General features: G+C 41.0%; 4 protein-coding genes across 4 annotated transcripts; all 4 read left to right on the top strand.

The window, feature by feature from the left end:
• Positions 1–541: 541 nt before the first annotated feature.
• LOC141655521 (uncharacterized) lies at positions 542–1,186 on the top strand. Its single transcript, XM_074462598.1, has one exon. It carries the CDS (start codon positions 542–544, stop codon positions 1,184–1,186), a length of 645 nt encoding a protein of 214 aa, XP_074318699.1.
• A 12,740-nt stretch (positions 1,187–13,926) lies between these two features.
• On the top strand, positions 13,927–14,972 carry LOC141657534 (F-box protein GID2-like). Its single transcript, XM_074464800.1, has one exon. It carries the CDS (start codon positions 14,063–14,065, stop codon positions 14,747–14,749), a length of 687 nt encoding a protein of 228 aa, XP_074320901.1. The 5' UTR covers positions 13,927–14,062; the 3' UTR covers positions 14,750–14,972.
• A 30,937-nt stretch (positions 14,973–45,909) lies between these two features.
• On the top strand, positions 45,910–48,181 carry LOC141657530 (large ribosomal subunit protein eL36y-like). The gene is made up of 3 exons (XM_074464795.1): positions 45,910–46,039; positions 46,843–46,947; positions 47,796–48,181. The coding sequence occupies exons 2-3, from the start codon at positions 46,846–46,848 to the stop codon at positions 48,024–48,026; spliced, it is 333 nt and encodes a 110-aa protein (XP_074320896.1). The 5' UTR covers positions 45,910–46,039; positions 46,843–46,845; the 3' UTR covers positions 48,027–48,181.
• Positions 48,182–51,719: 3,538 nt separating this feature from the next.
• On the top strand, positions 51,720–52,235 carry LOC141655520 (uncharacterized). The gene has a single exon (XM_074462597.1). It carries the CDS (start codon positions 51,720–51,722, stop codon positions 52,233–52,235), a length of 516 nt encoding a protein of 171 aa, XP_074318698.1.
• Positions 52,236–72,089: the final 19,854 nt, after the last annotated feature.

Genomic DNA, 72,089 nt, shown 5'->3' with positions numbered 1-72,089 from the left:
AACTGTTCAAACTCCCTCAAATAGGTCTTAACAGATCTCTCATCTTGTCTAAACTTTAACAGTCTAATGAATAAATCATGGGTATAATTCTTAGTGACAAATTTACTCATCATTTTTTTTTTAAATTTTTAGACCAAGATCTAAGAGGTTAATAATTTTGAAGTGTCTTGAACAAAAAATGGCATAGGGACGAGTGGTAGTGCATTACCTCCTACTGGGGGTAATGGCTAATTGGGGTTTCTGGAATATTAGGGGGCTCAACAGTCTATCTAAACAAAATAGTATCAAATACTTCCTACATCAACATCATATAGGACTGTTTGGCCTCCTTAAGACAAAGGTTAAGCCTTTGTCTCTAAATGCAGTGAGATAATCTTTGTAGCTCTTGGTGTCTTACTACGAACACTCAATACCTTAAGGGAGGTAGAATATGGGTCTTATGGAACCCTTCTTTGTTTAGAGTAAATATAATTGAATATAATGATCAATATATTCATCTGACAGCCTATGATATTGAGTCTGGGGAAAATTTTGTGTGACCATGGTGTATGCTTTTAATGGGACACAAGAGAGGAAGCCTTTGTGGGAAAGTCTTTATAATATTAAGAAGAATATGAAGGGGCCTTGGGTTATATGTGGGGATTTTAATACTGTTTTGAGTCCTGCAGAAAGATTAGGAGGAAATAATATAGTAGAGGAAATAGATGATTTTAAAGCCTGTATGGATGAGTGTGAGATCATGGACTGTCCTGCCACTGGCTATCTGTTTACTTGGTGTAATAAGCATGATCCAAGTACTAGAGTGTATAGTAGGTTGGATAGGGTCCTTGTCAATAAGGAGTGGCTTCAGAAGCATCTTCAGAATTATGCCCATTTCTTTTGTGAAGGAATTTTTTATCATACCCCCTGTGTTATTCAAGCAAAGTCTGGAGTGCAAAAAAGTAGAAGGAGCTTTAAGTATTTTAACATGTGGAGTCAGTCTATGGATTTCAAACCTTGTGTTAAATACCATTGGGATATCAATTGGCCTGGAACTAGGATGTTCAATTTAGTTAGGAAGCTCAAGAATCTTAAGGGGGCTTTAAAGAACCTCAATAGAGCAGATTTTGATGATGTTGAGAATAATGTTGCTAGGGCTACGATGTATCCGGAGTTCATTCAGATAAACTCGGTCTTGATCCTCTAAACTCTAAGCTTATTCATTAGGAGATGGAGGCTGCTAGCAGTGTGAGATTCTTAAGTAAAGCTTGCCATGAATATCTGGTTCATAAGTCTAAAGCTACATGGGTGGAAAAGGGTGATAGAAATACCAGCTACATTCATAGCATTATTAAAGGCGGGCAGATAAGAAACAAGGTCATGAGAATTGAAAATAGTAAGGGTGTCTTATGTGAGGAGACTAATGAGATTCAACAAGCTTTCATTGACTTCTATACTGAGTTGCTTGGGACATCCTCTACCACTACTGAGGTGTCAAAAAATGTGGTTCAAATGGGAAAGGTCTGCACTGATGAGCATCATAGCTTGCTTCTGGTTCTTGTCACTCCTAAAGAAATAAAATAGGTGATGTTTTCTATTCCTTCCCATAAGGCAAATGGGCCGGATGGATACTCTAATGCTTTTTTTAAAGATGCATGGGATATTGTGAGAGGGACTGCATGTGAGGCCATTATTGATTTCTTTCACTCTGGAAATTTGCTAAAACAGCTAAATCATACTCTTGTCACTTTGATCCCCAAATGTGAGTTACCACAAAATGTCTCTCAATTTAGACCAATATCATGTTGTAATGTGGTCTATAAGTGCATAGCCAAGTTATTATACAATAGAATTTCTGCTGTGTTACCCTGCATTATCAGTGATAACCAAGGGGGGTTCATTAAGGGTAGAAGCATAGTAGAAAATATCTTAATTTGCCAAGATGTGGTGAGATGTTATAATAGGAAATCTGTCTCACCTAGGTTCATTCTCAAGGTTGACCTAAAGAAAGCCTATGATTCAGTAAATTGACCTTCATTGAACAGATGCTGACTCATCTGAACTTTCCTCGGAATATTATTTCTCTTGTAATGGAGTGTGTTCAGACTGCCTCTTACTCCTTGGTCCTTAATGGGGAAACTTTTGGCCATTTTAAAGGGGCAAAGGGGTTGAGGCAAGGAGACCCCCTTTCTCCTTTACTGTTTATAATAGCTATGGAGTACTTGAGTAGGATTTTGGCCTACACTACTGATGTAATGCCTTATAAGTATCATCCTATGTGTGGCCAGTTGAAATTATCTCACTTGATGTTTCCTGATGACCTTCTCATTTTTTGTAAAGGAGATGTTGCTTTTATAATGGTTCTTTAAAGGTCTTTTGCAACCTTCTCTTGTGCTTCTTAGCTACAAATGAACTCTACAAAAACGGATGCATATTTTAATGGAGTTCCTAGTTGGGTTAAGCAGGACATTCTACAGATTTCAGGTTTTCATGTGGGGCAACTACCTTTTAGGTATCTTGGAGTTCCCATTACTTGTGGTAGAATGTCCAAAAGTGACTGTAATGTGCTGGTGGAAAAGCTAGTAAGTAGAATTAGAAGCTTTAGGACTAAAAAATTATCGTATTCTGGTAGGCTGATATTGGTGAATTCAGTTCTCAATGCTTTGTATAGCTACTAGATCAATATTTTTCTAATCCCAAAGGGTGTACTGATTGTACTCAATCAAATCAACTCCATTTGCAGAAATTATTTATGGGATGGGAGTGTGGATTTCATTAGAGTACCTATAATTAGCTGGGAAAAGGTATGTGCCCCTAAAGCTGAAGGTGGGCTTGGGATAAAGGATAGTCAGTTATGGAATGTTGCAGCAATAGGCAAGCTTGTTTGGTGGATCTATTGCAGTCCTGATAGGCTCTGGGTAAAATGGGTTAATCATGTATATTTAAAAGGCAGTAGCTAGAATGACTATAGCCTTAATGGTGACTGATGGGGCATATTCTGCACCGCTGACCAAGTCAACATATTGAGCAAGGTCAAAGATGTCCACAGCAAGTCAACGACTTAGACAGCCTAGCCGATGCGGCCCATCGGCCTGCCAACCTGGGTCCCGGCATGACAACCTGCTAGCCGGGACACATATCCGCGTACTCATATCCAAGACCCCTCGGCGGCGGGTCACCAGCGCCCGCCGGCCAGCCATAGGTCCCTCGGCCGAGGGGTAGATCAGTCTTTCCACCTGCTAGCCACTTGGCCACTTGGCCACTACGTGACAAAAGGTGAAGTCTATAAATACTCCTCAACCTTCATTGAGGAAAGGATCCAATCCAGAAATACACAACTTGACCTAAATACACTATTCATCTGGTATAATCTTCCTTATCTCTCTACAATATATTCCTAGCCAATTAGCATACAACTTATACATCTAAGTTTACTGACTTGGGCGTCGGAGTGGGTACGCTTGGCTCAAAGCCAAGCCCTCGCCTGTTCATTGTTGCGGAGAGAGGCCGAGAGGAACGATTAAGACCAAGGGAGAATCCAACTCAAGACATCATTCAACAAGCCACGGGTGGTAACTATACCTGCTCTGGAATTACACCCGGAACAATTGGCGCCGTCTGTGGGGAAGCATACTAAAAGCTAATAAAATCCCTCAAAAACACAAAACAAAAACCCACCCAAAAAGCTGAGAAGATGTCGAAACAGCAAGAGGTGTTCGTAAATCGACGAGCCCCTCCACCCGGATGATACCTTCAACAATTCGAGTCATGCGACCCTCCACCGGCGGAGTAATCCAACCGGAGTTCGGATGCCAATAACACCAGATGCGCGCGCTGCCCGCCAACCAAGTCACCCTCATGGGACATGTGGTGGACGTGGCATTACTGAAGCAACTTCTGGATCTCATTGGTAGTACGTCGGCTCACACTGTCACACCGACAAGAGCGGCGGAACCCACACAAGAGACCAGGGCCCGGAATGTGACTCCAAGAGACTTGGATAGAGCACTAGAAGAAGTTGGCCCCCGTCAAAACGCCTAAGAGCCCGAATGCAAGTGGTGGACATAAGTCCCGACCGCGCTCGCGGAGGACAACGTCACCGCAGCGGCCCACGAGGCCCGCCCGGAGGAATGAAAGAAGTCCGACTCACCAGAGTCGGAGAAGAAGAAGCCCGACTCACCAGAGTCAGGGAAGAAGCCCTTCTCGCCACGAGGAGAGGAGCCGAACTAGGGACGTGAGGAGCCGATCGCCGCGTGCCGTTCGACACGTGGTCAGGCAGCCCCTCAGCGACTACGTCCTAGAAATCCCGGTACCAACTAAGCTGAAGTTGCCACCCATATCGTACTCAGGAGAAGGCGACCCATCCGACCACGCGGAGGCTTTCGAGTCCCACATGTCGGTATGGGAACAGCCTGATGAGGTCTGGTGCCGTGTCTTCCCAACGACCTTGCATGGGATGGCACAAAGCTGGTACAAAGGACTCCCCGACGGATCGATATACGGGTATGGCGACCTGAGAGAAAGATTTTTGGCCCAATATTCCTGCAATAAGAGGAGGGCCGTCGAAACATCGGATCTCCTGACTATCAAGCAGGAGGGAGGCGAGACTCTCCGAAGCTATGTGAAGAGGTTCGACGCCAAGGTTCAGCAGGTTCGGGATCCGAACAATGAGCCGGCCGCCTTCGGCGATGAAAAAGGTCTCCCAAGAGGGGACTTAAAAAATGAGCTCATCAAGTGCGGCGGCCAAAGGTTAGACTCCGCCAGGAAGATGGCCGACCAAGCCATTAAGGTGGAAGACTACCACAAGACCTGGGTAGGCCCCAGCGAGGCCGAGCACTCAGAAAAGAAGAGCCGCCGGGAGGAAAACCCGGATGAAAGACGCCGTGACAACAATGGGTCACGGTCCGATGAACGACGCCGTGAGAATAATAGGTCACGGTCCGATAACCGCTGCCAGGGAAACAGACTCGGCGGGCGCCGGTGGAGTTCGGGAACGTACCACCGTAGGCGGTATGATAATAAGACCCCTCTCGTTGTGTCAGCCGCTGAAGTCTTCGCCCTGAGCAAAAACGAAGGCCAAAAGTGGGAGAGACCCCCCAAGCCGAAGAGTGACGGTGACACGAGCCAGTACTGTGAGTACCACGGCCACACCGGCCATTTAACCAACGACTGCCGACATCTGAAGAATGCCATTGAAGAGCCGATCCTAAAGGGAGCCTCGGCAAGTCGCCAAAGACCAAAAGACCGATGCCAAAGAGTTCAGATAGAAATCCGTCTTCGAACGGATAGGAGTGATCCACGTTGTCATCGGGGGTAATGAGAACGGAGGGTCCGCTCATGGGTACAAGCGGCACTTGAACGAACTATACCAGGCCATCAACTTCGTGCCCAGCACAGCGACCCCCGCTTCCAACATCCCCGATATGACTATTGGAAGGAAGGACTACGAGGGAGTCGTCTCTCCTCATAGCGACCGCCGGTAGTCAATTTGGACATATCCAACCACCTGGTCAAGAGATGCCCGATTGACACGGGTGCCTACACAAACATCATGTTCGGGAGTGCTTCCTCGGCCTCGGTCAAGGTCAAAGACTTAAGCCCCCGCACCCACCACCGTACATGCCTTCTCTGGGGCCGGCCTAGTACCGCTCGGGTCAATCAGCCGCCGATGATGTTCGGCCGAGGGAATGCGGCCAAAAATCTCCTAGCTGAGTTCGTGGTCATTGACGGCTCGTCCGCCTACAACGCCCTCATAGGCCGAGTCACCCCGAGCGAGGCTGACGCAGTGATGTCCATCCGGCACCGCACCGATGTATGTCTCGGGCACGGGGAAGCGCATAAGCTCGTCTCCAAAGACGAGAATGACGAGGTGGTCAACGTCCGGATAGGCCGCGAGGATGCAACATGCAATCCCTCAAAGTGGCAAAGAAATCAGAGAAGGGGAAAAGTCCATCCTTACAACAGGAGGGCGACCCCATGGATGCAACTAGCGGCTGACTGGGAAGGTGAGCCCTTGATGAGCCATTAAAACACTGGGAATCTCGGATGTAATTCTTGTAGCGGCGGAGGTGTCCGAAACAGTTGTGGGCACCCCGACGCATGTTTTCATCTGAATAAAAATTGCCCAAGTCTTTCGTCGAAGAAATCGCTCTCCCCACGGTCGCTAGAGAACAAACAGACGCCGACTCACACTGTCATATCGACAAGAGCGGCAGTCCCTATCAAGAAAATGTGACGCCGACTCACACTTCATATCGACAAGAGCGGCGGTCCCCTTCAAGAAACAGGCACCGTCGCAGCCACTCCAAGTAGTAGACGCCACGGCGATCCACCCCAAGAGGTGTGACGCCGTCGCAGTCACTCCAAGTAGTAGACGCCACAGGAGTCTCCTTCAAGAAACAGGCACCGTCGCAGTCACTCCAAGTAGTAGACGCCACGGCAGTCACCCCAAGAGGTGTGACGCCGTCGCAGTCACTCCAAGTAGTAGACGCCACGGGAGTCTCCTTCAAGAAACAGGCACCGTCGCAGTCACTCCAAGTAGTAGACGCCACGGCAGTCACCCCAAGAGGTGTGACGCCGTCGCAGTCACTCCAAGTAGTAGACGCCACGGGAGTCTCCTTCAAGAAACAGCACCGTCGCAGCCCTCCAAGTAGTAGACGCCACGGCAGACGACGGCTCACACTGTCATACCGACAAGAGCGGCATGCACCCTAAGGAAGCGGACACTGCGACGGTTATAACCAGCGCGGTTGATACTCGCCGAGACGATCAAAATGCCTTGGAAGCGTTACTCGGTTGAGATACGCACTCTAGACGCCTCGCCAAGCCGAGGCGGGAACAAAAGAGACACCGAATTAATAACGGAAGGGGACAACCCGGACGAAGACGAAGACGCTAAAAAGGACAAATAAGCTCAAATACTAGCGCAAGGAAAAGAGGTGAAGTAAAAATTAACTCTTATTAAATATGTTCAACGAATTACAAGAAATTACAAGGATGAGCCAAAAGACAAAAGTTACAGATGCTATCTCCCTATGTCCGTTGTTGCTCGCCATCGCATCAAGGCGGCGACTTTTTCGATGGGTACCCCAAAGCTCCCTTAGCGAGCCTCGGCTTCAAGCCTCGCTTTAGCCTCGGCCCTCAGCCGCCTTTGCCCGCTTGGCTTCCTCCCCCGGCCTCCTTAGCCTTCTCGCCGAGCGCGCTTCTCGCCGCCGCCTCCTTTCTCTCGCGCTTCGCCTCACCGCCTCTTTAGCCTTCTCCGCCACGGCTTTCTCCTTGGCTTCGAGCTTGTCATCAAGCAGCTTGTCATAGCTGTCCCACGGAAAGGAACCATCAAGAGGGAAGAGCTCCTCAATCACTTCCCTAGCACTCCTTCGGCTAAATCCCTAATTCAAGACACATGTTAGGGAGCATGACGGTTTGGAGCATCTCAATGTCCTTCTCCTTTTGCCTAATGACGGCATCTCCGATCCGAACCACCTCCGCCCGGGCCTTAAACAGTCCCCGGATTCATTCCTCTCGCGGAGGTAGAGGTCGGCGTGCCTCTCGAACAAGTGTGCACTTCCCCGGCCAAGACTTAGCGGCTTTGGCGCCGCAGCCTCGCCTTGGCTCTCTCAAAGAAGGACCTCCTTTTCAACGTCCCGCCTAAGTTTTCTTTCACCAAGAGCGCCCTCTCAAGATCCCCCGAGCCTCGCTCGTTGAGAAGATCCTGCTTTGCCTTCACGGCCACCTTCTTAATGGCATTAAGCTCAAAAGCGGATTGAGCCAAGGCCTTCTCCTGCTCTACGATACGAGCACCGGAAGACCGTTCCACCTCGCCACTCCTTGATAAGCTCCGTGCCTTCATCTATGAGCCGGGAGAAGGAAACCTTCTGGGATGAGGAAACAAGGTGACATTTTGATCACCGGCCAGTAGCTGGGAGAGGGAACCCTTCTGGATGAAGGGACAAAGTGGTGACATTTTGATCACCTACTGCAGATGGGGGAGGAGAACCTTCTGGGATGGAGAGTTCACGGTGACGTGTTGATCACCACCCGCACGTAACTCCTTCCACTTGTCGCCCAACAGAGCGGCGGACGATCGCGCCGATCTACAAAATTTAAAGTAAGCATAAGTATCGACATACGCAGACATGCCGAAGAGCTCTCACAGTGCGCGCCTAAGGAACCGGCTAAATCTAAAGCCACAGAAAGAACAATACCGTGCTTGGCCTTCTTGGCCGAAACGCGTCTCTCCTCGTCGCCAGCAGAATCAACGGTCGTGGTATAGGCCGTCTCGCTTTCTTTTTACGGACAAGGGCGAGCCCTCCTCCTCGTCGGAGTCATCCCCGTTGGAGATACAAATAATCTCCACCGTCTCCTTCTGAACAGGGGGGATGGACGGCGGAGCCGGTGTCGACGCCACCACCGCCGAGGACTTCGTTTTGCGCGTGTGGCGCGGCACGTTACTAACAACCTTCGCCCGGGTCTCCACCGCACTCAAGCTTTTCACCACGCTCTATGAGATCGGTCGGCGACCTCCTGCGGTCATTGGGGAGAGCTTTGGGATGTAAGTTAGCAACGGTCTTATCTTTGTTCGGTCCCATTCTCCGAGGATATCCTCGTACAGTCCGGTCCAAAATGGCCTGCGAAGGAAACAAAGCAAGAGTTAAGTAGAAGAAATAAATCAAAGTTCAAAGACACAACGAGAACGGTGATGGGCCTCACACCGACCCCACTCACCTGCGCTAGGGCCTAGATGAGGCCGGCATGGCAAAGCGGCTCATCCCGAAGAATGATCTCGTTGGAGGAATCCATCTTTTCGGCACCCACCCTTGTCTACCTCAAAAAGCCGCATTGCCGCCTCTCGTCCTCCGAGAGAAGAACCCCGCCAAAGATCCATTTTGAGTTTCTTCCGGGAGACCCATCTATCATGCTCCGCCTTAGTCTCACACCGCAAGTTAACTTGATGCTTTGAAAAGAGCGGGCAAATGCGGCGGATAGTCATCCGGACCTTAACGTACACCCACCGACCCCGCCACCCTTGCAAGAGGAAAGTTTGTCGCAGAGACATAACCCTTCTCCGTGTGCACACCGAACCACCGGCGCGGCCGAGAATGACGGCTGGAGGTAGTGAAGTCGGCGAAATAAGTTCACCGTTGGGGCCTCCCCCTTGAAGAGACAAAGCCAGACAAACCCGATTATGGTCCTCATAGCCAACGGGTGCAATTGGGCAACGGCAACGTTCATGGCCTTAAGGATGGCCACAACATACCCATTCGTGAAACCGGAGCCCGTACTCCAAATGTCGCATATATACGCCGGTGTGGCCCGGTGGAGGGCAACAGACGGCTTGGCCCTCCTCAGGGATAACAATCTTGTATCCCCTGCCGAAGAAGAAGTGGCCCTCGAAAAATTTCTCACCGGAAGAGCTGGCCAACTTATGGGTCCAAACTCGGTCAACGCGTGCCTTACAGGCGAGGCCGTGATCCATAACGTACCGCCTCACGGTATTAGGACGAGCCTCCTCAAAGATCATCACCAAAATCGTCCGCGTCATCATCGACATCGAATCATCCTCCCATTCCTCCAGAATCCGAGGATCGACTTCGGGAGAAGGAGACCTAGGGCTCGGCTTACTAGGCCCGGCGTCGGCAGAAGACATGTTTACAATGAACTTACAAAATTGAAAATTGGAAAGTTTGTTTGTTTACCTTGAAGAAAGCGCTCGCCGGAGTAACAACTCTGGAAATTAGAAGACAAAGAAACCCTTGGAAGTTTAGAGAGAAGGAAATTTTGAAGAATGAAATTGGTGGCCAATTTTTCGGAGCAATTACCCTATTTATAGGAAAAGCCCATGAAGCAGACCAATCAAAAAATGCTCATGAAGCGTCAACCAATCAAAGCATGCGACACGTGTCGGACATGCAACCACGGGATGTCAATCGTTGCAACAGTTGTGTCAATCAATGCAACAGTGACCAAACGTCTTCAACACGCCTATTCAAATCTCTCCGCCTATTCACCTTCCTCAACAAATTCCCATGCACCTATTCTCCGCCGGCCACATGATCAACCAAGCTAGACACCGCCGGCCGGGGGCAATCAAAAATAACCTATAGCCTCAACCCGGTCTCGGCGGCGTCCCTTTCTTTTCCACATCGGATGCCCAATACACATCCATGTGGAGGGGGGATATGGTACGGCCTAAGAAATACTAGGCAGAGCGGAAGAAGCCGCCGCAGAAGAAGCCAATGCAGGAAAATTTTCTACAAACTACTTGCGCAGAATATACGCTCAGACGTACATCGAAGCCCATACCACGGCATAGACTACGCTGGGGGCAAATTGATGGGGCATATTCTGCACCGCTGACCAAGTCAACATATTGAGCAAGGTCAAAGATGTCCACAGCAAGTCAACGACTTAGACAGCCTAGCCGATGCGGCCCATCGGCCTGCCAACCTGGGTCCCGGCATGACAACCTGCCAGCCGGGACACATATCCGCGTACTCATATCCAAGACCCCTCGGCGGCGGGTCACCAGCGCCCGCCGGCCAGCCATAGGTCCCTCGGCCGAGGGGTAGATCAGTCTTTCCACCTGCTAGCCACTTGGCCACTTGGCCACTACGTGACAAAAGGTGAAGTCTATAAATACTCCTCAACCTTCATTGAGGAAAGGATCCAATCCAGAAATACACAACTTGACCTAAATACACTATTCATCTGGTATAATCTTCCTTATCTCTCTACAATATATTCCTAGCCAATTAGCATACAACTTATACATCTAAGTTTACTGACTTGGGCGTCGGAGTGGGTACGCTTGGCTCAAAGCCAAGCCCTCGCCTGTTCATTGTTGCAGGAGAGGCCGAGAGGAACGATTAAGACCAAGGGAGAATCCAACTCAAGACATCATTCAACAAGCCACGGGTGGTAACTATACCTGCTCTGGAATTACACCCGGAACAGTGACATAAGCTGGGGTTGGAAGTCTATTTGCGGGATTAAAGAACAAAAGGTACCTGGTTATCAGAATGGACAGTGGATCTTGGACTCAAAAGGGTATACTATAAGAAGTGGGTATGAATTCTTGAGAAGAAAATTCCAGCCCTTCAATGGCATAAGCAGATTTGGAATCCCTAGTGTGTACCTAAACACCAATTTATAGGGTGGTTGATGGCTAGAGAGGCACTCCAACTTAGGGACAGACTGGTGGCTCTTGGCATACCTACTGAAAAAGATTGCTTGCTATGTGGTGCTGATAGTGAAACACACTCTCACTTATTTCAGGATTGTGTTTATAGTAGGAAAATTCTTGAGATGATGGCTTGTCTGTGTGGTATTACTCTCCCTAACTCCAACCTGGTGAAGTGGTTAGGGACCAGGCAATATTCGCAGCTAAAAAATGGTATGATTATGTGTGCTACTTTGGCAGCATATTATCACATTTGGATGCAGAGGAACAAAGCTCGGGTGGATGGCTGCTTGCTTAGATGGAGCTAGTTTTTGAGCAGATCAAGAGGGACTTGAAATGCAGATTGTCAACATGCCTCACAACTCTTATAGATAGACAAGATGTAGAGTGAGTGAGGGGTATTCAATTGTCTTTGTAAAACCCAGTTGGGTTGTAAAATTGATTGTAACCAAAATTGGTCAAGTTGTAACATTATAGTTATGGTTTAATGGAAATGCTTACATTTCACTTAAAAAAAACAGATCTAAGAGGTTCCTTTCCTTCTCTAAGTCTTTAGTGTTTCAAATTATCAAACCATAGAGAAGCATATCCTTTCAGTTTCAAAAATTATCAAACCATAAACCAATTTATATGATAATTATCTCATATAATCCTCGTTGACTTAGTCAAATATTATCTTTACACTTGACCGTTGTCCTCTCCTTGCCTGGTGCCTATCCTGAGCTACACTGACAATTCTGTTCTGATCATCAGACCAGGGTAGGAACCCGTCCTGAAGACAATGCGAAATATCAGGTCCAACACAATTTAAAAAAATTTTATCATTAAAAAGGTTTTTAAAAAAATGGAATTTTTGTTATATTTTTTGACTTGGGATTTCACTATAATGGGTGAGTATAAAGCTTTACACATATACAATCTATCTATACAATAATATAAAAAGGCTATCTTTATCATATTATTAAGACATGTGGCAGTGTAGAATCACTAAGAAACTTTCATTTGATAATAGGTGGCTAATTAATAAATTCATTCATATATAATTAAGATAGTATAATTACCATGTTTAATGAATAATCGTAGCAAAACACTAATAAACGTAGTAATATAACTTTTTTTCTTACGAGGCCATTTTGTATCAAGGCTCAGCACGATCGCAATTACGGACTTCCATAACACCACTAACATAACACCATAGCTAACCTCATAAATTTCACGGGTAATAAGACTAGTTTGTGTTCATAAGGAAAGGTGGATTATTGTGATCTGAATTTTAAGTGTTTTTATACAAGGTTGCTAGGACAGTTATTATATCTCCGCCATTAATAAGTTTTATAAGGAAAAATATATCTTTTATGCAACAATTTATTTGTATGTAACAACCTAATTACAAGTGTTTTGTCACAAAAAAATTTTAATGCATAGATTATTTTTATGTTAACAAGTAAAATACATATCTTAGAAAATACTTTTTTCTGAAAATAACACTGATTTCTTATACTCCCTCCTATTCAATATAAACTTTCCTATTTTCTTTTCGGTCTATTTACAATAATTTCCCTATTTCCTTTTTTGGTAAGTGTTTGTGTAATCCAAATTTAATTGTATGGTGGGGTAGTGTATTTGTGTGGTCCAAATTTATTTATATGGTGGGGTAGTGTATTTCATTAATTTTTGTGTCAAAATAAAATGGGAAGTTTATTATGAATAGGAGGGGTATGTAACAAACTTTTAAATTATTCTCTGTAGAAATTTTCTCAAGCTATTTTGTTTCAATTGGTCTCCTTTGTGACGGGTTACCATTTGTGGCGGATATTTTGTGAGTTAAAATGGTAACAAAATGGGTTAGTGGAGAAAGGGGACCACATGAACAGTGTTGCAGAGAGAGAAAAAGTGGATACTTTATGAGGTAAAATGGTATCCGTCACTCAAGAGTGACGGATATGTGCCGTCACAAACAAAAATTTGTGATTTTGTTTTATGTTGTAGACTTTTAGGTTAAATTTTCTTCAAGATTGCAAGTATTCTTATTTTATAGCAAGTTCAATGGAACTGCAATTTACCTTACAATGTCAAAAGCGGTTATTATGCCAATGATTTTTGATTTAAACTGCCCAATTTTTTTTCGAGATCATAAATCATCATAATTTAGTTCAATTTTGACGGAGTTTATTTCAGTTAGCCACTTTAATAGGTTTGTACTATTTCAAGTCGGCTATGGTTTAGGTCAGGTCAATTCAGGCCATAATTTTCTTGAATTAACAAGTAACAATTAGCTTAACCGTATCTTATACTTTCCAATTTGAATGTAGTAATTCCTAATGCCATTAATGAAAAAACACTTAAAATATGAGTTTTTTTAATGAGAAAGTAAATACTTTTAGTTCAGGTCAATTGATTCGGTTCTTATCAGTTCAGATATATTCAGGTTCGAGTATCATTCGATTATTATTGAATTCGATTCAGATTTGGTTCAACTCGAATTTAGTCAGGTTTTTGGTATTATTCAGGTTATTCATATCAGGTGTTCAATCGATTATCAATTCATGTATTTTTGATCGGTTTTTCGGATTTGGGTTATCCGCCAAGAAAGGCCAAAAAAAGCAGCCCAAAAAGTGGAGATTCTATAAGCCCAAAAATTCCATAATCGGACTGGAAAAATAGGTACTCCGTGCATGGTTATGACTTATGATCGGCCCCATATCAATCCAATAACCCGAAACCAAGCAAGAAGAAGACGAAAGCAGAAAGCAACGAAAAAAACACGGTCTTTAATCACATCACATTTTGTCTGTTTCCACAACTCTCTCTTTCCTCATCCCCCCCAACTAAAGCTGTTAGCTGTTGCATTATTCCCCTCTCTTTACATCCTTCACATGCTTTCACTTTCTCTCTCCACTCCCTACCATGTCCAACAAACGATCACTCAATCATCAAGATCATCATAATTTCCAGATCTCAATTAACCAACAGATTGACACTAAAAAGCTCAAATTTGACCTAGGAGATAAGTCAGAGAAGAGAGAAAGTCACGGCGATGGCGGAAGTAGAATCGGCAGACCGGAGAGAGAAGATCACAGCGCCGACGGTGAAGAAAAGTTTCAGATGTTCATGAAGAAGCTCAAATTTGACTTAGGAGGCAAGTCAAAGGAGAGAGAAAATAACGGAAACGACGACGATAGCGGAGAAAGCTTGTTCGCGAGATTAGATGAGAATCTACTGTACGAGATATTCAAGCACGCCGACGCGCGAACACTTGCTGTGTTCTCATGTGTCAGTAAAATATGGAATCGGACGGCTCAGGATGAGCGGTTATGGGAGTTGATATGCACGCGCCGTTGGATTGATGTCAATCACGGCGGCGGCGAGAAGCAGCTTCGATCTGTCGTCCTCGCTCTCGGCGGTTTTCGACGGTTATATTCGCTTTACTTATCAAAGACAGCGGGTTCTGCGAGTGTGGCGGCATCGGCTCCTCTTGCAGCGGGTGGTAGGAGAGGGAGTAAGAGATGGGGGAAGGATGAGGTTAATTTGTCATTGTCGTTGTTGAGTATTCAGTTCTATGAGAAGATGAACAATAATAATAAAGGGAAATGATTTCCAGTTTTGAGTCATTTTTTTGTTGTCAATTGCGATATCATTCATCCGTCTTTCAGGATCAAGTTGTTGTATTAATAATGTAATCTCATGTGTTCATTCATGTATAATATTTTGATTCAGAGTTACTAATTTTGATTAGTATATGTCGAGGCCCGAGGGTGATGCTTAGATCGGTTGTTTGGTACCACCATTTTTTTTCATTCAATCTTGGTTGTAAGCATATGCTGTGTGTTAATGACTGAATACTTTTTTTTTTTTTTTTTTTTTTTTTTTTTTTTTTTTTTTTTTGACAGCCGTAAAAAAAGGTTCCTTATACAAAGCAGACCTGCATCTCTAAGTCAGATGCAAACACTACATTATTATTACAAAAACTTAAACTAGGGGCGGGGGTTATTAAAAGACGGGGTTTCTTCGAAAAGTTGTTGGAATAGTACGCTGAGGATGCCATGTCTTTTCTTTTCTTCACTATTTGAGCTTTAGGAAATCCGCAACAAGACACACTTACGCCACGAGGACGTAGAAATTTATGGGAGAGAGATCTACTTTTGGAGAAAGTAGATAATTTGTGTCTTGGAGATTCATCTCTGTGGCTATGATTCTTCTTGGAAATAACCATTCTCCGATTCTCAAGTACATGATGAGCAGAGAGAGAGTACTGCAAAGCATATGTGTAAAATGGGCGCATGGTGGTTTCTCAAACGAGTAAAGCTTACACTTTTTAGGACGGGCTGAAAAAATGAAAGGCTGATGATCAATATAATCCTTCTGAGCTGGATAGCAAGTATAAGTAGCCTTATCATTCACCAGAGAGACAGGGACTTTTGGATCATTATCAACATCCCTAAGGTTAACTTAGGGGATATGAGTACTCGGAGGAGAAAAATTGTCAGAGGTTGAAGACACACTTGAAGTCACGCGCGGCCTCAGAGGACACGTTCAAGCTTTCACTAGGAAAGTCAGACTTCACATTGATAATATGAGGAGTCGTGTCTTTCATTGCCCCGTGTTGAGCAAAGTATCTTCAATTTCATGTTTAAGAGGAAATCTACGCAATTTTATTGAGGTAGAGGTAGACCGGACAAAACTGACATGACTCGAATTTGAATTGACTCGACTCAATATAATTTGACCCGAATGTTTATTGTAATAAATTGATTATTATCTACAAATAACTTGATAATAGTTGACCCGCAAATTACCCGAACTGGAAGTGACGCGGCCTAAACCGATCCGAAATGGCCCGATCCGAAATTAACCCGGCCCGTATACCAGGTCTGTAGAAGGACATGTGCCACCCGCCTAGCCACAAAGCATGAGTAAGGCAAATCCCAAGACTATGCTTCAATATATTACATTCACACGGATTACTTTATGGCACGATGATTGTGAATTTGTGATGTCATATCAATCAATCAATCAATTAATCAATACTATATATTAAATACAGAAATCAAGGGATTTTAATGTAATTAAAGAAAGTTATACAAATTAATTTTACTATATAGTTTTAAATCAATAGCATCGTGTGATGGACCCGATTAAGAGATCTCAATGCAAATATTATATAGCTTGAGTTAAAATTAAATTATATAGAAGCTTGCGTAATTTTCCTAAACATGGTCAATTTCCTTAAAATAAAATAATTAATTAAGATGGTCAATTTCAAGGAGACTAACAGAAAGAAGATGCCTGCTAATTTTCCTAAATATTTATAGAAGACTAGAAGATGGTCAATTTCCTTAAAATAAAATAAGTAATTAGTATAAACATGCACACTTATGGTATTATTAATTATTATCATCATAAAATTATATATTAAATTTAAAATCTATGCAATTTTATTAAACTTTATAGTTTATTAGATGTATAGAGATGTTAATTATTTAACATACAAAAATATAATAAGTAGATTATAAATAATTCAAGTTAGATTCCATAATATATAATATTACATAATTCTTTCGATATGATTTAATGCATATATGTAATATATTTATATAAATATATAGTCCTCTTAAAATTGCATGTCTAAGTAGTAAAAGTAATTTCGTCAGTAAAGAAAAGAATTATAGTAACATTGGATATAGTTATATGATAGCAATCACTCATTTAAATAGTAAAAGTAACAATATTATCAACGAGATTAGTGACAGTGGTAGAAACAACAACGGGAGTAGTGAAATAATCAATATTAATGCGGCAATAGTGAAAGTAACAGTAATTACGGCGAGAATAGTGAAATTATCAATATTAATGCGGCAATAGTGACAGTAACAATAATTACGGCGAGAGTAGTGAAAGTAACAATGATTACGGGCAAGTAGTGAAATGTTATTACTATTGTTCCGGGCGTGATTCCAGAGCAGATATTTGGTACCACTCGTAGCTCGTAGAAAGATGTCCTTGCTTGAATCCTCCTTGCGGTCTCCTGAAACGATGAACAAACTGAGGGCTCGGCTTTGGCCGAGCGTACTCACTCCGACGCTCAAGTCAGTTAACTTAGAGAGGTAAGTTGTTGTTACTTGGCTAAGAGTATATTGTAGAGAGATAAGGAAGATATTACCAGATGAATAGTGGTTATTAGGTCAATTTGTGGATCCTTTCCTCAATGAAGGTTGAGGAGTATTTATAGGCATTCACCTTTTGTCACGTAGTGGCCAAGTGGCCAAGTGGCTATCAGGTGAAAAGACCGTTGTACCCTCAGCCGATGGACCTGTGGCAGGCTCGCCGAGGGTCTTGGATATGAGTACGCGGATTTGTGTCCCGGCTGGCTAGTTGTCTGGCCGAGACCCAGGTGACAGGCCGATGGGCTCCATCGGCAAGACTGTCTAAGTCGTTGACTTTGCTGTGGATACCCTTGACCTTGCTCAATATGTTGACTTGGTCAGCGGTGCAGAATATGCCCCATCAATTTGCCCCCAGCGTAGTCTATGCCGTGGTATGGGCTCCGATGTATGTGAACGTATATTCTGCGCAAGTATTTTAGCAAAATTTCTGGTATCGGCTTCTTCTGAAGCATCGGCGTGGTTCTTGTTAGGCCGTACCATATATATCCCCCCTCCACATGGATGCGTAAGGGGCATCCGATGTGGAAAAGAAGGTGACGCTGGCCGAGACCAGGGCTGAGAGTGCCGGTTATTTTTGATTGCCCCCGGCCGGTGCTTCCTGGCTTGGTCGATCATGTGGCCGGCGGAGAGCAGGTGCCTAGGAATTGATTGACATTTAACTGTTGCAACGATTGACATTCCGTGGTTGCATGTGAATCACGTGTCTGTTCGCTGATTGGTTGACGCTTCATGGGCTGTGCCCTGATTGGTCCCTCTTCATGGGCTTTTCCCTATAAATAGGGCAGTTATTCCGTGATTTTGGCCATTACTTTCACTTCCTCAAATTTTCGAAAATTTTCTCCCAAAATCTTCATCTCTCTAAACTTTCAAGGGCTTTCTTTTCTTCCAATCTTCGGTCTTCGATCCGGCGAGTGTTTTTCTTTGAGGTAAACAAACAAATTCTTTTTTATCTTGCTAATAATTTGTTGTGAACATGTCTTCTGCTGATGCTGGACCTAGTGAACCTGCGTCGGGGGGCCCTAGGCCTCCTTCTCCTGAAGTTGACCCTCAAATTTTGGAGGAATGGGAGGATGACGATTCCTATGGTGATTTTGGTGATGATTTCGGTGATGAAGTGGAAAGGCCTCGTCCTAACGAAGGGAGGCAGTACGTTATGGATCATGGCGACGCCTGTAAGGTCCGTCTTGACCGTACCTGGACTCATAAGCTCGCCAGTTGTTCTGGCGAGACATTTTTCGAGGGCCATTTTTTCTTCGGTAGGGGATATAAAATTGTTATCCCCGAGGAGGGTGAAGCCGTCTGTTGCCCTCCATCGGGCTACACCGGCGTGTACATGAAGCATTTGGAGTATGGGCTCCGGTTTCCGCTGAATGGGTACGTTGTGGCCATCATCAAAGCCATGAACGTTCTTTGTTGCCCAACCGCACCCGTTGGCTATGAGGACCATAGTCGGCTTCGTCTGGCTTTGTCTCTTCAAAGGAGAGGCTCCGACGGTGAATTTATTTCGCCGGCTTCACCATCTCAAACCATTCTCTGGCCGCGTCGGATGGTACAGTGTGGAGATGGAGCCGGGTTATGTCTCTGTCAACAAACTTCCTTCTTGCAAGGACTGGCAAGGCGGTGGGTGTACGTTAAGGTGCTTGGATGACTATCCGCTCGCCTGCTTTTTCCGGCCGAGTTAACTTGCGGTGTGAGACTCGGGCGAGCACGACGGATGGGTTTCCGGAAGAAGCTCAAAATGGATGCCAAGGGGTCCTCTTACGACGATGAGAGGTCAAGCGATGAGGCTCTTTGAGGTGGACAAGGATGGGGTGCCAAGAGATGGGTTCCCCGACGCGAGATCATTCTTCGGATGAGCCGCTCTGCCATGTCGGCCTCATACCGCCCTAGCACGGGGTGAGTGGGGCCGGTGTGGGGCCCATCACCGCTCTCAACGTTTACATTTCTCGAACTTTGCTTTGTTTCCTCTAAAACTTTGCTTTGTCTCTTTCGCAGCCACTTTGGACCGGACTGCTCGAGGATATCCTCCCGAGAATGGGACCGCACAAAGATAAAATCGTTGCTAACTTGCATCCCAAGGCTCGGCCCACGACCGCGAGAAGTCGCCGAGTGAACTTATGGAACAACGGCTGAAGGGCTTGAGCGTGGAGGAGGCTCAAGCGAGGGTTGTTAGCGGCGTTGTGCGTCGGACGCGGAAAACAATGTCTTCGGCGGCGAGGGCGTCGACGCCGGTTCCAACTCCCACCCCCCCTCCTAAAAAGGAGACGGTGGAGGTTGTTGATATTCCTTCGAGGGGGACTCCGATGCGGAGGAATCTCCCTTATCCGAAAGAGGAAGGAGGCGGCCTCTGTTGGCAAGGAAGTGCCTCCTCCGGCCAAGAAGGCGAAGCATGGTACCTATTCATTCCGTGGCTTAAATTTAGCCGAGTCATTGGGTGCTCCCGATGACAGCTTCCGACATGTCGATATACGTTGATACCGACGTCTTTATTAAATTTTTGTAGATCGGCGCGGCCGGCTTCTCGCTCTCGTTGTTGGCGACGGTGGAGGGGACCTCTGCGCGAGTTGGTGATCAAGGCGCCTCCGTCAACCCTTCATCCCGAAGGCTTCCCATTCCCCCCGCCAAGCAGTCGGTGGTCAAATTGTCACCACCGTCCCTTCATCCCGGAAGGCTTCCGTCTCCCACTTATAGAGGAAGGCACGAAGCTAATTAGGAGTCAAGCGAGGTGGAACGTGGTTACCGGTGCTCGTCTCATGGAGCAGGAGAAGGCCGTGGCTCGAGCCGTTTATGAGCGCAATGCCATTAAGCGTGTGGTCTGCGTCGGCGGGCCGGATCTCCTCAATGAGCGGACGCTTAGGGGTGATGCTTGAGAAGGCGCTCTTGGGCGAGAGAAAACTCGGGAGGACGCCGAAAAGGAGGTCCTCGCCGAGAGAGCGAAGGCCGAGGTCTGCGGCAGCCAAGCCGTGAAGCCGTCGGAGAAGTTTAGCTTTGTTCAGGGGCGTGCCGACCTCTTTCTTCGGCAGAGGAACGAGTTCAGGGACTGTTTGAGGCCCAAAGCGGAGGTGGTCCGGAGCAAAGAGGCCATCCTCAAGCAAAAGGAGGAGGACATTGAGATGCTCCAAACCGTCATGCTCCCCAACCTGTGCGCCGAATTTCGGGACTTGGCCGAAGGAGCTGCTAGGGAAGTGATCGGGGAGCTTTATCCTCTTGATGGTTCCTTTCCATGGGGCAAATATGACGAGCTGCTTGAGGATAAGCTCGAGGCTAAGGAGAATGCCGTGGCGGAGAAGGCCAAGGAGGCGGTGAGGGCGAAGATGGAGAGGGAGGCGGCCGCGGAGAAAGCAGCTCTTGCTGAGAAGGCTAAGGCGGCCAAGGAGGAAGCCGAGAGAATGAGGGCGGCTGATGACGCCGAGGCCAAAGCTGAGGCTGCTAGGAAAGCTGCTGGGTTGTCTAATGAAGAAGATGCGGCTACCGCTGCTGATGGTAAGTAGCAACGGGCATAGGGCTGCTTGATGAGAACAAGTTTACAGTAGATCTGCTTCAGCTCCTCACACGCTACCATGTGCTGCTTGATGAGAACAAGTTTACAAGACCGCTTCACCGCCGGAGTTAATTATTAAGCCCTTCCCCCCTGCTATCTTCAGGTGCTTTAAATGACATAATTGTAATTTTTGCTTTTCTTTCCTTGTATTTTGTACAACTTTGGTAGGTTGTGTTTTGGTTTATCCCAATGGGGACGGCCGTCATCCCCAGCCTGTAAACTGTTATTATTAATTAGAGTTCGTTTCTTTTGCCTTCGGTATGCCGAGGTCTTTTCCTCATTTCTTTTGAGCGTCTCAACGGTATTTAGTGTTTCCACTTTGCCTCTGGCTTGGCCGAGGTCTTCTCTCGTTTTTGTCTGAGTTGCCCTCTTACGTTATTAATTGAGCATATCTTTTTGTTTCCGACTTGGCTTGGCCGAGGCGGTTTAGAGTGTGTGTCTCAACTGTTAACGTTTTTAAGGCGTTTGATTGTTTATCAACCGCGCGCCGCGATCGTCGCGTGTCCGCTTTCGATGGAGACCGCCGCTCTCCCGATGCACGGCGATGAAGAGTCGGCGTCGGATAGCGTGTTACGCGGCGTCTACCACTTTAAGTGATCGCCAAGCGTCTACTATTTGGGGTGATTGCCACAAAGACTACATTTCTTCATGGAGACCACCGCTCTTGTCTATGACAAAAGTGTGAGTCAAGCGTCTGGATAGTGTGTTACGCGGCGTCTACCACTTTAAGTGACTCGCCGAAGCGTCTACTATTTGGGGTGACCGCCACAAAGACTACATTTCTTCATAACGACGCCGCTCTTGTCGAATCGACAAGATGAGACGGCGTCGGCCTCTTTCTTCACAACGATCGTCGCTCTTGTCGAATCGACGGATATGAGACGGCGTCGGTCTCTTTCTTTACAACGATCGCTCTTGTCGAATCGACAGATGAGACGCGTCGGCCTCTTTTCTTCACAACGATCGCCGCTCTTGTCGAATCGACAGATGAGACGGCGTCGGCCTCTTTCTTCACAACGACGCCGCTCTTGTCGAATCGACAGGTGTGAGACGGCGTCGGCCTCTTAGGTAGAGACCACCGCTCTGTCTAATTGATGTATGAGACGGCGTCGGCCTCTTTCTTCACAACGACTGCCGCTCTTGTCGAATCGACAGTATGAGACGGCGTCGGCCTCTTTCTTCACAACGACTGCCGCTCTTGTCGAATCGACAGTGTGAGACGGCGTCGGCCTCTTGGTAGAGACCACCGCTCCTGTCTAATTGACAGTATGAGACGGCGTCGGCCTCTTTCTTCACAACGACTGCCGCTCTTGTCGAATCGACAGTATGAGACGGCGTCGGCCTCTTTCTTCACAACGATTGCCGCTCTTGTCGAATCGACAGTATGAGACGGCGTCGGCCTCTTTCTTCACAACGACTGCCGCTCTTTTCGAATCGACAGTATGAGGCGGCGTCTGTTTCTTCATAATGACTGCGGGAAAAAAGAACACTTTGAAGGGAAAACTTAGATTATTCTACATTAGATACAAATATGCGTCGGGGTGTCCACAACTGTTTTGGACACCTCTGCCGCCATACAAAGTTTTCGCAGAATCGCCAGTGTCCTAAAGGCTTGCTAAAGGCTCCCCCCCCGTTAGGCATCGGTGGCGTCCATGAGGTCGCCTTCCTGTTGTAGGGATGGGCTTTTTCCCTTCTCGGACTGTTTTGCCACTTTGAGGGATTGCATGTTGCATCCTCTGGCAGATATCTGGACGTTGACCACCTCGTCCTTCTCGTTCTTGGAGACGAGCTTTTGCGCTTCCCCCCGGTCCGAGACATACAAAAGTGTAAGAGCCCGGATGGACATTGCCGCGTCGGCCTCGCTCAGAGTGACTCGGCCTATGAGAACGTTGTAGGCAGACGAGCCGTCGATGACCACGAACTCAGCTAGGACGTTCTTGGCCGCATTCCCTTCGCCGAACATCACCGGTAGTTTGATTGAACCGAGGGGTACCAGGCCAGCCCCGGAGAAGCTGTATAATGGATGGGTGCAGGGGCTCAAGTCCTTGATTCTCAGGCCGAGACTGTGGAAGCACTCCCTGAACATGATGTTCGTGTAGGCGCCTGTGTCAATCAGGCACCTCTTCACCAGGTGGTTGGATATGTCCAAGTTGACGACAAGCGGGTCGCTGTGAGGGGCGATGATTCCCTCGTAGTCCTTCCTCCCAATAGTCATATCGGGAATGTCGGGGGCAATCGCTGTGCTGGGCACAAAGTTGATGGCTTGATACAGCTCGTTTAGGTGCCGCTTGTGTCCATGAGCCGACCCACCGTTTTCGTTTCCCCCGATGACCACATGGATTACTCCTATCCGTTGGAAAACGGATTTCTTATCAGAGCCGCTAGCGTCAGTCTTCTGGCCTTTGGCCACATACTTGTCGAGGCTTCCCTTCCGGATTAGCTCTTCAATGGCATTCTTCAGATGCCGGCAATTGTCAGTCAGGTGACCGGCGCAACCGTGATACTCGCAATACTGGCTCGCGTCACCGTCTCCTTTTGGCTTGGGAGGCCGCTCCCACTTCTGGCCCTCGTTTCTGCTCAGGGCGAAGACTTCGGCGGCCGATGCGACCAGGGGGGTTTTATCATGGTAATGCCTTTGGTAAAACGTTCCCGAACTCCCCCCGGCGCCCGTCGAGCCTTGTTTCCTGGCGGATCTATCAGACCGTGACCTGTTATTGTCACGGCGTTTCTCGTCGGACCGTGACTCGTTATTGTCACGGCGTCTCTCATCCGGGTTGTCATCCCGGCGGCTTTTTGTTTCCGAGGGCTCAACCTCGCTGGGGCCTAGCCAGGTTTTGTGGTAGTCTTCTACCTTGATGGTCTGATCGGCCATCCTCCTAGCGGCATCTAGGCCCAAACCCCCGTGCTTGATGAGTTCGTCCTTTAGGTTTCCCTTGGGGAGGCCCTTCATCAGTGCGAAAGCCGCTAGTTCGGGGTTGATTTCCCGAATCTGCTGAACCTTGCTGTCGAACCTCTTCACATAGCTTCGTAGAGACTCGCCCTCCTCCTGTTTGAGAGTTAGGAGGTCTGAAGTCTCCACGACCGTCCTCTTGTTGCAAGAGTACTGGGCTAAGAAGGCGTCCTTTAGGTCGGCGAAACAGTATACCGAACCGTCGGGAAGCCCCTTGTACCAACTCTGAGCCATCCGATGCAGAGTCGTCGGGAAGACCCGGCACCAGACCTCATCGGGCTGCTCCCATACCGACATGTAAGACTCAAAGGCCTCAACGTGGTCGGTTGGATCACTGTCTCCTTTGTACGTGAACGCCGGCAACTTCAGCTTAGCTGGCACGGCGGTGTCAAGGACATAATCACTGAGGGGCTGCTTGACCACGTGTCGGATGACACGTGGCGACCGACTCCTCGCATTCCTAGTCCGGCTTCTCTCCTCGTAGCGGGAAGGACTCCTTCTTCGACTTGGGCTTCTTCTCCGACTCTCCTGAGTCGGCCACATTGTTCCCCCGGGGTGTGCCTCGTCGGTGTTGCGGCGACGCTGTCCTCTCGCGAGTGCGAGAAGGACTTATGTTTACCACGACCACTTTGGGCTCCTCCGGCGTCTTGATAGGGTCTGCTTCTCCCAGTGCTCCGTTCAAGTTTCTTGGAGCCACGCTCTGGGCCCTGGTCTCCTGGACGGTTCCCGCCGCTCTTGTCGGCGTGACAGTGTGAGCCGGCGTACTCCCAATTAGGTCTAGGAGCGTCTTCAGTTTTGCTACGTCAACCATCTGTCCCATGATGGTGACCTGGTTGGCGGGCGACGGCGTGTCTGGTGTTATCGGCATTCCGAATTCCGGTTGGATTACTCCGCCGGTGGAGGGTTGCACTACTCCAGAATGGTGAAATGTATCATCTTGGTGTAGTTCGGTTTCGTCGGTCACGACTACTTGTTGTTTTGACATCTTCTTAGCTCTTGGGGTGGGTTTCTTTTTTGTGTTTTTTTTGTTTTTGTTGTTCGGGAATGAAAATGACTAGCTTCTAGTGCGCTTCCCCACAGACGGCGCCAATTGTTCCGGGCGTGATTCCAGAGCAGATATTTGGTACCACTCGTAGCTCGTAGAAAGATGTCCTTGCTTGAATCCTCCTTGCGGTCTCCTGAAACGATGAACAAACTGAGGGCTCGGCTTTGGCCGAGCGTACTCACTCCGACGCTCAAGTCAGTTAACTTAGAGAGGTAAGTTGTTGTTACTTGGCTAAGAGTATATTGTAGAGAGATAAGGAAGATATTACCAGATGAATAGTGGTTATTAGGTCAATTTGTGGATCCTTTCCTCAATGAAGGTTGAGGAGTATTTATAGGCATTCACCTTTTGTCACGTAGTGGCCAAGTGGCTATCAGGTGAAAAGACCGTTGTACCCTCGGTAGATGGACTGTGGGGCGTACTCGCCGAGGGTCTTGGATATGAGTACGCGGTTTGTGTCCCTACGGCTAGTTGTCCGGCCGAGACCAGGTGACAGTAGATGGGCTCCATCGGCAAGACTGTCTAAGTCGTTGACTTTGCTGTGGATACCCTTGACCTTGCTCAATATGTTGACTTGGTCAGCGGTGCAGAATATGCCCCATCAACTATTGTTTCATTAATAAGAGTAAAATATTAATAGCGGGAGTGGTGAATTTGTCTCAAAATTTATTTCATCGTAATTTTAGGATATGTTATAAAAAATATATTAATGATAAATTTATGGGTTATGCAGTAATTTTATTTAATGAAAAAAAAAAATTAATGATAAGTAGAGGTAGCCCGGGCAACCAAGGGACTTCAATGTAATTAAAGAAAGTTATACAAATTAATCATACTATATAGTTTTAAATCACTAGCACCGTGTGATGGACCCGATTAAGGGATCTCAATGCAAATATTATATAGTTTGGGTTAAAATTAAATTATATAGAAGCTTGATAATTTTCTTAAACATTTGTAAAAGACTAAAACATGGTCAATTTCCTTAAAATAAAATAATTAATTGAGATGGTCAATTTCCCTAAAATAAAATAATTAATTAAGATGGTCAATTTCAAGGAGACTAATATACCAAGTCTGTAGAAGGACATGTGCCACCCGCCTAGCCACAAAGCATGAGTAAGGCAAATCCCAAGACTATGCTTCAATATATTACATTCACACGGATTACTTTATGGCACGATGATTGTGAATTTGTGATGCCATATCAATCAATACTATATATTAAATCCAGAAATCAAGGGACTTCAATGTAATTAAAGAAAGTTATAAAAATTAATTATACTATATAGTTTTAAATCACTAGCACCGTGTGATGGACCCGATTAAGGGATCTCAATGCAAATATTATATAGTTTGGGTTAGAATTAAATTATATAGAAGTTTGGTAATTTTCCTAAATATTTGTAAGAGACTAAAACATGGTCAATTTCCTTAAAATAAAATAATTAATTAAGATGGTCAATTTTCTTAAAGTAAAATAATTAATTAAGATGCTTGGTAATTTTCCTAAATATTTATAGAAGACTCGAAGATGGTCAATTTCCTTAAAATAAAATAATTAATTAGTATAAATATGCACACTTATGGTATTAATTATTATCATCATAAAATTATATATTAAATTTAAAATCTATGCAATTTTATTAAACTTTATAGTTTATTAGATGTATAGAGATGTTAATTATTTAACATACAAAAATATAATAAGTAGGTTATAAATAATTCAAGTTAGATTCCATAGTATAAAATATTGCATAATTTTTTCGATTTGATTTAATGCATATATGTAATATATTTAAAATTAAGGTGGGAGTAGTGAAAGTAACAATGATTACGGGCAAGTAGTGAAATGTTATTACTATTGTTTCATTAATAAGAGTAAAATATTAATAGCGGGAGTAGTGAATTTGTCTCAAAATTTATTTCATCGTAATTTTAGGATATGTCATTGGAAAAATATATTAATGATAAATTTATAGGTTATACAACTTTAAGTAATTTTATTTAATGAAAATAAAATAAAGGGTAAGTAGAGGTAGCCCGGGCGAAGCCGGGCACCAATACTAGTACTTATGTAATTGCGGAATACAACCAACAAACATATGGTTCGACCCATATACACAATTTTAAAGGTACATAAATAAATAGATAGTGTCGATAAACATTCCCGACAATAATGCTTCGTGACGCTACACCAATCCCGATTTTGTGATGCTTAACCTTAGTTAGGGTCTCGCATAAGGTTAGGACACATGAGCGGGCTCTCAACGGGGTCCCAAGTCACGTACCAAGTAGAAAGACGAATAGGGGCCTCTTGATCATTCGGCATACTACAATAAGGACACTCCAAGGCAAAACATGATGAATGAATGGAAATGATTAACAATAATTAAAAAGGGATTAAGAGAATTATACCTAATGATGATTCCAAAATAATAAGCAAAGAATAATAGAAGTACTTGATGATTGATGGAAGGTTGTCAATCTCCCAATAATACCCAAATAATCTTTAATTATCCAAAATAAAGGATGAAAAATAGAGAAATTAAGGAAATGAGATTTGTATTAATGCTTAATTAAGAGTTGATGAGATTAGAACATAAAGAGAGCATAAGAAGGATATTAAGATTGGATCCTAATCTAATTAGTACAATAAGGTATTTATACTAAGGATTAGGAACATAAATTAGGGTTACTAAGGGCTTAAATGACGATTAAGATTTAAGACCCTTAAGAAAAGTTGAGGAAGTGCTCCTCTCGAAGGAGATGCGCTAGTCTTCAAAGAATATGCTCATCCCGAGCGGACGGAGGGAGAGACGTGCTGCACTAGGAAGGAATCCGAGCGGCCTGAGGGATGCGACGCTCGGATTGTGGAGGGTCAGGACGAGCGGACTGGCTATGGGACGCTCGGATTTTAGCCAGCCAGGACGCTCGTCCCGTGGCTGCGACGCCCGGATAGTAGCTCAGCAAGCTTCTCTTCTTTTCTTCCTCCAACAATCCTCAAGGATTTTGTTGGAAATGCAAGAATCTTCTCATCATTGCCCATTTACTTCATTATTTACATAGGCCTTCTAGTCTTGTATTCACTTTGATGCTTGGTCATTAGATTCGATCAATTTAGCTCCATTTTGTCACAAAAATGCAAGGTTCTTACTCCTTTCCTACCAAGGGATCAAAACCTCAAAGAATATGCAAAACGAAAGACTAAAGATAGTAAATGACCCAATTATGCACTAAAAAGCATAGGAATGAGGCTAATTCGGGGACTAAATATGCTCTAAAATGAGTCACATCATATACTAAAAACATGAGTAGTAGTGTATAAAACTTACAGCTATCAAGCACTCTTCAATTACTCGCCAAGCAATTTTCAATATAGTTTGATTCAACATAAGTAAATTAGGGTAAAATTGGAGGAACTTTTTTGGGTTCAAAGTTTAATACCGGTTCGATAGCAAGAATGAAAGAATTGAGGATGTCTAAGTAATGACTAGGGGCAATTTCGTCAAAAAATAAGATTTTTAATCAAAAAGTGAAAATGAGTGCAAAATTTAACCTGAACAAATTAGTCGATCTTCTTCCATCTCAGGAACACTCGATACTAGACCTACCCAAATCCTACTGATTCCTCCAGTACGACGGTTCATGTTCACGACATGGGAGGGGATGGCCGTACACTTTATGGGGGTGATGGTAAGGGAGTCTCCATTGATGGACCTGACGTTCGAGCAAGTCAAGGAGAATCCAACAAGCCTTTGGGTCGAGATGTCGATTCCATGGAATGTTAATGAGGTATTATCACTCGTTAGTCAAGCTTACATGTCACAGTTACCTTATTTGCCTTATCATATGTCGGACCGAATACCAAATTTGTCCCCAAACTCGCCCCATATAACATGTATGGTGTGGAATTTTCAAGGCTCTTCGAGCAAAGCTAAGCTAGCAGCGCTAAAAGATATTATTCGCACTCACAAACCCTCGGTTTTTGCTCTTATTGAAACCCATATGGGTGGAACACATGCTGAAAAAGTACAAAAAATAGTAGGGTATGATAGTCATACGAGAGTTGATGCAGTGGGTTTTCGAGGAGGAATCGGGTCTCACGGAGATCCGATGTTGTCCAAGTTACTCCTATTACTCATCACGAACAATATGTTACCATGGAGATATCCCGAGTCAATAATATACCCTGGTTTTTCACAGCAGTGTACGCAAGTCCAGATCCTCGCAATAAGAGGGAGCTTTGGGCAGAGCTGGAACAATTTGCTAGGCACAATAATCACCCTTGTATGGTAGAAGGGGATTTCAATGACACTAGGAATCTTTCGGAGAGACAAGGAGGAGATGACAACATGGCTCGTCGGTATGACCTATTCAATAATTGGATCGAGAACTGCGAGCTAATCGAATTAGCTTTCTCTGGCCCCCTTCATACTTGGGCAAGAGGCAACTCACCGGAAACTAGGCAAAGCGCTAGGTTGGATAGAGCCTTATGTAATAGCGAATGGAGTATGTTATTCGGGGATGCAAGCGTAAAACATCTTCCAGCCATACAATCTGACCATTGTCCTATTCTGATTGCTCCAAACGGGTTTGTCTCTCTCAATTCGATTGAAAGACCATTTCGGTTCCAAGCAGCGTGGCTAACTCATGAGAAGTTTAGTGAATTTATTTCTGAGAATTGGAGAACTGATGGAGCTTTAACTACCCAACTTGGGCAGCTCTCGTCGAAATTGCAAGATTGGAATGAGGAAGTTTTTGGCAATATCTTCAAACAAAAACGCCAACTCCTCGCACGTATCAACGGATGCCAAAAAAAGCTTTCTGTTTCACGATATAGAGCTACCATTGTCCTAGAAGCGCGTTTACGTAGAGAGCTCGATGAAATTCTGGAGCGAGAGGAACTTTATTGGTACCAGAAATCCCGAGTGGATTTCATTAGAGATGGCGATAGAAACACATCCTATTTCCATGTAAGCACTCTTGTTCGACGATGGAGGAACCGCATCAACTCTCTAAAGAACAATGACGGAAACTGGGTAGAAAATAAGTCGGATTTAAAAAACCTGGTAATCGACTTCTATAAGCACCTTTATTCTCAAGAAGGCGCCTATGATGTCAATGCTGATATACCATATGATCTCTTTCCAGAACTTGCTCCGGACGATTTCAATTGGCTAACTCGACCCTATACCGCGGCTGAAATTGAACAAGTGATATGTAATATGGGAGCGCTCAAAGCACCAGGACCAGACGGGTTCCAAGCCTTGTTTTATCAGAAACATTGGAACATTGTCGGGCAATCGGTTTGTGAGACAGCCATTGATACGTGCATTTTATATAGTCTTTTTAGCCTATTTTATGCACGCATCTCTATGCTTTTACCGTGGTTTTATGCTACGAAATGCCCCGAATATGCTACTTTGGGTTATTTTGTCTTATTTGCAGGAATGAACCCGAAAGGAGTGAAGACAAGCCTAAAACATGTCCCTACGCATGCATTTAGGAGATGAGTTGAGTCGGAGCTTGGAAAGTACTATTTTGAGATGCGCATTGGAGTAAGGAAATTAGGCGAGCCAAGAGAGCGCTTCAATTTGCTAGTTCCTGCTTGTAAGAGCCATATCTCGAGTTCTAAAACAGTTATTAAGGTGATTCCAGTTGGAGGTGAAAGCCTATCCTCTTAGCTTTCCAACGCCACCAACCACGCCCTATTTGTCCAAGTAACGAAGGAATGGCAGCCGTTTGAAGTTCAGTGCGCGAAGCAGGAATTACGCGCTGAGAAGTGCTCGATCGAGAACTATTTCTATTCGATCGAGAGCCCATTTGCTCGATCGAGAGCTAATTCTTCTCGATCGAGTGATTAAAGGGAAAGAAGTCTTCGATCGAGAGGAATTGTTCTCGATCGAGAGGAATGCTAAGGAATATCACTCGATCGAAAGCCTTAAGTGCTCGATCGAGCAACAATCCTTGACGGGCTGGGCTTTTAAGCTTTATTTTCCGCAATTAGGTTAATAATCCTATTTTTCTTATAAATAGGATAGGAGGTCGACATAATGAGGGGGCTTCTCCTCTCTTATCATCCCATATACTTTGTTACTGCTACTTTGCTACTGCTGTTACTTTAATTTCGGATCTAATTCCAGTAATTCCTTCTCTTCCGTTCCTCTTTTTATTTAATGTTTGTTTTTCCTCCTTTCTTTATTATGTATTTTCCTTACTTAATCATGCGTAGCTAATTTCCCCTAGTATGTTAGGATTAGGGAAGCCGTGGTAGCATGTTTTAATTGACTTGAATAGATTAGTCTTGCGATAGGAATTGTATTAGGCAATTTAATTGTTATCCGGTCGAATGAATGCATGCAGGAGACCATAAATTTAGTTAACCCCGACCTAGATCGAAAGATTGGAAGGGAAGGCTTGCTTAATTACAATAGGGTATTGCAGGTGAGGGCGAAAGTTAAGTCATTTTTACGCTCTAGGGCGGTTTAAGGACCGAAAGGTGACGACCATAGCTCTTCTTATCAATAGTCTAATCGCCTTAGTATTCCCGATAGTATAAGATCTGATAGCTGCCACGGTAGACCGACTCCTAGCATACTTCCTTTCTCTTTTTTTTTTTAATTTCCTTTATTCCCTTCTCTTGCCTTTAGTTTCAGTAGTTTAGTTAGTTCACAATCAATTCAAAACCCCCATTTCTGTGACACCCTGACGGACCGAATTAAACAGATAGATAGCAACTTAGCCTCCCCGTGGAGATCGACCCTACTTACCGCTGACTTCACGTCGTAGTAACTTAGGTATTTATTTTTGGTACGAAACGACAGTATCAAATTTTGGCGCCGTTGCCGGGAGGCGACGCTTTTTATCTGTTTTATTTTGTTTGTCCTTTCGCCTCAAGGGGAAGACTAAGTACTTGAGGTCTGTTCTTATCTTTTTCTTTAGTCTTTGTTTTGATAGGCTCACGGGTTTATTAGACAAAGCTCGAGGAGATTATCGAAGGGAAGGCTTGAGTACCTTCGATCCCTCTTGCCAAGATGACATCCGTCTCCCGACTAATTGCTCGCCTTTGAAGCCCAAGCCGAGCCACCGCTAGTTGGGAAAGGAAGAAGTCTTGGGGATGTGGTCCTGCTGAGCACAATGCAGCCATAGTTGTGCCGCCACGTCCACCCCATCAATGGCCACCGCAACAAGATCCTCCCGATATACAAAAAGAAATCGCGGAGCTGAAATCCTTAATTCTAGAATATGATAGATATATGGATGTTCAAGTCACTGAGCTGCAGTCTGAAATTGCTCGGTTAACAGCTGGGTTGGTTGCTCGGCAACCAGAAGAGGTGTGCTTGACCAAGAGCGGTTTTTCCCATGAAGAACCCGCGTTGCCCAATGCTGAGAATGACTTCTATATTTCGGATGACGACTTTCTATCATATTTCCAGAATGCATGCAGGGATGTCAGCGCTGTACAGGAAGAAAGTCCTCGATCGAGTAATATCTCTTCTCGATCGAGTGACATGCATGAGGAAAGTGCTCGATCGAGCGATTATGTTACTCGATCGAGTGAGATGCGGGAGGAAGTTGGTCGATCGAGTGAGTACTTTGCTCGATCGAATGATTTGGCCATTGGGAGCTTAACTCCGTCACTTGGGTTCATATTGGATGACGAGTTTGACGATGATGAAGGTTACGGTGGACCTCCCTTATTCACAGCCAAGTCGGATACACTTGAAGCTGCGATTTACGGGATGGACTCCACTGAGGAGGTTGATGAAGAAGCAGCTGAGACGGTAATTGCTCCTAGCACGGATGAGGTAATGCATTCCTTTGTCAATGATTCCGTCGTTGAGAGCGACCAACCCGAGGTAGTAAGCGATAATTTCATTATTGTTTGTTTTAACAGTATGTTGTCTCGCTTAATTTATGCTCCTTCTTTTAATACTACACCCTCTCATATGTGGACTGATACTGTCGTTTCGTACCAAAAATAAAATACCTAAGTACAACTAACAGAAGTCAGCGGTAAGTAGGGTCGATCTCCACAGGGAGGCGGTGTACTATCTATTTGTCTATTTATCTGTCTAAATGTCACTAATGGGGGTTTTGATTGATTGTGTTGACTAAACTAAAAAGGCTAAAGAAGAGAAATGAATAAGAGAATTTAACAGCGAGAGAGAAGGGAGTATGCTAGGAGTCGGTCCACCGTGGCAGCTATCAGATCTTATACTATCGGGAATACTAAGGCGATTAGACTATTGATAAGAAGAGCTATGGTCGTCACCTTTCGGTCCTTAAACCGCCCTAGAGTGTAAACAGCTTAACTTTCGCCCTCACTGCAATACCCTATTGTAATTAAGCAAGCCTTCTCTTCCAATCTTTCGATCTAGGTCGGGGTTAACTAAATTTATGGTCTCCTGCATGCATTCATTCGACCGGATAACAGTTAAATTGCCTAATACAATTCCTATCGCAAGGCTAATCTATTTAATACAGTTAAAGCATTGCTACCACGGCTTCCCTAATCCTAACATACTAGGGGGAATTAGCTACTCATGATAAAATAAACAAGAACAATAATAAAAGAAGAAATAAACATTAAAAGTGAATAAGGGAAGAAGAATTACCAAATTAAGCGATCCGAAATGAACAGAAGAAAAGTAACAAGATGTATAGAGAAAAGAGAAGAGCAACGTGATCCTTGGATTCTGGATGATTACAAATGACATCCCTAACTCCTATTTATAAGAAAATAGGAGTAGGATTAAACCTAATTAACGAATTAAAGCTTAAAAGCCCAACCCGTCAGTGAAGCCACTCGATCGAGTAAAGAAATCACTCGATCGAGCAAACTCAACCAGAAATTTCGATCGACCAAGGAAAGTGATCGATCGAGTAAGGGCATATAAGGAACTGGTCGATCGACTTAGAATAGTGCTCGATCGACCGATTATTGACTCCTAAACCACTCGATCGAGTAATAAATCACTCGATCAAGTGAAACTTGACTTCAAAGACTCATCATTCTTGTCAATTTGACTTTGACTTGTCCTTTTAGCTCCCGAAACACCTTCACGCATCCCAAGACAGCAATATTTCCCGCTCCAAATCATCTCTTCCTCCAAATACATGCTAAACGGACGGTAAAAGGCTTGATTTCGCTACTTTATGGCTCATTCCTGCAAATAAGACAAGAACTTCCAAAGTATGCAATTCGGGGCATTTCGTAGCATGAAACCACGATAAAAGCATAGAAATACGTGCATAAAATAGGCTAAAAAGACTATATAAAATGCACGTATCAAATCTCCCCAAACCAAACCTTTACTCGTCCCCGAGTAAACTCAAAACTATACGCTAATGGAACGGAAAAAGATAACTCAGAGCTAGCTACAAATGCCCGCTTAAGCCAATTTAATGCAGACAAACTAACACTTATAGCAAACAGTCAAATGCAACCGAGTTATAAGATGTTTATAATAAAGCTGAACCGTCGACCTTGCAAGACCTTTAATGATGGACTCTCACGGGTCACTCTTCTCTCATGAAGCAAAGGGTAAGCATATGAATGTAAGGGAGAAAAGAAGTATAGTCGCTCACCTAGACTACGACCCACATAAACATGCATGCAACTAATATGATAGACAATTCTAGCTACCGTTCACACATTCCAACCAAACAAGGTCCTGTCACAGCCGAGGGCTTACAAAAATATGGTAAAGTGAGGCAATGGGTAAGAAAAGGCAAAACATTTATGGGAATGTGGAGGTATAGGTGATCAAGCTAGTACCTAAACAGAACCATATGACAACATCCCTTTCAAACTCAATTATTGATTAAGCACAGTACCCTTCATTTGGCATAAAATCTCACCAAACCAAACCAAACATACTCCTCAAATAATGTAAGATAGATCATAGGAGCAGAAACCGTCAACCAAACAACATTTTTTTTCTTTTCTTTCTATTTCTTTCGGTTTCTTCTTTTTCATTCCTTTTTTTTTCATTTTTCATTTTCTTTTTTCGATTCTTTTTTTTCTTTTTTTTTCATCACGTTTTTTTTTCTTTTCATCATCCTCCCTTTCTTCATAGATTACCAACTCCGATTCAATAGAATATACGCCAATATTTGATACAATGAAATATATACCGCAAAACAACAATCTAAACTAGCTTGACAAGGCAGGCTAAATTTGGATGTAGCTAAAGGGTCAACTGGCAAATTTGGCTAATGTGGAGTTAAATGGGTAAAAACGAAAGAAAGGGAAATTGTAAGCACCTCCCTGCATGTGACACCAACCACTAACCCGAATGTATGACGGCAAAAAGCAATTGAATTTCATATACGTGCAAATTGATGAACATGTTATGCAAGGAGTAACTACTCACAATCCTACATGAAACTGGTCATAAATGACACCAGTTTAAAAGGCTCTAATCCTTAGAAATTATAAGTAGGTTGCCAAAATTTCAGGTCAAGTCTATTCGTTCAGCTAAATTTAACATTAACTCGTAGATTATGCAAAAGACAAAGCTAAAAGATAACAGTTCAATGCAAGGCTTAAGCAAAAAGACAAATGCAGTGCAATATCATCATTGAAATCTACCGTTCCGACTCAACCTATATGCAAAAATAAACGTGAAATTTTTTTGAATTTTTAACAATTTTCTGATTTTTATTGAATTTTTTGAATTTTAACGAAAATAAACAACAATGCAAGCATAAAATTAAACGTGATAACTGAAATGCAGTAAAAACAAGATGCAGACACAGATATGGATGCATAACCTCCCCAAACCAAACCGTACAATGCCCCCATTGTACCAAAACATGGAAAGGAAATGCAAACTGAAGGAGAAGGAGAGTAAATACGGAAAACTCACAAGATAGCGCGAATAAGGGGACCTCCCCAAACCGACCATGAACATGGGAGGTTGCTAAAGGCCCGGAAAACCGTCTCAGGAAGCCGATACAAGTCAATAATACTCGATCAAGAGGAATAGTAGCTGATCGAGTAATCATGGGCGCTCAAAAACTGCTCGATCGACTGAAACAGGGATCGATCGAGTGGATTTCTTTCTGCAGGTACTCGATCGAAAGGAATGGTAGCTCGATCGAGAGGAATTCTCAGAAAAAGTACTCGATCGAGTGGAAAAACCACTCGATCGAGCGATCCTCAGCGTGTACCTGCAAAACATAATGAAAAACAGCCCGCAACTGACAAAAACAAGCATACTGAGATAGTCTATGGTATAAAACCATTTATTACAACTGAAATTAAATGAAATGCAAAATAAAATCGTCGGGTTGCCTCCCGGATAGCGCTAGCTTCAGTCAGGTCCCAGCTCGACCTTCTTTTTCTTCGAGCCTCTATAATTAAATACAATCAAAACAAATTTCAAAGCGCGCAAACTTTGTCAAATAGGCTGCGCATGTGCTACACAACAAAGATAAGTAGCACCATAGTGGAATAGCAAAGTAGGAAATAAAGATATGTAAACATTTAAGTCTAACAAATTTCCTATGGGCGCTCCTAAATTTATCCACAAAATATAGGAGCGCGGGAGCAATCGTCAATATATGGGGGTTCCGATTCAGATTAACAGTTTTGAGATGATAAGGGCGGTGAAAATTCTTTAAATTAATCGACCATATGAGAGGAGGTATAACTTTAAAAGAAACAGCGCGAGTCAAACGAGGCAAAATACTATTAGAACAAACAATAATAAAATTATCGTTAACTACCTCAGATCGGTCGCTCTCAATGACGGAATCATAGGTAAAAGAGCTTATTACCTCTTCCGTGCTAGGAGCAATTACCGTCTCAACTGCTTCTTCATCAACCTCCTCAGTGGAATCCATCCCGTAAATCGCAGCTTCAAGTGTATCCGACTTACCGTGAATAAGGGAGGTTTACCGTAACCTTCATCATCGTCAGACTCGTCATCCAAATCAAACCAAAATGACGAACCAAAGCTCCCAATGGCCATTTCAGTCGATCGAGCAGAGTAATCACTCGATCGACCAACTTCCTTCCGCAACTCACTCGATCGAGTAGCAAAATCACTCGATCGAGAACTATCCTCCTGCATTCCACTCGATCGAGTAAGAAAGCTACTCGATCGAGGGCTTCCTTCTGAAATTTCACTCGATCGACTAGTTTTAGTCACTCGATCGAGTGATTCTTCCTGCATAGGGCTGAAATCTTCGCGTGGGGTAGTGAAATATGATAGGAACTCGTCGTCTAAGTCATAGAAGTCATCCTCATCATTGGGCAACACGGTTTTCTCTGGGGAGAAACCGCTCTCAACAAGGTATACCTCTTCTCCTTGCATCTCAGCTGCTAACTGAGCAACTACAGACTCGAGCTCAAGGATTTGAGCATCCGCACGTCTATCACTTTCTTGCCTCACTCGATCATAATTCTGCACTTGAGATGCAAGTATCTCCATTAAAGACCTCAGTTCTGCAACCTCTTCTTCTTGTATCTCAGCTGCTAACTGAGCAATGTCGGTTTCGAGCTTTTCAAGTCGCGAAGAAGTGCGTCTATCATGATCTTGCCTCTCTCGGTCACGATTTTGCAATTGAGATGCAAGTGTCTGCAAAAAGGATTTCAGCTCCGCAATCTCTTCTTCTTGTATATCAGGAGGATCTTGTTGCGGCGGCCATTGATAGGGTGGATGTGGTGGCACAACTACGGTGCATTGTGCTCGCAGAACCACATCTCTCGTAGCATCACCTACTTTCCATATAATGGGACATCGGTGATGGGTCAAAGGTACTCAAGCCTTCCTTTGATCGTCTTTCACCTAGAACTATCTAGGTAGTACCTGTAAGGCCTATCAAAACAGCACTAAACAAAAGATTAAAACGGCCTCAAGGGAAAAATCCCCTGAGGCTAAAAACAGATAAAATTAAACAAATAAATAAATAGATTGCCTCCCCGGCAACGGCGCCAAAATTTGATACTGTCGTTTCGTACCAAAAATAAAATACCTAAGTACAACTAACAGAAGTCAGCGGTAAGTAGGGTCGATCTCCACAGGGAGGCGGTGTACTATCTATTTGTCTATTTATCTGTCTAAATGTCACTAATGGGGGTTTTGATTGATTGTGTTGACTAAACTAAAAAGGCTAAAGAAGAGAAATGAATAAGAGAATTTAACAGCGAGAGAGAAGGGAGTATGCTAGGAGTCGGTCCACCGTGGCAGCTATCAGATCTTATACTATCGGGAATACTAAGGCGATTAGACTATTGATAAGAAGAGCTATGGTCGTCACCTTTCGGTCCTTAAACCGCCCTAGAGTGTAAACAGCTTAACTTTCGCCCTCACTGCAATACCCTATTGTAATTAAGCAAGCCTTCCCTTCCAATCTTTCGATCTAGGTCGGGGTTAACTAAATTTATGGTCTCCTGCATGCATTCATTCGACCGGATAACAGTTAAATTGCCTAATACAATTCCTATCGCAAGGCTAATCTATTTAATACAGTTAAAGCATTGCTACCACGGCTTCCCTAATCCTAACATACTAGGGGGAATTAGCTACTCATGATAAAATAAACAAGAACAATAATAAAAGAAGAAATAAACATTAAAAGTGAATAAGGGAAGAAGAATTACTGAAATTAAGCGATCCGGAAATGAACAGAAGAAAAGTAACAAAGTGTATAGAGAGAGAAAAGAGAAGAGCAACGTGATCCTTGGATTCTGGATGATTACAAATGACATCCCTAACTCCTATTTATAAGAAAATAGGAGTAGGATTAAACCTAATTAACGAATTAAAGCTTAAAAGCCCAACCGTCAAGAAGTGAAGCCACTCGATCGAGTAAAGAGACCACTCGATCGAGCAAACTCAGCCAGAAAACAGCTCGATCGACCAAGGAAAGTGATCGATCGAGTAAGGGCATATAAGGAACTGGTCGATCGACTTAGAATAGTGCTCGATCGACTGATTATTGACTCCTAAACCACTCGATCGAGTAATAAATCACTCGATCAAGTGAAACTTGACTTTCAAAGAGCTCATCATTCTTGTCAATTTGACTTTGACTTGTCCTTTTAGCTCCCGAAACACCTTCACGCATCCCAAGACAGCAATATTTCCCGCTCCAAATCATCTCTTCCTCCAAATACATGCTAAACGGACGGTAAAAGGCTTGATTTCGCTACTTTATGGCTCATTCCTGCAAATAAGACAAGAACTTCCAAAGTATGCAATTCGGGGCATTTCGTAGCATGAAACCACGATAAAAGCATAGAAATACGTGCATAAAATAGGCTAAAAAGACTATATAAAATGCACGTATCATGGACGTTTAAATTAGCAACTTCTCACCGTACATGTCATCTCAAAATTGCTAATCTGAATCGGGACCCTTATATATTGACAGTTGCTCCCGCGCTCCTTTATTATGTGGATAAATTTAGGAGCTCACATAGGAAATTTGTTAGACTCAAACGGTTGTTTAATTTCATTTCCTATTTCTTGATTCCACTTTGGTGCTACTTATGCTGTTGTGTAGCACATGCGCAGCTATTTGACAGGTTGCTGCGCGCTTTGAGCTGTTTTGATTGTGACTAATTATAGAGGCTCGAAGAAAAAGAAGGTCGAGCTGGGACCTGACTGAAGCTAGCGCTACCCGGGAGGCAACCCGGCGATTTATTTCTGCATTTTTATTCACTTTAAGTTATAATAAATGGTTTTATACCATAGACTATCTCAGTATGCTTGTCTTGTTAGTTTGCGGGCTGTTCTTATTGCGTTTTTGCAGGAAATACGATGAGAAGTACTCGATCGATTACTTTTTGCACTCGATCGAGCACCTGTGCTGCCAAATCCTCTCGATCTAGCTAATATCTACTCGATCGAATACCTGCAAAGTAAGAAACCACTCGATCGACCTAGTTTCTTTTCGATCGAGCTGTTCTTGGATGCCCACTCACTCGATCGACCACTGTTGGACGGATATCGAGTGTTTTTGACTTGTATCAGCTTCCTGAGACGGTTTTCCGGGCCTTAGCAACCTCCCATGTTCATGGTCGGTTTGGGGAGGTCTCTTTATTCGCGCATTTTGTGAGTTTTTCCGCATTTACTCTCTTCCTCCTTCAGTTTGCATTTCCTTTCCATGTTTTGGTACAATGGGGGCATTGTACGGTTTGGTTTGGGGAGGTTATGCATCCATATCTGTGTCTGCATATTGTTTTTATTTGCATTTCTGTTATCACGTTCAATTTTCTGTTTGCATCGTTATTTATTTCATAAAATTTAAAATTCCATAAAAAATCAGAAAATTGTTAAAAATTCAAAAAATTTCACGTTTATTTTTGCATATAGGTTGAGTCGGGACGGTAGATTTCCATGATGAAATTGCACTGCATTTGTCTTTCTGCTTAAGCCTTGCATTTCTGTTATCTTTTAGCTTTGTCTTTGCATATCTACGAGTTAATGTTTAATTTAGCTGAACGAATAGACTTGACCTGAAATTTTGGCAACCTACTTATGATTTCTAAGATTTAGAGCCTTATAAACTGGTGTCATTTATGACCAGTTTCATGTAGGAATGTGAGTAGTTACTCCTTGCATATCATGTTCATCAATTTGCACGTATATGAAATTCAATTGCTTTTTGCCGTCATACATTCGGGTTAGTGGTTGGTGTCACATGCAGGGAGGTGCTTACAATTTCCCTTTCTTTCATTTTTACCCATAAACTCCACATTAGCCAAATTTGCCTGTTGACCCTTTAGCTACATTCCAAATTTAGCATGCCTTGTCAAGCTAGTTTAGATTGTTTCTGCGGTATATTGTCTCTTGTATCAAATTTTGGCTCATATCATATTGATTTGGAGTTGGTAGAAAAGAGAAAAGGAAAAAAAATAGACGTGAAAAAGAAGAAAAAAGGAAGTTGAAGAAAAAAAAATGAAAATGAAAATGAAGAAAAAAAATCAGAAAAGAAGAAACCGAAAGAAATAGAAAAAGAAAGGAAAAATCTGAGAAAAAGATTGATGTTTGATGAGACGGTTTCACGCCTATGTTCTATCTTACATTATTTGAGGAGTATGTTTGGTTCGGTTTGGTGAGTTTTATGCCAAATGAAGGGCATATGCTTTATTCTATAATTGAGTTGGAAATGGATGTTGTCATATGGTTCTGTTTAGGTACTAGCTTGATCACCTATACCTCCACATTCCCATAAATGTTTTGCCTTTTCTTACCCTTTGCCTCACTTTACCATATTTTTGTAAGCCCTCGGCTGTGACAGGACCTTGTTGGTTGGAATGTACGTAAGGTAGCCAGAATTGTCTATCATATTAGTTGCATGCATGTTTATGTGGGTCGTAGTTTAGGTGAGCGACTATCTTTCTTTCTCTCTTACATTTATATGTTCACCCTTTGCTTCATGAGAGAAAGAGTGGCCCGTGAGAGTCCATTATTAAAGGTCTTGCAAGGTCGACGGTTCAGCTTTATTTATAAACATCTTATAACTCGTTTGCATTTGACTGTTTAGCTATAAGTGTTAGTTTGTCTGCATTAAATTGGCTTAAGTGGGCATTTGTAGCTAGCTCTGAGTTATCTTTTCCGTTCCTTTGGTTGCATTTTAGTTTACTCGGGGACGAGTAAAGGTTTGGTTTGGGGAGATTTGATACGTGCATTTTATATAGTCTTTTTAGCCTATTTTATGCACGCATCTCTATGCTTTTACCGTGGTTTTATGCTACGAAATGCCCCGAATATGCTACTTTGGGTTATTTTGTCTTATTTGCAGGAATGAACCCGAAAGGAGTGAAGACAAGCCTAAAACATGTCCCTACGCATGCATTTAGGAGATGAGTTGAGTCGGAGCTTGGAAAGTACTATTTTGAGATGCGCATTGGAGTAAGGAAATTAGGCGAGCCAAGAGAGCGCTTCAATTTGCTAGTTCCTGCTTGTAAGAGCCATATCTCGAGTTCTAAAACAGTTATTAAGGTGATTCCAGTTGGAGGTGAAAGCCTATCCTCTTAGCTTTCCAACGCCACCAACCACGCCCTATTTGTCCAAGTAACGAAGGAATGGCAGCCGTTTGAAGTTCAGTGCGCGAAGCAGGAATTACGCGCTGAGAAGTGCTCGATCGAGAACTATTTCTATTCGATCGAGAGCCCATTTGCTCGATCGAGAGCTAATTCTTCTCGATCGAGTGATTAAAGGGAAAGAAGTCTTCGATCGAGAGGAATTGTTCTCGATCGAGAGGAATGCTAAGGAATATCACTCGATCGAAAGCCTTAAGTGCTCGATCGAGCAACAATCCTTGACGGGCTGGGCTTTTAAGCTTTATTTTCCGCAATTAGGTTAATAATCCTATTTTTCTTATAAATAGGATAGGAGGTCGACATAATGAGGGGGCTTCTCCTCTCTTATCATCCCATATACTTTGTTACTGCTACTTTGCTACTGTTACTTTAATTTCGGATCTAATTCCAGTAATTCCTTCTCTTCCGTTCCTCTTTTTATTTAATGTTTGTTTTTCCTCCTTTCTTTATTATGTATTTTCCTTACTTAATCATGCGTAGCTAATTTCCCCTAGTATGTTAGGATTAGGGAAGCCGTGGTAGCATGTTTTAATTGACTTGAATAGATTAGTCTTGCGATAGGAATTGTATTAGGCAATTTAATTGTTATCCGGTCGAATGAATGCATGCAGGAGACCATAAATTTAGTTAACCCCGACCTAGATCGAAAGATTGGAAGGGAAGGCTTGCTTAATTACAATAGGGTATTGCAGTGAGGGCGAAAGTTAAGCTGTTTACGCTCTAGGGCGGTTTAAGGACCGAAAGGTGACGACCATAGCTCTTCTTATCAATAGTCTAATCGCCTTAGTATTCCCGATAGTATAAGATCTGATAGCTGCCACGGTAGACCGACTCCTAGCATACTTCCTTTCTCTTTTTTTTTTTAATTTCCTTTATTCCCTTCTCTTGCCTTTAGTTTCAGTAGTTTAGTTAGTTCACAATCAATTCAAAACCCCCATTTCTGTGACACCCTGACGGACCGAATTAAACAGATAGATAGCAACTTAGCCTCCCTGTGGAGATCGACCCTACTTACCGCTGACTTCTGTCAGTAGTAACTTAGGTATTTATTTTTGGTACGAAACGACAGTATCAGCCATCAATGCTCTCCAAGGGAAAGGCTTCCCCGAAGATTTTAATGATACACATATAGTCCTCATTCCAAAGATTACTGGCCCCGAATACATTACTCAATTTCGCCCAATAAGCCTTTGTAATGTCTCTTATAAAATCGTCAGTAAAGTGCTTGCAAATCGAATAAAACGAGTCCTCCCTCGCTTAATTTCGGAGACTCAAAGCGGCTTTGTACCGGGAAGGCAAATTTCAGACAATATAGTGGTTTTTCAAGAGGTAATTCATACCATGAGAAAAAAGGAAGGGGAGAACCGGGTTGATGGCCATCAAAATAGACCTTGAAAAAGCCTACGATCGTCTCTGTTGGGATTTTGTTCGAGATACCCTTAATGACATGTGCATACCCGCTTATCTAGTAGATGTTATTATGGAGTGCGTTACAACTACAAGAATGCAAGTCCTATGGAATGGAGAACCCACGGAGATGTTTAGGCCATCGAGAGGGGTTCGTCAAGGCGATCCCCTTTCATCATACTTGTTCGTCATGTGCCTCGAGAAATTACAACAACTTATTGATGCGGAAGTTCGATTAAATAAATGGAAGCCGATTCAAGTTTGCAATAATGGCCCTTTAATTTCGAATTTATTTTTCGCGGACGACATGGTGCTCTTTGCTGAGGCAAGTATTGACCAAGCTGCTACTATTACCAAGGTTTTAGATATTTTTTGTCGAGCCTCAGGCGAGAAAGTTAGCTTGGCTAAATCGCGGGTTTTCTTCTCTGCCAACACTGAATTGGACACGCAGCAAAGGGTGGCTAACAGACTGGGCTTCGAAATTACAAATGACTTGGGAACTTACTTGGGGATGCCTACAATAAATGGTCGGGTCACAAGGAAAACCATCGAAAATATTATCGAAAAGTTCAACAACCGGCTGTCAGGTTGGAGTACTAAACAATTATCAATGGCAGGGCGTGCCACACTCGTCCAATCCACCCTCTCCACCATGGCAAATTATAGTATGCAGACGGCCAAAATTCCGAGAACAACGTGCGACACGTTAGACCGTAAGACAAGACGCTTCTTATGGGGAGGCGACGAAATTAAGCGCAAGATTCATCTAATTTCGTGGGAGACAATCCAAAAACCCAAGAATGCTGGAGGACTCGGTATTACCTCTTCTAGACAAGCTAACGCGGCCTTCTTGACCAAATTAGGATGGCGAGTTCTCGCGGAGTCTCATAAATTATGGGCACGAGTTCTTCGAGCTAAATATTGTAGCGGGCGTTGCGATGTGGATATGTTCAAACCCAAAGCTAATATGTCCAATGTTTGGGCTGGCATATCGTCACAAGCAGCTAATATAGTTCGTGGTACCACAGCAGACGTCGGGAATGGACAACGAACTCTCTTCTGGGAACACTCATGGGTCGATGAAGGTAAACTATCCGACAAAGCAATCGCAGAGATACCGAAGAGCTTAATTGGAGCATCGGTCAGTGATATGTGGGATAATGGTTCGGGGTGGAAGTGGGATGTATTCGCTAATTTCTTACCACAAGAATGTCTTCTAAAAATAGCCTCGTTCTCGCTATCGATGGATCCTAATCTTGTTGATTCGCTATATTGGAACGGCACATCCCATGGAAAATTCACCATAAAGTCAGCTCTCAATATTATTAAGGGAACTATACCGGAGACGGATGATAATCAAGTTCGATGGCACGTTATATGGAAGCTTCCTGTACAACAGCGAATTAAGTTTTTTATATGGCTAGCTGCTCATGGTCGGGTCATGTGCAACGTGAATAGAGTCCGTCGCAACCTGTCGGATGACCCTAACTGCCCTCGTTGTCAAGCAGAAGAGGAAACCATAGATCACGTCCTTAGACATTGCCCTGTATCTCGCAGAATTTGGCACTACCTCGGTATTCCTAGTACTAATGCTTCCTTCTTTAACTCGCCTTTCCCGATTTGGATCTCTCTAAATGCTAGCAACAGTGTGACCGAAGGTTTAAATGATTGGTCGATGAAGTTTGCGATAACTTGTTGGTGGATATGGCGGTGGAGAAACAACGTCGCGTTTGATAGGGCCCATGAGAATCCAACGTACCCAATCGAATTCCTCCATCAACAATTTACTACTTCGAAATCAGTGTTCGATAAATTCTCGCTTTTCATTCCTTCACCTGGTTCCATCCGCAAGGAAGTGTTTATTCGTTGGTATCCTCCGCCTTATGGATGGTGTCTTCTCAATACAGACGGTGCCTCAAAGGGGAATCGGGACACGCGAGTTTGTGGAGGTATTTTTCGGGATGATACAGATAATTTTATTTCAGCTTATTTATTCTCGGGTGGTATATGTACGTCTATGAGAGCGGAGATGCTTGCCTTGGTTGCCGGACTTGAAAGAGCAAGGGCTCTCCAAATTAAGAAACTCCTTGTCCATATGGATAATGAATCTTGCATCGACTGGTTTTGGAGGACAAATTGGTTAGCAACAGTCTTCGACATTTAGTCTTTCGTTGCAAAGAACTAATCCGGGAGCCTGGTTGGACAGTACACATACGCCATGTATTTCGAGAAGCAAACAAGGCTAGCGATTGGTTAGCTAATAAAGGAGTACACTCGTCTACCATCATCAAGCACCTTGACGCTCCCCCGGAAGCTCTTCGAACGATCCTTCGTGAAGATCTGTTGGGTGTTACTACACCCCATTTTATTCCTTAATTTTCGGGCTTAGCCCTTTTATGAACCAAAAAAAAACAAATTTTAAGGGAGTTTTTTCTAAAAGGAGTAATTGTTAATTCACTCTAAAATTTTAGGTGACTCGGATATTTGAACAAAAGCGGACACCAAAGCTAATGCTGTACGTATTTGTGGAAGTTATTTGAAATAGAACATTGACTGGGCTTGGGTTGACCGTCCGATCCAGGTAAAGATAAACGGGTCTTGGCCTATAAACCCTAAGCACACGTCTAAAAACTCTCCGTCGCCCCACTTCACATCTTCTTCATTTTCATTTTTCACTTTGGCTGCAATTCCTCATTCTCTCCCATTCAGGTCTCTTTTCTTTTTCTTTTTTCTGCTTTCAATCTTTGATATTCTCTATATGCTCTCATACATGATTTCAATTTTAAACTTTGTTTCGATTTCTGTATTGTTAACTTGTTAATATGACTTTACATTGTTACAATTAATTTATATATCAGGTGAAAATCTTGCATTTCAGGTTTATATATTTGTTTTATACTTCGTACTAGCAAGGCTAACTATTTATCGTATCTCATAATTTGGTTGATAAATTTCTGGGTGCTATTTAGACTTCAAATGGTTTGCGATTTCGTGATGCATTATTTTGGTATTGTTATGCTTTGTTTGATCAGTAGTGAGCCGTGATTAAGTGTTGCTGTATATGGATGAAAGGGTTTTGTTCTGTAAATCGATACGACATCCAAATTATGTGGTTTCTGCGTCTAAAATGATGTCGAAATCGGGTAATAGGGTTTGCTAGATGATTATTTGGAGATTGTCTCCTTTGCTTCTGTCCCCTTCTCTCACATTCACAACTTATCTCCAATATGATTATCTAACGAAGGATGTTATTTCTTGGTGCTTTTGCGCCCTTGTTCAGTGTTGCCTTGTCCAACTGTTATGGACTTGGGTTAATGCGGGTTAACTGATATTGATGGTTTTTTCGTCTGCAATTGTAGTTCCTTTACCTTTGCTTTAGATAGGAACGATTTTAACTGAAAAAGTAGTTCTCATATATGATACATCCATGTCGTTGTCAGTTTCGCTGTGAGTAAGTAGCTTATAAAGGATAGGTAGGCTGACTTGTGTGTGTATGTGGTGAATTTTCATAGGTAATGGCTCCCAAACAGCCAAACACTGGTCTTTTTGTTGGCCTGAACAAGGGTCACATCGTCACTAAAAAGGAACTTGCTCCAAGACCGTCTGACAGGAAAGGGGTATGTTGTCTTTTGTGTTAAACACTTGGTTGCTATTGTTGTAACTCGTTTATTGTCCGAACATTACCTTTTACTGCTGCTGTAGTTGAGGCTTATGTTCAGATAGTAGTTTCAGATAGTGGTTTAATTGTTTATCCCTTCATTAGGATACAAAAAGAAAGGGATAAGAGGGATCTGGATTGAGTTGGGGAGGCAAGGTGTATTAAACCAATGCCATGTTTTCTCAAAATCTCTCATATGCTCGAGGAATATTGATCCCTCCATTTCCCTTTAACCATAATTTTGGTTTGCTTAGATTGGAGATGTTCTCAAGGTATTGAAGGCCAGTGCTGCTACCTTTTGAGATTATATTTATAGCGTTTATCATGCAATGACCTGTTTATTCTGTTTCCTACATCTAGGTTAAACCTCGTTTTATTTACTTGGTGAAATGTTTTATGGATATTAGAATGAAAGGGCGTTGAAGGGAAGATAAGAGGGGTTATGATCGGTCTATTACTTGTGTACAATGCTAATACTTTAGGGTGGAGGTGGCCAGCTAATGCCCTTTTTTGCTTTGTTGCTACCGACTACCTCACCTCAACTTTGGGACATCACCTTATTGTTACAAGGGAGTATATACTATTCTCCCACTAGGCCGACACCGCTTCATTTCCTCATCACATTTATTATCTTCCTCTTTTGTTACCCCTTTGTTTGGACCTTCCTCTCTTTATCTCGTAACTATTACCCCAATTAAGTGTGGTGCCCTTGGGAGAGATTTTCTCATATTTAAGGCTGCTGAATTCAATCCCCTTAATTCAGTCAAATGTCTGAATGTTGGTTTGACTTTTACTCTGTAAATTCAGAAAAAAACCAAGAGGGTTGATTTTGTAAGGGGAGTCATCAGAGAGGTTGCGGGATTTGCTCCTTATGAGAAGAGGATTACTGAGCTTCTGAAAGTTGGCAAGGACAAGCGGGCACTGAAGGTTGCCAAGAGAAAGCTTGGAACCCACAAGAGGGCAAAGCGAAAGAGAGAGGAGATGTCTAATGTTCTCAGGAAGATGAGGGCTGCTGGAGGTGCTGAGAAAAAGAAGTGATCTCTCCAAGGGAAAAGCTCGTCACAATCTTGTTTTGCAGTAATATTAATATTAGTTTCCTGTTATTACCCGACTTTTTGTTGACTTTAAATTTTGATCTGAAAGATTGTGTTTTAATCGATGTTTAAGAATGGCGAACTTTGTTTTTGTGCTCACTGTGACCTTGAATTAGCTGTCTTTCATTTTGTGGAGTATTGTTCTTGGTAATTTTATGAATTTATTTTACTGCCAATTTTTTGACGAAGAATCGTATGTGTTATAAAGTGGCTAGTCAAGTAACCATTTTGGTGAGAAAGCCGAACCTTAAGTCATATACACTCACTCATAGATGTCAGATTCGCATTGTGCTTAGTTAAGCACTCGTTTGGTTAGGTGGGTAGTGAGTTGTGTATCGATGCTGTTTAAATTTAGGTTTCGGTTATTGTTGGGATGGGTTATCGTCGGCTTACAAGGAGTAAAAATTTTGTTGAAATTTTTTTGAGACTTCAAAAAACAATTGCAATATTCTTATTAACTTATTTTCTTTGAATGAAGCAAAATTATTGGTAGGGTCGGCCGTGGCCATTTCGTCGGCTTGGCCTGGCGCCGATCAACCGCCTCCCACGGGCTGATCTTAAGTTGTACAGATTAGGCCTGGTCTGAGATCGGCCCATGACTATTTCTAGTTGGGGCATTGATTGATCAACAAGTTTAGTTTGCATTATAATTTGGATAATATGATTTAGTTTTGCTATGTCCTCTAGTCGCTTTTGAGTTTGTCATGATTTTTGTAATCGTTTTACGCTTTTTTGGGGTTGAGTTGTTTTTATTATCTAGCTATCTGTCAGATTTAATATGTGATGATTATAATCATATTACATCATTCATCTACATCATTCATAATAACTAGGGGATCGATCCTATCCTCCAAAAATAAGTGTTGCGGCCTGTTATCAAGAAGTTTCATTAATTTTCTTTAAAAAAAGTTTAAAAATTTGCTGTAGTTAATAAATGAGTAAATTATCAATTACACTACGCTAAATTCACTTTTTTAAACTAACTCACGTCAATTTTTTTTTATTAAATTACACTCAAATTAATAGCTCAGTTTATAATTTGCACCCAAAATCGGTTTCAGGCCACTTTTCCGTCAATTTTGAAATTTTTTGGGTTAAAACATTTATTTTATGACGATTTGCCCTTCTTCCTTCCTTTATTATGCTTATATATGTAGGTTAGATGTTTTTCTCCTCATTCATTCCCTTCTTCATCCTTCTCTCTTCCCTAATTTGATTTCCTTCATTGTGTTCCTCATTCTTATTAAGGTAACTCATTCTCCATTATTTTGAAATTTTGTACTTGGATATCGGGTTTGTTAAAGAAATTGTTGATTGGGTAAAGCCGGCATTGGCAAGAGATAATGCATCTTATTTATGTTTTTTTTTTTTTTTTTTTTTTGACGAGGGGTTTATTTATGCATTGGAAGCCCTTTATGATAAAGAAAGTGGAGGTTAAGAAGATTAAATCAGTGTATTGTTCTTCATCATCAACATACTAAACACAAAATAGAGTTAGAGAACAAATTCGAAAGAAGAGATAGAAAGACAACTTACATAAATTACTTAAGTGATATATGGTGATGATGAACAATCTCTCAATAATTAAGGTTTCTGGATTATGACGGAAATTTTAGAGAATTTTTATAGGGAAATATTTGGGGAAGTATTTGGGAGAAATAAGGTGTAAAAGGGAAAGTAAATAAAGAGTCATGAATACAAAGAGTTATACACACGGGGGCAATTTCATCATTTCATAATGTCCCCCCCCCCACCCAGAAAATGACATTGGGTGCAAACTATAAACCGAACAATTAATTTGGGTGTAATTTTTAAAAAGAATCTGACGTGGGAATTAGTTTAAAAAAGTGGATTAAGCGTGTGTGTAATTGATAATTTACTCGTAATAAATTTCCAAAGATTTGGCAATGTGCAACTACAGCTTTGCTTTCCTATGATTAGCACAAGAACATATCAATCAATACTATATATTAATTCCAGAAACCAAGGGACTTCAATGTAATTAAAGAAATTTATACAAATTAATTATACTATATAGTTTTAAATCAATAGCACCGTGTGATGGACCCGTTTAAAGGATCTCAATGCAAATATTATATAGTTTGGGTTAAAATTAAATTATATAGAAGCTTGGTAATTTTCTTAAACATGGTCAATTTCCTTAAAATAAAATAATTAATTAAGATGGTCAATTTCAAGGAGACTAAAAGAAAGAAGATGTCTGGTAATTTTCCTAAATATTTATAGAAGACTAGAAGATGGTCAATTTTCTTAAAATAAAATAATTAATTAGTATAAACATGCACACTTATGGTATTAATTATTATCATCATAAAATTATATATTAAATTTAAAATCTATGCAATTTTATTAAACCTTTATAGTTTATTAGATGTATAGAGATGTTAATTATTTAACATACAAAAATATAATAAGTAGGTTATAAATAATTCAAGTTAGATTCCATAATATATAATATTGCATAATTCTTTCGAATTGATTTAATGCATATATGTAATATATTTATATAAATATATAACTCTCTTAAAATTGCATGCCTAAGTAGTAAAAATAATTTCGTTAGTAAAGAAAAGAATTGCAGTAACATTGGATATAGTTATATGATAATAATCACTCATTTGAATAGTAAAAGTAGCAATATTATCAACGAGATTAGTGAGAGTGGTTGAAATAACAACGGGAGTAGTGAAATAATCAATATTAATGCGGCAATAGTGAAAGTAACAATAATTATGGCGGGAGTAGTGAAATTATCAATATTAATGCGGCAGTAGTGACAGTAACAATAATTATGGCGGGAGTAGTGAAAGTAACAATGATTACGGGCAAGTAGTGAAATGTTATTACTATTGTTTCATTAATAAGAGTAAAATATTAATAGCAGAAGTAGTGAATTTGTCTCAAAATTTATTTCAACGTAATTTTAGGATATGTTATAAAAAATATATTAATGATAAATTTATGTTTTATGTAACTTTAAGTAATTTTATTTAATGAAAAAAAAAATTAATGGTAACTAGAGGCAGCCCGGGCGAAGCCGGGCACCAATACTAGTTTAAACATAATCAGGGTCTCATAGACTCGATTGCTTTCAATATTTAATAATCACCCAAATTGTAGAATAAGACGCTCCCATATGATGAGACGATTTTTTTTAAAGAAAAAGGCTTATTACTTGGACTATATATTTTCTGATTATTTTTTTGTAATTTTTAATGATAGCCACTTGAGTTTGCCTTTACCTACTAAACACTAGTGCGTCAAAGCAGCGCAATGTTTAAATACTTGGGGCAAAAGAAATCCTTAGAAATATAGAATTTGGAAATAATCCTACGTCGGTGCATACCTTAACAAAGTATATAAAGACGACTATCCCTCATAATCTTAACCATTCAACTATTAACGCTTCTTTCATCACATCTTACAAATTTCTCAAAACCTTAAAAATTCAACCATGACTGCCCTTGTTTGTGGTAAAAGATCCTTCTGTTTCGAAGACGAATTCGAAAAGTATTACCCTTCATTCAAAAAACACCGTTGTTCATCGTCCTCCTATATATCCCCCTCTATTTCAAAAGATACCCTTATCAATAAACTCAAGCAAACCTTTCCTCTAATGGAAGACCAACTCCTATCCAAAACCCTAGAAGATTGCAACTTCGACCTTGATCTCACCATCGCAAAGCTCCAAGAGCTTCGCTTGTCTCAATCCCAACCCGGCCCTACTCCCAAGACGAATGAAATTAAGCTTGGAGAAGAAGATTTGAAGTGGGTTGAGTTGTTTGTCAACGAGATGAGTAAGGCTACAAGTGTGGATGACGCAAAGTCACGTGCTGCTATTGCGCTAACAGCACGTGACCAAGAGAAGACCGGCCCAGTCAAGGAACAGAACCTCCAACTAAGTCAAGAGAATTGCGTCCTAAGACGGTTGGTTGTGGCTCAACATGAACGACTCAAAGCTCTCGAACAGACGAATAAGAAGGAAGCCGAGAAGTTGACTGGAATGCTTGCTCAATGTAAGGAAGAGTTGAGGGTTTCGGAGACGACTAATTATGCGCTCAAGTGGCATCTTAATCAAGCCCGTTGCTCGTCCGCCATTAATACCACTAATTTTCCTCCTGATGTTTATTAGCCTAGTTTGATGTAATGTTGACTTTTACAAGCCAGTTAAACTTGGTTTGGCTCTTAATCTTTCGGTATTTTTTTATCGATCGTCTTATGATTTTGATCCTATATTCGTATCTAGAATTATGATTGATGATATTCAATCAAATATAATTATTTTTGATACTTGTTTGTACCCAATATGTTTAATGCTCAAATCAAGGAATTGAACATTTAATTATACTCCCTCAAAATTGTAGATGTTCCAAGATAATTCGTACGAGTATGAATTACGGAGTAGTATATTTGATCATCAATCTTTTGGTGTGAGCAAAAAATTACTTAGAAATTTGTTTTGGTAAAAATTTACCGAGTTGTTAATTTAGTTATATGAGTGATAGTGATTATTCTTAATGCCTGATTACGATTAGAATGCAAATGATAGGTACGGCGAAATAAAGACAAACGAAGAAAATGACACGGAGGATTTTTGGTGACGCGGAAAACCCGGTGTGGGAACAACCGCGGGGGAGCCGGAATCCCACAAAATCAATCAATCAATCAATATCTATCTATATTAATAAAGGAAGCTTTTTTCGAGCGATTACAGAGAATCCAAGTTTTATAAAACGCTTTCAATTAAAAAATAATATATATAATATATATACATTAATAATTTCCCAAAGATAGATAAAACAATTTAAACAAATACAAATAAAACTAAAAAAATACTAGAAGATAGAGTTTATGAGTCACCAAAAACAAACTTGAAAATACTTCCTATGCATATATATACTCCATATTTAATAACCCTATACATCACCCACCAATACGTAACGTGTTTTTTTTCTTTTTTTTATATTGGCTTATAATATTTGACATTGATGATTAGTATTCTTTCTATGAGTTTTTTGTGAGCGTTTATATATGTAGTTATTTTAATATTTGCATTGTGTGCGTAATTTTTATATTTGTATGTGTCCGCATGATCTCTTCTAATACGGTTAATAGTTTAAGTGCGAGTTAAGGGTAAGATAAGGGTCTCAACTTTGACATTTTTTCCAGTTAGGGGATTATACTTTTAAAGTTTCCGGGTGAGGACCTATAAACAAACTCCGTTAACATTTCCGTTAAAATGATTAGATATCCATTAACAGCATTAAGATGAACAGAGAAAAAAAAAACGTGAGAGAAAAAAGAACGATGACAATCGAAACATGCAGCGTCACAAGTCCTTTTCTAGTTCACTAATCACCATAGGAAGTTTTTATGAGCCTTGTGCTCGTCGCCATCTATTTATCCATCTTCATCATCGTCGGTTACTCAAACCTTTGAAATGACAGCGACTTCGGTATTAGTTTTAATAAATCATCCAATGGTGGAGTCAACTGTTCTGTTCTTGGAAGTTATGACTTCTTCGTGAGTTAACAATCTAGGTAGGTATGTGCAGTGTATATGCTATGGCAGCAGCGTAACAATTGCAGACAATAAGAGATGGTTTTGTTTCGCCCTGAATGGCTTGCAAAAAGAATATTGAATGATATGAAAGCTAGAGTAAGGGAGAGGGATAAGAGTCATTTAAACATTTTTGATATAGAATGGTTAGAGAGCAAGAATCTTATGTAATATGATCATATGAGCTTTGTACATTGATATCTTTTTATCTAATATACTTACCTTTCACCAAAGAAAAAAAAAACAATCTAGGTATGCACAATTAGGATAGTCCACTACTAACCTGCCTGGTGAACCAAGTTGTGCTTGTGACGCTAGAAAAGAAGGGTCATCAACAAGCTGCTCTAAAAACCATCGGACTTTCGTAACCATTGTTAGTCCACACCTCAACAGCCTCGAAAGATTTCAAGATAGCATAGTTGCGGACCTTGCGGTCTTCAGTCACCCCCACGCTTTGCATATAGTATCAGGGTGCTAAATCGCCTACATAAATTGCTCCTTAGGAGTTGGACCCAATTTATTGGAACTGGCTTTTAAGACATAATGAATAGGCTTGAGGAGCCCCTAGAGGCCAATATCATGCGCCATAATCCACCAAGCTTGATCCATCAAGTCATCAACATGCCTCGCCCATTTGGTCACTCCCGTCTCCAAGCCAATAAGTCAGCTCGGCTGTAAATATTCCATTTGCCATCGGTCAAGTAAAACTCAACGAGCATCCAAAATCTAGCTGTTTTAAAGATAACAGTCTTAAAGTACATGGGCAACAAGAGAGTCTGAATTCTACAATAATCTTTAAACTGGAAGTTCATCTATGAGCTAACTTAATTAATTCCATCATCTTCTTGATATGGAGTTGGCTTTGTGGTGGGATACTGGGATGTGCACTGTGGATGGACAAGGGAGTGGTGAGAAGAATAAACTTATTAATTAATTTTCTTTCAATTAAGGTGGGACCCACATAAATTGCATAAATCATGCATCTCTGTATCATTTGCGCTAAAGTTAACGGAAATGATAACGGGAGGTCCTTAACGGGACAATTTAATAGTATAGTCCCTTAACCGGAAAAAATTGTAAAGTTTAGGTCCTTATCTTAACCTTAACTCGTTTAAGTGCCTAATTTTTATATTTGTATGTCAAAATATTTTTGTTGTTTATAAAAAAAATTAATACTCCGTATATTTTATTTTTCGATTTCCAGGTCACTTTCATGCATATTCCCCATCTCGTCTATGGAGGTATGCAGTCAAACTGGTTTTTATATTTTAATTTTGATTTTCTCCGGTTAGTTTACTGCATAATGCTAATTATAACAAATTGGCCCTTTGTATGTAACCTTAGCCGCAAATAAGTTAAACAATCCGGTAACTATAATAAGTTAACAATTAATCCAAGATTCAAGGACAGGATGCCTACTTGAATAGCTTTACATAATATCGTAAGGGTTTTTTTTTTTTTTTGAAATAAAATATCGTAAGATTTTACATTATCATATTTATCGTGTAAAGTTCTGAAGGCTTTATGATTAGTTAATGACTATAATAATTTTATTATTGCGTCTCCTTTGCTATAGTCTAATAGCCACCGTTTAAATTGCATCGTAATCCCTCTGGGCTCGAGCTAATTAGGCTTTATGTCTTACTGCCACTATAACGAGTATAAGAGTCATTAACTAAGCTTACGGTAGTCCTTTTGTGACTAATATTATGCTCTATATTATTAGAGGAAGTTTTTTTTAATGATTATAAAGACTCCAACTTTTGTCAAATACTTTTAAACAATGTGAGAAAGTCTAATTTTTACGAACTAATCCAAGTTTTATAAGAGAAGATAATATACTCCATATTATTTAGTTAGAAGATTATACTAAGCAAGAGAACCTAAATGTCAACACATAGCTATGTCATATTGCTAATAAAAGCTAGAATCGTAAATATCATCGTATTAGTGTTTCGGTAAACTTAAAACATAGCAAATTACATCTTATGGCTTAGGATTAAGTGAAAACTAAGAGTCTTAATCCAATTACAACACAACTAGAACATTATTATATCTTCATCGGTTGCATGCAGAATTTGGAGATGAGAAGGATGGATAAGAAGATGCATCATGGGATTATTTATGTCTAAGTTCGATCAGTAACACACACAACTAATCGCCTAATTAATCAGTGTATTTGGATTTTGGAGCCTCTATCGTAAATGTAAAAATTTAGTTATAATATATGACTAAAAGCTTAATACTCTCAACATTAGAGAGTCCAAGTTTTAAAATCATGCAAAATGATAAATTAATGAAAAATAGATAAGACAGAAAAATAAACTAAAATAAGTTTATGTTTCGGAATTTTAGAGCTAGAAAAAAAAAAAATCCTCCATTCCATTGAATTGTTTACGTTATTTATTTTAAGCCGTTCTATTTGATTGTTTATGTTTCCTTATATGGATATCTACTTTTATACCTTTGGTGTATGGGTACAAAAAAGTATGAGGCTTAATGAAGATATTTTAATAGGTAAGCATGTGAAAAATAGAGATACCCTACTTTCTTTAACATTTATTCAAAAAAATAAACGTACACAATTCAATGAAACAGAAAAATATGAATTAATTTTTATATTTAAATTCTATAAGCCAATATAGAAAATTAGTCATTAGCAACACCACGCTATTAGCTAGACTTCAAATATTCCTTCCTATTCACAGTAAACTTTTCATTTTATTTTGACACAAAAATTAAAAAAAAAAACACAACCCCATCAAATAAATAAATTTGGGCCACACAAATACATTACCCCACCGTACAATTAAATTTGGACCACACAAAGACTTAAAAAAAAAATAAGGAAGTTATTGTGAATAGACAGAAAAAAAAATAGGGAAGTTTATATTAAATAGAAGGGAGTAGGTTTTAGTATAATATAATCATATTATATTATACTAAAAACCGTTATCCCCTTTATTCACCCGCACGGAGAAATCAAATTCCATATAATATAATCACATTAATTCTCTTTCAGTTGCTAATTATTAAATGACAAGTGTACTAAATTGAGTGTTGAAGACCAATTGATTAAGACACTCAAAAATGAAATAGGTAAACAAATGACCGGGACGAAGAGAGTATATGATATATGTACAATTAGTTGATCAGAGATTAATCTCATATATGAGCAGAACACCACAAAAAGAAAGTAGCATATTGTTTCAATCGTGAAAACACTTTTTAAATACTACATTATGCCCGACAGAGGATTACAAGTAGGCCCGTGCATCGCACGGGCATTAAATCTAGTATATAACTAAAGGAGGCTTTTTTTTCCTAATTATACTATTAGCATTAGAATTAGGAGATAATTAATTATTTATAATTTTTCTATTATAATTAGGAATATAATTTTTCTATTAGAAACGAGAATTAATTAATTATATTATCATTTTCCTATTAGAAATAGGAAATAAATTACCAATTTCTTAAGGTTTTTTTTTTCCTAATTATACTATTAGAATTAGAAAAGGTTTTTTCCTAATTCTATTATTAGCATTAGAATAAGGAGATAATTAATTATTTACAATCAATCAATATCTATCTATATTAATAAAGGAAGCTTTTTCCGAGCAATTCTAGAGACTCCAACATTCGCGAAAGACTTTCGACCAATAATAATATAAAAAGTTTTATAATTAGATATAATAAAATATTATTTACGTATTGAAGAAAAGATAAAAGTCCACTACCAACATCTATATCTATCTATCTATATTAATAAATAAAACTTTTTAAATCTACTTAAAATGATAATTTAAAAAATTACATGTATCAAATCTTATCTACAAATAATGATCAATAGAGTTCAACATTATATACGTATATATCATAATATAATAATGCATCAAAATATAGAAAACTCAACATGAATTTGATTATATCTATAACTCAGCATGAAACAAAAACTTTGATAGTATTAGGTCACTTTTGCCAAATCTGGTAGGATTCTTGTGGGATGAGTTTTGTCGACTTATAAAGACCTAAGCTAATAAGTATAATAATTTCTTATATAAAGGGATTCCTCATGCATAATCGCCTCACCAGTTTTTGTGGTTTTTGTTTGTGTTGTTAATAATGAGCGTGAATAATATTATTTTTTTTCTGATATTATTACTTTGATTATATATTGTATACCGTGTCAGTTTTGTTCTTTTATGTTTTACTAGATAATTTGGTGTTTGGTTTAAATTTTTGACGATGACTGATACATACATAATTGCATGGTAAATAATGAATTTTTTTTTGTATGTGCAGTTTGTTGATGAATTGTTATCATCTCGACGAACTAGAAATAATACATATGCCATCGTAAAAGGTATATTTATTATTAATTAGATCTTCTAATACAATACATTATTATTCAGTTTTTGGAGTTTCAACATGGAGTGTCAGGATCGGGTTCTTTAAGCTTCATAATAGTTGTCAACATAAACAATCAAATGATTTATACATTTTCTTAACACTGATGTTTCGACAACGTATTTGTCAATGCTGGTTCTCTTAATTCTCTCTTTTACTACTACACTTTGTAATGTTGATTATGCTAATTGTGTTTATTGATACTGTTTCTTAGGAATAATATCATGATCAGTCACATATAGTAATAAGGCAATTCAATTTCGAAATTTGAGGAACAAAACTAGACTGAGAATGTAACATGGGCGAATGTAACATGGGCGTAGCGTTTATACTATAAACTCTCTATATTTTTGTAACCAAATGTGTTTGGTGTGGTGGTTGTTCACCTCATCCCTTAACCATGAGGTCAGGGGTTCGATCCCCGCCCATGGGAATGGAGCAAACTCTTTGGCCAGCCGTTTACCTCTTCGTGAGAGCACCCGCGGCGAAGAGATCACACAAATTTATTATAAAGTAGGTTTTTTAACAAGTATTTTTATTGATCACTATTAACGGCAGATGCTTTGTATAAACGCTCGACTATTATTGCTTTATGCTACTGAATAATTGCTAATAAGTACTTCGTAATCACGTGACATAGCTTTTTAGATGATTTTAAGCGTTAAATCTTTATTAGCAGTTTCCTTCATCAGCCTCTATGTTATTGTTAATTAGAAAGGTTTGAGGATAATTCACAATATGTCGTCAATTTATGTTAGAAGTATTTAGGATGGAATTATAATTGTGGATAAATAATAAACCATCATGCGTAGAATTTTATTAACATACATAGCTAGCTAATTTACAACGGAAATTGGACAACAAGTTGTCGCTTGATGTGCTAAAGTGGTCCAGAAGAGTACGAACCTAATCATGAAAGCATATCGCTAAATTTATGTTGTTTGTTACTCCTTCCGTTCCAATTAATAGTTATCTTTATTTCGAAATTTCCTTTATAAAAAAAAGTCAAATATATAACTACATATTAGAACGGAGGCATTCATGATTCATACGAGAAATTTATTTTACTGAAAATAAAAGATAATCAAAAGACGAAGACATGGAGTATTGTATGTTCAAGGAAATCATGTATATATCTAATTCTTGGGATAAATTGAAAACAAAAACACAAACTCTGTTGATTAAATATATGACATCCCACAACCAGTTTAAATAAGGATAAAAAAAAAGTATGTCCTTATTGTTGGATTGATAAACAAGTATAAAAATTCACATATGCGGTACATAAGGGTAGTCTCCCGATAACATAGTAAGATACCGTTTTTCTTAAGTTTTTGTGAATACCGTTTTTCTTAAGTTTTTGTGCTTCATTTTAACCACTTGGTTAAAACGTCATAGATTATTATGAGGATGTAAAAATTGAGAAAAGTTCAGTCACACAGCCTAATTAAGAGTATTATTACATCATAATAAGTTCAGTTATTATTACATCATAATAAGTTCAGTTAAGTTGAGAAAAGTTAAGCTCATATAAGCTCAGTTCAGAAAAGTTAAGCTTCTACAAGTTTAGTTCAACTCCTATAAATTCAGTTTAAAGACGTTAGCTCAATTTATATTCATGTTCTATAAGTTAAGTTATAAGTTCAATTCAGCCCCTATAAGTTCTATTTAGAGAAAGTAAGCTCTTATAAATTCAGCTCATCTTCTATATGTTCAGTTCAGTAAGTGCAAAAGAACGGAGCCTTAGAGAGTTAGAGTATTAATACATCATAATCATAGATTATTACAAGTTGGCCCGGGCATCGCCTGGGCATTAAATCTAGTATATAACTAAAGGAGGCTTTTTTTTTTCTAATTATACTATTAGCATTAGAATTAGGAGTAATTAATTATTTACAAATTTTCTATTATAATTAGGAATCTAATTTTCCTATTAGAAATGAGAATTAATTAATTATTTTACATTTTTCCTATTAGAAATAGGAAATAAATTAACAATTTATTAATGCTTTTTTTGTCCTAATAATACTATTGGAATTAGGAGATAATAATTATTTAAAATTTTTCTATTATAATTAGGAATATGATTTTCCTATTAGAAATGAGAATTAATTAATTGTTTTACAATTTTATTATTAGAAATAGGAAATAAATTCATTATCTACAATTTATTAATATTAAAAAACCTTTGATATATTTATAATATCCAATTTTATAAGAAATTCCGATTAAAAAAATAATGTATTATGAGGTTAAAAGGTCCTAGGTCGAACTGGGTTGTGACAAATGTGCATGAATAATACGTACTACATGGATTTTACTCATGTAAAGAGTAAAAGGAACGTGGAAATATGCCCCTACGTCTTTTGTTATTGCTAATGTCATATTTAATTATACATAATACGAAGTTTATTTTTCAAATGTCATATGTATTTCTCCTACTAATTTTAAAGTTATTTTCCTCACAATACACTTCAACTTCTATTGATAATGTATTATTATATTATTTACATTCATTTGTCATTATATAAAAGTATATTAATCAAAATTTAAATAAGATATTCACAAATTATTGATAAGTACAAAGTTTGATATCTATTTTTCAAGCAGTATTAAAAGATAAAGAAAGTTACTGCTAATTTGCGAATCAAAATATCATATTATGACAAATGAGTAAATGTTTTGAAAAACTTTATTGTGCGATTGTTTTACAATTAAAAGTAAAAATGGTACCACGAGTAATAAAATAGATTAGAATGAGGCTTAAATGTAAATTAGATACACTTATTATAGAAATATGTATAAGGTTAAGATTCAATTCAAGCAACGATCAACATTAAAAAAAAGTCATGAAAAACACATAAAAGGGTAAGAGTAGTCTTTCCCTAACATAGTGAAGACCGTCTCTCTCAAGCTTTTTTTTTGACAAATTTACATGCATAAAAAAGGGCACTATCCAATTATATGTTGTTGATGCTATATATTTTTTTTATGTATAAATTGAGCACATCATCACTATAATTTAGGGAGAGATACGAATTGGGGAAGGGTGAGACATATTCCTCATGCATAATACGATGCTTTAACCACCTTTAGGCAAAAATATAAAAATAAATGACAAAATCTAAACCTAAAAGGGGGTCACGTACTTGCCAACTCTTCTATAGTTCTCTACCGCATTAATATTCTCATGAAGTTTATGACATTTATTTCATATTAATAAAAAAAATGATTGTCCTGCTTCGTACAATTTGTGATTTATAACTTTTAGCTAACTTACTTGAACTTGCTTAAATTTATATATTTTAAGTGAAGAATATTAATTATAAATATGATAAAGATAAAGTTTGATCTTTAATTTCCCCAGAGATAAAAAAAACTCAATTTTTATTTTCTTATAATATACTAATTAAAGGTCATAATGTAAAACAAGAAATTACACCACAATCTACTATTTCAATATGTCGATGATCAACACTCAAAATAGCACATTTGTTATTTAAATAGTGTAAAAACTCTCAAAATGCTAAAAAAAATGTTCAATCTGTCGTTATCAAACAAAACCTAAGTTTCTGCATTTTTTTCGTCATGTTCAACTTAATATTTACGGGATGTAAAAATGATGGAAGTTCATAAAGTAGTGATTAATTTTCTGTTAGTTAGATGGACTTTTCAAGAGAGAGATGAAGCTTTGCATTTTAGACCGTTTTATGTGTGAACCGAAGGGATGAAGCAGTGGCCTAAAGGTTGTTTCGAGTGGGAATGAGATTGATTGCGACGACTTCGTTTGGACAGCGGGGGCCCACGGGGGCGCTTGGGAGGAAAGAGAAACAAGCGTTTGCATTTTTGTATAGAGTCGCCACCAATTTTTATGGGAAATTGAAACCGTTCGAATACCTCGTGTCATGTCTAGACACAAAGTAAAGACATGAACACTAAGCAATCGTTACCCTTAGCATTCTATGTCTAGAATGACTCTCGTGGATGCCAATGAACACGGGTGTTCACAGATATCTGGAGTAAGGGGTGAGGGTACGTATTAGGAAGCTCTTTTGATCGAACACCTAATCCCGCCCGCCTTGATAGCGGCCTCTACTAATGATTAGGGAAGTTATTCGTACTCGATATATCATCGATTATATGCATGCAATACAACATCCAATAGATTAATCCTAAAATGTGAGAAATTAACTAAGTCGGTGAACAATTAATTAGCATACAATTAATGTCAAAGTTGGATTTAATGCTCAATTACATGTGAAAACATCCAAATGATACAAGAAATACAATGATAAATACGACAGGAAAATTGCAATAAAGAAAATTACAATAATTACAATGGAATAGGCGATTTATGTCGAAAATACCTTTAAAACGGATAATTTGAGAAAATGAATAAAGGAACAAATAATTAACGAACAAAATGAAGGTGATAATACGATTAATAGTTAATTATACATATGCTAAATAAACTAGGTCAAGGCAAAACGGAGTTCGTGGACGAGAATTCAACTCGAATAAAGCGCAATGAGTGCGTCGTCCTTGAATAGGCGCATCGATTCTTTGCGTCTGTTCGACTTTAATTCTGGGCTGTGAAGCCGGAATTGCGAATTGTTAATATCAATTGGTAAATTTAACGATTGATTAAATTATTTACTCGGATGAAAGTGATTAATAGGTTATTTACATGTGATTAATGGGTCATAAAAGCAATAAAACATGGATGAGACGGAATATTACTAATTAATTTACGCGAAAGAATGATTGATTAGTGACATGAGTGAATGAAACAGACTAAACAAGATGAACTAATAACAAATTAATGATGAACATGCGAATAAACAGATGAAAATATATCAAAAGGATCGAATTCCAGAAACTCAATATGAACAAATCGAATCTCTAAAACCCGAATTGAGTTTAATGACAAAAACCCGCTAATATGAGATTATAAGGGATTTAAGTCGGATTTAATGACGAATTAAACATGTTAATGAATGATGAATAATATACATGTGAATTATATGCTATTATGATGAAGAATTAACAAACAAACGAAACAAAAACAAGAATTTGACGAATTGCAGAGGACGAAGGAAGAAGAAAGGAAGCAGGAACTGCGGCAGCCTCACGAAGAGGCGCAGCAGTTGCTGCGTCCTTTCTCGACAGTTATCTTCTGGAAATCCGTAAAAAAAGAGGTTTTGAACACGGTTTTAGAAATCGGTCTTAATGATATTTTCGACATAAACCTTACATTAATGATACAATAATTAAAATACAATAAATAAAAGAGAGATTTACACCCTCAGACTTACATGTTGACGAAACGAGAAGGACTAAGATATCGATTAGTGATGCTCGACGCGAATGCGAAGAAAGTGCCCTCGTAAGAGGAAAACGATTAGATTAATTAAGTTGATTGATGTGGAGTTGGTCAAATTGGTCGGTCATGCAAACGAGGCTGGTACTCAGAAAAGATCCGAGCTTACGTGGTCGAATGTTCAAGCACGTAGACGCCAAAAAGTAAGAACAAAGGTCTAGAATGCAAAGGGAGAAGAGAAGGGCGGACACTCGCGTGAGAAATATGAGGAGCGAAGGCTCCTATTTATACTAATCACGTGAAGAAATTAGGGTTTCGGAGACTCTTTGGAAGTGAATCTCGGAAAGATATAAAAAAAGATACGAGAAATACGCAGAAAGGACACGGGAAGAGGCGCAGCGCCCACGCGTCTCTTGGAAGAGGTGCGGACTGCTGCGTCTGTTCCCAAGTGGTTTCCTCCTGCGGAAGAAAGATTTCCGTGTTTAAGTTATGGTAGGACGGAAATAATTCGGTTTTCCTTAATATTTTATGTGAATATTTCGGGAAATTGTTTACCAAAGGATAAAGATTATGAAATAAGGAATAGAAATATCCTAACATTCCAACATTCGACTCGGGATTTAACGGTTATCGAAAAATGGAGACGGTTTTAGGTCCGGACTCCAAATGTACTCTAATTACTGTCAAAACGACCGTATCGGCACGTAGATGACAACTAAGAGGTAGACATTAATATTTGAGCAATCACTTGACGATAATCTTACGAACTGTCACAAATCGTTCCGCGTAGCAAACATGCGGCCCAATCATCACCGGGTGGTTTGCGAGAGGTGCAGAAATGAGGTATCTACAGAGCCCCCACTTTGACTGAGGCTTGGACAAGGCGAAAGTCAAAGTATAGCCATCAGGTCAATCAAAGATTACAACCTGACGACTATGGCGACGCGAGGCGGTTCAAGGGGTCTGAACCAAGGACCTGTCGTCGGGAACATTTTAGAGTCTTTCGACTATCGGGGAGGGTCGTTTAAAGTCCATTAGACTACGTAAGGAGGCTCGCCAGCCATAAGAAGAGACCATACCTGAGACTTCTTTCTCGAAACGCTTCCGGAGGTACATGGGAGCTATTGAGCGAAGATCAGGCGTAAGGACTAAATAAGGTGAGTAGCAGGACACAGGGGGGAACTGCTGAAAGAAGACTGCTTAGGTAGTCTTCGAGAAATGATTGCGAGTAGCAGGACACAGGCGGGAACTGCTGAAAGAAAACTGCTTGGGTAGCCTTCGAGAAATAATTGCAAATAGCAGGACACAGGCGGGAACTGATGAAAGAGAAATCTGCCTATGTAGATGTTAATCTTCATGTCTTGAAAGGGACAGTACGTCCGCTTACTCTCGCTGGAGACGTGATTGGGAATCATTCTTCATGTCATGAGAGGGAAAGTGTATCCGCTTACTCTCGTCGGGAAACATAATGAAGGCATGTCGAATTCTGTGAAGGAATAAATGCTCGTTGCGACAAGAAAAAGGTCTTGGAAGAAATAAATAATATGCAACAGTCTGCTGCTGGCTTGGAAATGCGGGCCGGAATGAAAGAAAATCGTCAAACGGACCAAAAGGATAAAATAGCATCGGGGAAGAGGCGCACCAAAGATGGGCCCACAAATAACGAACTCATAACGAATTTTTGAAAATCCGTATGGAGGGAACACAAGGAAGAGGCGCAAAGAAGAGTCTGCGTCTTTTGGAAGAGGCGCGGCGCACTGTGCGTCTATTCCCAAAGTGTTATTCCTGCGTAAAAACGCGATAATCAGAGGCTTATGTTCATTATTTCGAAACACAAATTCATCATTTTCTCTCTTCAGCAATGTAGTCAATAATCAGAGTAGCCTGGACTACTGCTGGAGGTATGAACCTTCATTTGGACTAAAATGAATTCCTTTCTTTATCAAATCTTGAAAGATCATTATTGACTACATTGCTTTGCAGGCGTGGGTGTACTCCTACTTCCCGGGCCTCGCGCCCAAGAGGACGGAGCCGCTGGAGAAGGCCTATCCCGTGGTGAGGGATTGGGTGATGTGCAGGACGAAGAGCAAGCGTTCTTCTCACGGTGTCTACCGGCGGGATGTGAACGCTCTTCAGCTGGACAGCGTAAGTATCTTACTTATATTCACTTGCTTCTTATATTGTCTTTTAATTGATCATAGGAATGATCCTTGTTTATCTTGTCACAGTGGGTGCCCGGGCCTTGGGCGGAGTACGCTGGAGTGACTCCTTTCGTGGCTGAGGTCCTTCGACCCAGGAGTTCGAGCCGACTGCTATTGAGGACGTCGATGGGTCCTGTGTGGTACTTGGGCGAGCGCTTGGATCGTCAGTGCTCTCGGGATGTGTTGACGGTTCCCGTCGATCCTCCCAGGACGATGTTTAGGGAGCCTTCTGAGGTTGAGAGGGAGGCGGACTTGGCTGGTGCCAGTGGTGACGCCCTCCTTCTTCCTGGCGAGGACTACTCGGCGTTCCTCTATGGGAGGTTGGCGTACTGGCCGGTAGTGGTGAGCATCTTTTACTCTTCCTCTTGATTTTCAAAACTACGACGAAAGATCATCAGTTAATGAGAAATATTTGACTTTGCAGGAGGTCGAGGCGGCGGGCATCGAGCCCCCAGAGTACCCCGAGACCCTCGAGTACACTGACGCGACCGGGAGGACGACGATCTCCGAGCTGGGTGACTTTGACGCAGCTGTGACGGATGCTGGCCTGGACGACTGGCAGCATCTGATTCGGAGGGTGAGCCTCTAACTCTGCATAACTTTGGGTGTAAGAACACATTTGATTGAGTTTGTTCAATTGTTGAAAACTTCTTTTTGAAAATGCAGGTTGCGCCGTCTCGGTTTGTGGCGTTTTGGAGGGTGGCCAACCGGCTGCGAGCTACTGCCGTCGAGGCGCTTGTCGGCGGTCGAGGCCGTCATGTATGAACCTTGTGCCTATTTCATTTTTGAATTTTTGATTTTCCAACTTTTCTTGTAATTGATTGACATGAGCCATTTTATTGTTTATAGGGTGACCGCGAGCTGGAGCGAGAGTTGACCCAGTCTCGGGAGGAGACAGCTCGCTTGCTGAGGGAGCTCGAGGTTCGGGACGCCGAGATTGCCGTTCTTGCGGCAAGGGTTGCAGAGTTGGAGGGCGACCAGTAGTAGTCTTGTGTAGCTTTTGTAGACTTGCACATTTGGACAATGATTTTGGACATTTTTGGACTTTTGTTTGGGGTGAGAGCCCCCAGTTTGTTGTACATTTCCCTTGTTTGGTGTATATACGACGACCTGAGTGCCTTTGCTGCTGGGTTGTGTTGCTTGTATCCGCAGGTTAGTTCTGAACAGGTTTGGTAGATGACGGTTTACGCCGTCATGCTGCCGAAATTTACATAGAAATCACGCAAAACATACATTTGTATATACATATGGCCTTAATTAGCGCAAAACGAGTGCCTCAAAAGAATGCAAAAAAAATGCAAAAATTTTGCCGGAAATGACCGGACGGTAGGGAGGGTTACCCCCTAAAAAAATAAAAAAAAGAAATCTATAAGTTAGAAATGCAGAAATGAAATTAAGAAATTAAAATTAATATATACATGTTGAAATTCGGTAAATTGCGAATTATTTTCTAAAATAAATGAATTAAATGAGAAATGTAAAATTAAAATGAATTAAAACAAAAATTATTTCCTAAAATGAGAATGAAAATTATTTCCTGAAAATGAAAATGTACAAGTGTGATAAAAAGGCGAAAATGTCGATGGCGCCTCGAAATGCGTGCCCGCGGAATTAGGAAACCTGAAACATGGTAATCTTCACGTATTTACCAAAATAATAACCCGTAGGAATAGGAAATTATTCGTCATGGAATTAGGAAAGATCCAACGCGGAAAATCACAGAAGTGAGGCCGAGGAAGAGGCGCAGCATGAGCTGCGTCCCTTTGAAGAGGCGCAGGCCGTCTTTGCTGTTCCCAAGGTGTTCTCTCTCGACGGATTTTTGGAAACAGAAATTAGTATAAATAGAAACGTCGATGGAGCTTTTATTCACACAAATCTTCCGTCTCTTCTTTGTCTAATTACATAAAATTCTCAAAATAATTTTTTTCATCATGAATACTTTGGAGATTCGTTTGAAGGAATGGACCAACGAATTTTCGAACATGGAGAAACATGATATGGGCTCTTATAATTTTGGATCATTGTTGAGTTTAAAACTCATCAAGGTTGTTAAACCGTTCTTGGATGCTTGCCTTGACTATTGGGACCCGAATTACCATGTTTTTGCGTTCCCTGGAGGTGATATTTGCCCATTTCCTGAAGAAATTGCCGCTATTGGTGGGTGGGATCCCGAACACTTGCCTGCCATTCCTTCTACTTCGCAAGGGTACAAGAGCAAATTTAGAGACTTGCTTGGGTTGACTAGACTTGAGGTGGACTGTCTAGTTACCTCGAAAGGCGTGAGAATGTTGGACTTCATAGATCGATTCATCAACAGGGCCGACCCCACCGTTTCTCATGTTGCTAGGCGGAGGGCATTTGGCTTTTGCTTGTTACATGTGCATGTCTTCCAAGGACATGTTGATGAAGACTTGAGAGGTGATCCCCGTTTTCTGGGCCTTGTTGAGCAAATGGAGCTGCGCAGGAGCCCAGCTTGCTTATGCTTAGGAGAGATTCTTTTGGGCTTGGATAATAGGAAATCCAACCGTGATCTGCCGTATTTGGGAAGTCCCGTCATTCTGCAGGTAAAAGACATTTTTGTTTTTGTTTTCATTTTTTTTTTCTTTTTTTTTTTCGTTTTTTTTTGTTTTTGTTTTTTGTTTTTGTTTTTTTTTTGTTTTTTTTTTTTTTGATGTCTAATACCCGCTTTTGGTAGGTTTGGCTTATGGAACGACTCCGATTGATCGAGCCCCCAGTTCATGTTCTTTCTTATCATGCCCGCTCGATTGCGATGAGGACGAGGTTGTACATGGTGGACTTCACTCGGGTCTGTGATTATTGGAAGAACAAACTGAAGAGCGATGATGGTCCCTTGATTAGGTGGGTCGTACCGTGGTGGCACCTCAAATCCGTCACTGGAGTGTCTTCTTTGGATCCCACTAGATCCGTGCGCATTCCCGGATTGGAGTTTATGGTGTGCATCTTCCCGGAAAGGCTGATGAGACAAGTTGGGCTAAAACAGACAATCCCGAAGCTTGATACCGTTCCACAGACTGCTATGGCGCTTACTACAGAGAGCCGAAGAGAGTGGGCCATTAAATGGGCCCAAAGAAACATGTGGTTCTTGAATTTCTCTGCTAATGCCTTGTGGGTGTCGGATTCTTATCTGCGATGGAGAAAGGGTACTACTCCGGAAGAGCGCGAGAGGTTGAGGAAGCGCGAGCCCGTTGACTACAAGGTGCGCGAGGTAGAGAAAGAGAAGGAGAAGCATCTGACAGAGGGAGAAGAAGAAGCCGGGTTTCAAGTTGTTCATCCTTCAAAGAAACAAAAGACTACTCCTGTCGCGGAAACTGTGATTGGCAAGAATGGAAAAGCTAGGCCTCGAGAAAGACCGTTGGTAATTAGGTCTGAAGTGGCGCAAGAGCGTCCGGCTCGAGGTCGTGACAAGAATGACAAGGGCAAGGGGAAGATGGAGGAATAGCCCGAGTCTTTATTTATTATTTGATTATTATTATTATTTATTGTAATAAAAAGGTGGGGTTTTTAGAATCCTAGCCTATTCTATTTTTATTATGTAGCTTACTATTATTATTAGAATGAATGAAATAAAAAGGTTAAGTGGTTATGAAACCGTTGTGTTTTTCTATTTATTATTCTTGTCGAATTCCAAATGCAATGCAAATGTCCTTCTATTTACATTTTAGATATTATGGGTTGAATCCCATGAAGGATTGCCTACGTATTCACTTAAAAAAATAAAATCAAACCCTTGCGCGTAGTTCGAGTAAATGTAAAAGAATAATTGTTCTAAGCAAGAGCTTGTAATGAACTTAGAAAAGAAGCATGAGCTTTTTTGCTTACTCTGAAGGTGCAAATTTAGTTTATTTGATGACACGAGGATGATAAATTTGTCAAAATGCAAGAGCACAGTGACATTAGCTTATTTCAGCTTGGCCAGGGGCCGCTTATTTAGTGCCACAAGAGCGACACGTGGGGTTACGCGAGGCGCGTTTTTGTTCCTATTCTAGGCATAGTACCGTTTTAGTCGGTCAAGGTTTGTTGGGTTGGAAAACTCAATCCCGTCTAGGTCTGTTATTCTAACCGCACCCCCTGGAAGTATGGATTTGACTAGAAATGGTCCGGCCCAATTAGGTTTAAATTTTCCCCGTGGGTCAACAGGTAAAAGAGCTCTAACCGATTTGAGCACTAAGTCTCCTTCTTTGATGTTTCTTGTCCTAACCCTTTTATTGAAAGCTCGTTTGATACGTGCTTGATATGTTTGGACATTATGCAAGGCGCGTAGCCTACGTTCATCCAGGAGGATGAGTTCTTCATATCTATCCCTCTTCCAATCGGCTTCCGGGATTTGACTTTCTAGTAAAATACGCAAAGATGGTATTTCTAGCTCGACTGGTTGTACAACTTCCATGCCGTATGTCAAATAGAAAGGAGTAGCCCCAGTGGGCGTCCCTAACGATGATGTACGATATCCCCACAAAGCGAAGGGTATCTTGCTTGGCCAATCTCTATAGTTGTCAATCATTTTCTTGAGAATCGTGACAACATTCTTGTTTGCCGCCTCTACCGCGCCGTTAGTCTGTGGTCTATAGGGCGAAGAGTGGTGATGCTTAATCTTGTATTTGGCTAGCAATTGCTCGGTCTCAGCTTGGAAATGTGATCCGTTATCGCTAATGATCTCATGTGGGCAACCATATCGACAGATGATGTTGTTTTGTATAAACTTTGCCACGTTTTTAGCTGTAAGACTAGTGTAGGAAGCCGCTTCTACCCATTTGGTGAAATAGTCGATTGCCACTAGGATGAAACATTGACCTCCGTTCCTAGGGGTTACCTTCCCGATTATGTCAATCCCCCAAGCGGAAAATGGCCAAGGAGATGTCATTGTATAGAGCAATGAAGGAGGGACATGTTGTACATTCCCGAAGATTTGGCAATTATGGCAATGTCTTACGTATTTGATGCAATCGGATTCCATTGTGGTCCAATAATACCCCAAACGTGTGATTTTCTTTGCCATCATGGGCCCACTCATGTGAGGACCGCATTCTCCGTCGTGGACTTCTTCCATCACCTTTCGCGCCTGTGAATGATCAAGGCAACGTAGGATTACACCAAGAGGTGTTCTTTTGTATAATTCCCCTTGCATGAGAACGTATTGGGAAGCGAGTAGGCGTATAGCACGTTGTCCCCTCTTGTCCATATCCGGTGGATAGGTACCATTAAGCTTAAAATTCAGGATTGCTTGGAACCAGGGTTCCTGCGCGATTTCCTCTTCATCGGTGATTTGGTGGACATAAGCCGGCTCTGACCGTCGTTCGATGCACAAAGGCATTTCCACCATGTGATCCGGCATATTAATCAAAGATGCAAGTTTCGCAAGAGCGTATGCAAATTGATTTTCTTCCCGAGGTAGGTGTAGGTAGGTTACGTGATCGAAGAATTGGGCAACTTGGTCTATTCTGGCTTGATAAGGTGCGAGGCTTTCGCTTCGAATTTTCCAAGATCCTGTAACTTGGTTGATGATTAGTGATGAGTCCCCATGTACTCGGAGGTTTTTAATGCCTAAGCTCACTGCCGCTTGTAGTCCAATGAGACAAGCTTCGTATTCTGCAGCGTTGTTTGTCACCTCGAAGTCGAATTTGACAGCTATTGGTGTATGCTCGCCTTCAGGAGAAATGAGCAACACTCCTATTCCAAATCCTCTCAAGTTTGATGCTCCATCAAAGTAAAGGTCCCAGGAATCTACATCAGTTTGGATTATATCCTCGTCTGGAAATGACTAAGTGTCTATCGTTTGTGCGTCATTGATGGGATTTTCTGCGAAGAACTCGGCGACGGCGCGCCCTTTAATTACTTTCAGTGGAACGTATTTGAGGTCGAATTCTGAGAGCATCAGGGTCCATCTTGCTAGGCGTCCGTTGAGGACGGGTTTCTCGAAGAGATATTTGACTGGATCCATTTTAGAGTATATTTTGACGGAGTAGCTAAGCATGTAATGGCGCAGCTTCTTCGTTGCCCACACAAGAGCGAGGCATGTCTTTTCGAGTTGCGAGTATTTGCACTCGTACTCCAAGAACTTCTTACTAAGGTAGTAGATAGCTCTTTCTTCACTTCCTACTGTTTGAGCCAACATGGCACCCATGGCTGTTTCGGTCACTGTGAGATATAAATCAAGAGGTTGATCTCGTTGTGGTGGCATGAGCACTGGCGGTTTAGCCAATATCTCTTTGATTCGGTCGAACGCTTTCTGACAATCATCATCCCACATGGTGTGGTCTGTTTTCTTGAGCTTCTTGAAGATAGGCTCACAAATCATTGTGAGTTTCGATATGAATCGACTTATATACTGCACTTTTCCCAGGAACCCTCTGACTTCTTTTTCTGTTTGAGGTTGTGGCATTTCGATCAGAGCTTTGATTTTGGAAGGATCTATTTCTATACCTCGTTGGCTAACAACGTATCCTAGGAGTTTGCCAAATGTTACCCCGAATGTGCA

The sequence above is a fragment of the Silene latifolia genome, chromosome 5, assembly GCF_048544455.1.
Source record: "Silene latifolia isolate original U9 population chromosome 5, ASM4854445v1, whole genome shotgun sequence".
NCBI classification, from domain to species: domain Eukaryota; kingdom Viridiplantae; phylum Streptophyta; class Magnoliopsida; order Caryophyllales; family Caryophyllaceae; genus Silene; species Silene latifolia.
The sequence above is the reverse complement of the archived record's forward strand: the minus strand, read 5'-3'. Positions and strand labels throughout refer to the sequence as shown.

Coding starts and splice junctions, on each gene's coding strand:
- LOC141655520 (XM_074462597.1), top strand. CDS start 51,720: ATGGAAGACCAACTCCTATCCAAAACCCTAGAAGATTGCAACTTCGAC.
- LOC141655521 (XM_074462598.1), top strand. CDS start 542: ATGGTGTATGCTTTTAATGGGACACAAGAGAGGAAGCCTTTGTGGGAA.
- LOC141657534 (XM_074464800.1), top strand. CDS start 14,063: ATGTCCAACAAACGATCACTCAATCATCAAGATCATCATAATTTCCAG.
- LOC141657530 (XM_074464795.1), top strand. CDS start 46,846: ATGGCTCCCAAACAGCCAAACACTGGTCTTTTTGTTGGCCTGAACAAG. Junction 46,948..47,795: donor GACCGTCTGACAGGAAAGGG/GTATGTTGTCTT, acceptor CTGTAAATTCAG/AAAAAAACCAAGAGGGTTGA.